Source organism: Brassica napus, chromosome C4, assembly GCF_020379485.1.
Source record: "Brassica napus cultivar Da-Ae chromosome C4, Da-Ae, whole genome shotgun sequence".
Classification (NCBI taxonomy): Eukaryota; Viridiplantae; Streptophyta; class Magnoliopsida; order Brassicales; family Brassicaceae; genus Brassica; species Brassica napus.
The window spans coordinates 17,885,901-17,957,617 of record NC_063447.1 but is presented as its reverse complement, the minus strand read 5'-3'; the positions used below and the strand labels follow the sequence as shown (position 1 = coordinate 17,957,617).

At 37.6% G+C, this 71,717-nt stretch overlaps 8 protein-coding genes across 8 annotated transcripts; 4 read left to right on the top strand and 4 right to left on the bottom strand.

The window, feature by feature from the left end:
* Positions 1–22,024: 22,024 nt before the first annotated feature.
* On the bottom strand, positions 22,025–23,564 carry LOC125585851 (disease resistance protein RML1A-like). The gene is made up of 2 exons (XM_048755553.1): positions 23,319–23,564; positions 22,025–23,236 (listed from the first exon to the last, which is right to left on the bottom strand). Exons 1-2 carry the CDS (start codon positions 23,562–23,564, stop codon positions 22,025–22,027), a joined length of 1,458 nt encoding a protein of 485 aa, XP_048611510.1.
* An 11,123-nt stretch (positions 23,565–34,687) lies between these two features.
* LOC106356623 lies at positions 34,688–35,372 on the top strand. The gene has a single exon (XM_013796353.3). It carries the CDS (start codon positions 34,863–34,865, stop codon positions 35,208–35,210), a length of 348 nt encoding a protein of 115 aa, XP_013651807.2. The 5' UTR covers positions 34,688–34,862; the 3' UTR covers positions 35,211–35,372.
* Positions 35,373–42,033: 6,661 nt separating this feature from the next.
* On the top strand, positions 42,034–42,782 carry LOC125585448 (glyoxylase I 4-like). Its single transcript, XM_048754518.1, has one exon. The coding sequence runs from the start codon at positions 42,067–42,069 to the stop codon at positions 42,577–42,579; it is 513 nt and encodes a 170-aa protein (XP_048610475.1). The 5' UTR covers positions 42,034–42,066; the 3' UTR covers positions 42,580–42,782.
* Positions 42,783–43,237: 455 nt separating this feature from the next.
* LOC125585449 lies at positions 43,238–44,343 on the bottom strand. Its single transcript, XM_048754519.1, has 3 exons — positions 44,090–44,343; positions 43,856–43,975; positions 43,238–43,602 (listed from the first exon to the last, which is right to left on the bottom strand). The coding sequence occupies exons 1-3, from the start codon at positions 44,108–44,110 to the stop codon at positions 43,486–43,488; spliced, it is 258 nt and encodes an 85-aa protein (XP_048610476.1). The 5' UTR covers positions 44,111–44,343; the 3' UTR covers positions 43,238–43,485.
* Positions 44,344–46,359: 2,016 nt separating this feature from the next.
* On the top strand, positions 46,360–47,401 carry LOC111213410 (alpha carbonic anhydrase 8-like). The gene has a single exon (XM_022715162.2). The coding sequence runs from the start codon at positions 46,733–46,735 to the stop codon at positions 47,384–47,386; it is 654 nt and encodes a 217-aa protein (XP_022570883.1). The 5' UTR covers positions 46,360–46,732; the 3' UTR covers positions 47,387–47,401.
* On the bottom strand, positions 47,378–51,212 carry LOC125585447 (zinc finger CCCH domain-containing protein 24-like). The gene is made up of 12 exons (XM_048754517.1): positions 50,604–51,212; positions 50,174–50,266; positions 49,889–50,089; positions 49,723–49,795; positions 49,518–49,650; positions 49,289–49,442; positions 48,998–49,204; positions 48,704–48,880; positions 48,475–48,609; positions 48,284–48,379; positions 47,884–48,191; positions 47,378–47,786 (listed from the first exon to the last, which is right to left on the bottom strand). Exons 1-12 carry the CDS (start codon positions 51,123–51,125, stop codon positions 47,540–47,542), a joined length of 2,346 nt encoding a protein of 781 aa, XP_048610474.1. The 5' UTR covers positions 51,126–51,212; the 3' UTR covers positions 47,378–47,539.
* Positions 51,213–51,626: 414 nt separating this feature from the next.
* LOC125585850 lies at positions 51,627–52,136 on the top strand. Its single transcript, XM_048755552.1, has one exon. The coding sequence runs from the start codon at positions 51,627–51,629 to the stop codon at positions 52,134–52,136; it is 510 nt and encodes a 169-aa protein (XP_048611509.1).
* Positions 52,137–56,243: 4,107 nt separating this feature from the next.
* LOC111213409 (beta-galactosidase 8) lies at positions 56,244–61,178 on the bottom strand. Its single transcript, XM_022715161.2, has 20 exons — positions 60,959–61,178; positions 60,507–60,868; positions 60,282–60,377; positions 60,083–60,195; positions 59,895–59,961; positions 59,714–59,806; positions 59,470–59,613; positions 59,299–59,387; positions 59,121–59,226; positions 58,933–59,020; positions 58,710–58,828; positions 58,454–58,618; positions 58,180–58,382; positions 57,981–58,090; positions 57,801–57,901; positions 57,599–57,712; positions 57,415–57,516; positions 57,120–57,331; positions 56,693–57,032; positions 56,244–56,605 (listed from the first exon to the last, which is right to left on the bottom strand). The coding sequence occupies exons 2-20, from the start codon at positions 60,669–60,671 to the stop codon at positions 56,498–56,500; spliced, it is 2,535 nt and encodes an 844-aa protein (XP_022570882.1). The 5' UTR covers positions 60,672–60,868; positions 60,959–61,178; the 3' UTR covers positions 56,244–56,497.
* Between the last annotated feature and the right edge of the window lie 10,539 nt (positions 61,179–71,717).

Genomic DNA, 71,717 nt, shown 5'->3' with positions numbered 1-71,717 from the left:
TTTGTTCCTTGTTTCTTTTAAATCAACGTTCGTTTGGTATTTTTGAGATTACTAAGCTCCAGTGTCCAAGAAATGTCGAATGTATGTTATGATCACGTTAATTTCTGTCTTTGAATAAGTAAAATAATATAACAGATAATTAAAGTTGAGGTCGTATAGATAAATCCTATTTGCAACCAAACAAAAGATAAGTTGTTGAATCTGAAATCGGTGTACTGGATAAAAGCTTGATTTTGATTTGAGGTTTAGGAGAAGTCTCTATATTGAGTTCGGAACTCAACTTATAAAAATAAACGAGGATTTATTATGTTATAGTTGAACCCGATTACAGGCTGCCTGCGTATCATTTGGATAGGGATTAAACCAATCATAGTTCATGACAAAAAGGTGTTTAAGTCGTCAAAAGATGTTTAGACAAGTTTTCTAGCTTTCTATAGAAAAGTGCCGAGATGCTTATTCATGTTTTCTGGTTGATTTGAGATGTCAAATTAAACTTGAGAAACCTCTTTTTCTTATACAAGATTAAAGGCTTCATATTTTCTTTTTCCTTCTAAGCTTTTTTTCTGTCTTTAAGGTATTTTGATTTTTATAGCCGCCTTACTTTTCTGCGACGGTTTCCTTTTCCTTGTTGACTTCTTATTTTTTTTGCTGCCTTCCATTTATTAAATGAGCCGATTTAAATTTAGGAAAGGATTTGAGAAGAGTGCTAAACATGTCTCTAACATAAGTTATGGGTCGTGTGTTTATGCTTGGAGTCCAATCTCAACCATGTATTTTCTCATTGCTGTGGTGTACTTGTTTGCTCTCCTTCTCTTATTCCTTTTTCATTTTTTTATCTACTTCATCTTATATCCTTATCTTGTAACCTTTACAAAAATTATTTATGTAAATAGATCGCACTGAAGCTAAATGGAAGTTTCGAGTGGTGGTAATGCCGAAGAAGAACACCAGAGGGTCTCATAAATGTCGAACATCAGCTCAGGTCATTACCTCGCTCTGAAACAGAGGACGTTGTTCTCTGGAAGGGGAAACAAGAAATCTACAAAGCTCTGTTTATTCCCGATATACTTGGAATTACATCAGGTCTGCAGGAGAAAAGGTGGTTTGGCATAGGGGTGTTCAATCCGGATATCGGTTCGGTTTCGGTTCGGTTTTTTCGGTTTTTCGGTATTTCGGTTAGTAAAATATAACTACCATTCTAAATCCATATTTACTTCGGTTCGGTTCGGTTTATATACCGTCGGTTTTCGGTTTATTCGGTTTTATACCAAAAAACATAATTCTTTATTTTGGGATCATATTATATGAATTTTAGAGTCTTGTTGTCAACACATTCATTTATTAAAAAAATATTATAAGTTTAAATAAAAGAACAAAAATAAAAAATGTTTCTATCATCTAATAAAATAATCAAATTTATAATTAAAATCAAATCTCAAAATTTTGATAATAAAAATAAAAAACAAAAAATAAAACAGAAACACGAAGCACAAAAAATAAGTTATTATATTCTTACATATTTAGCGTTCATCAAAGTCATGTTTCTTCTATTAAACACGAAACTCTATTCGTCTATAGATAATAAAAAAATTGTGAAGAATTTCCACTAATTGTTATCATCAAATTTATAATCTCTATTTCAATTTAGTCAATGCTAAATTAAAGCAAAAAGATCAAAAGAAGACTAAGAAAATAAAAAGCATTTTTGCGATGAATTGTTATTTAATTATTGTTCAAGTGTTTTACAAATCAGGACTATTTTATTACTGTAAAAAATATGGTAATAGTTATTAGCAAAAAAATTAACTTATGATTTTCATATGTTGTTATAAAATATATACATCTTTACATGTTTCTATTTTTTGATCGGTTTTATTCGGTTTATTCGGTTTTATCGGTTATATACCGAACCATATCCAAATCCTACGGTTTTTTAAAAATCATATTCATTCGGTTTGTATGGTATATACCAAATCCAAACCATATTATCTATTTCGGTTCGGTTCGACCTCCATAACTCAAGACCAATTCTTTCTTTTGACCCACTTTAATATCTTTTTAACAATTTTACATAGTTAATTTAGTAAATGATCCTTCTAAAATGTGATGCTGGCTCCGCCACTGATGGGAACTGTGTGATATGTAGGCAGCAACTGGTGACGCGAGATCACCTTTTTTGCATGTTCTTACTCTTCGTAGCTGTAGAACAAAATGATGAGTACTTTCATGGGGAATTGTTATTCTAAAGAGTGGAACAACATTGTGCTCTTCATCTCGCAATGATATGGCGAGAAAGAAACTCAAGGAAGCATGGAGAGAGCTGGCGCACGCAGGAGGCACACTTTAGGTCAATTGATATATAGGCTGGTAAAAACGTATATCTTTTTTGCATCAAATTTAACATTTCATTAATAAAAAAGGTAATGCGCTTGAGCATGTGATTAATTTTCTTCCGTCATCTCTGTACAAGCAGCATTATTGATAATCTCCTTAGTACGTGCAACCCTATTTGTAATGTGTGCTTACGTCTGAATGGGTGTTTTCGAGCTAAGCCAGAACTTTATGATTTATTCCAATGCATCTAACCATTGTTTGAGATCAACAAGAACTTTGTTTATGACGTTTGGGATGAACCACTGATGTGATTAAGATGGAAAAGTCAAACTTTTTTTTTGTGAACAAAAGTCAATTTTATTGCTTATCACACTGACGTAACCAGTGTTCTAAAAGGCTTTAAATGTTTGTTATGTGGTAGATGCACTTCTAGTGGGTAAGACGTTTTCACTATCAGCTGTATAATTACCATACATATATTACAAAGTGAACGTTTATAAACGGGACGGTTAAACATGGCTAGACCGGTATATAATTTATCTACACTAATAAAGTTGAGTTGAATCTCTTCACAACCATCCACCTAGGCATATTGCATGAGACAGTTAGTGACACCTAGCAGTTGTCCTTTAATTCAGGATGGGTCAGATCATATCCTCTGCTTGAACTTCCAAGTTGTTCTTTAATTCAGGATGGGCCCATCAGCAAAAAAAAGACAAAAAGACAAAATTTGGAAGGTCAAACTTTTTGTACATCTCCTTTGTTACCTCCGTCAGTTCAACTTTTCCTCCACCTTTACTCAATGGAGTTACTCATAGGAGTTACGTTGGGCAATCAATGTTTCCCACGTCTCATCAGTTCCGGATTTTTCAGCTTCTCTCCCAAGCGGAATCTGCATCTATTAATAGGACCTTTAGAGGAGCTGAAGAGAAAGTGATTAGTCTCTGGAAATCGTTATACCAGAAGAGATATAACTCCAACGTTCAAAGACATGGTGATGTTTAACATATAGATGTCTGTTTTCAAAGATGGCCGTCATAAAAAGACTATTGCTACACGGCGCCTACGATTTTGGGAAGCAAGAAATGTGAAGAAAGGTGTGGAGCTTATGGGTGTGGACATGGTGTCCGTCGAACAGAAGGTAGTCGTTATGAATCGTCAAATTTTCAATTCTATTTATTTTCCAGTCTCCTTCCTCACTCGAGCTATTACACGTTTTCTAAATCAACTTGCAGACACTAATATCGTCACATTACTTAAAACTGACAATTAACTAAGTTAGAAGATTAGAATATGCTCGCTTGCCAACAAAAAAAAGATAGCTTAGTGGTCACACTAACATTAAACATAAATACAACTAGAACTTGATCCCTGCACACACGCACGGGTGTTTATTTTAATATAATAAATATATAGAATTTTCCATAACACAAAAAAAATGTAATGGTTGCATAGACATGCATTTGCATGGTTGTTTGTTTTCGATTTGTAGTATATAACATTTATCATAGATAAGACTTTTTAAATTTTTATAATTTGTTGGTTGCTCATATTATGTTTGGATACTAAACCAACCAAAATGATATCTTATATAACATATTCGTCAATTAGTATTTTTAATTACATTAACCAATTTGACATATTTATTTATAAATTAAAGTACAAATTATTATGTTTATGTCGTATATTAATAAATCTATCTTTCCAAAATAAAATAAAATATGTCAAATAAAATTCACTTATGTTTTAATAAAACAGATATATGTTTCTCTAAATTTTTGGTTAGAGAATAATCTAACAAAATAAATGATTTATAGTTAATTAACTAATAATTATTAAATTGGTGTCATAAATTGTACTTATTATGATAAATGAATTATAATTTTTAAAAATACTTGATTTGAATTGGAAATAAATGAGAATACTAAATAAATGGTAGATTTAAGTGATTTCCTTAAATTTATAGGCTGGTGCACAAATATAGGAAGTAGTTTATACACTAATTCAAAAGATTATTCCGTAATTTTACCCTTTTTGTTAATGTGTTTATGGGTGTGGATATGGTGCCCGACGAACAGAAGGTAGTCCACTACAAGAAAACATATTTTTTACTAGGGCAGTATTCGTTGTAAATTCGTCGTAAACGGGGTGTTACGACGAATTAACGTCGAAAGACGTTTCGTTGTTAAACGTCCGTCGTAACGGAGGTTTCGTTTTAAACGACTCGTTACGTTTACGACGAAATATATTCCTCGTAAAGCGCAGGGAAAAGATTCGTCGTAAACGCCACGTAAGACTTCGTCGTAAATCCCACGTAATTATTTCGATGTAAAGCACACGTAAATACTTTCGTTGTAAATCACTCGTAAACATTTCGATGTAAAATCCTCGTAAATATTTCGATGTTAATCACTCGTAAATATTCGTTGTAAACTCCATGTAATGTTTACGAGGAGTTTACATCGTTTCTTATTATATTATTATTAATTAGTATATAATAGATTTTAATTTATATTTAATATTTAATATTCAGAATTTAAAATAATTTAAATTTTAAAACAAAATATGAAATTGGAAAACATATTTTTAAAAAGTCATACAATAATATTTAAATTCATAATACAAACAGAAAAAAAAAAACTACATATTGTCGAAGTAGTTGGTGGGGTTGCTCGGCTGTTGACGGGTTGGATCGGACTCTTGGGGATCTCGTGGTGGCATTCCAAGAGCGGCTCGTCTCTCACTCAACATTCTCTGCATAACCGGGTTTCCCACGGCCATCACGTCTAGCAAATCCTCAAGAGAGTCTAAACGAACCTGCTGGCTATCCATTTGAGCCTTCTGGCTATCCATTTGAGCCTTCATCTGAGCAGTCTCTTCATCCCGTCTCGAAGTGTATGACGAAGTTGCCCTTGCAACTTCGTTAACAGAGCCTATACCGACTATCCGTCCCTTCTTTTTAGGAGCCACCTATAAAATCAAAACATATATTAATATAGTTAATTATGTTAAAATATTTAAAATAATGTAAACTAAAATTTTAAGTTACCTCTTCGAAGATTCTGTCGACCTCTTGGGTGGACAATGTGACTGGTAATCCATCGGGAGACTCCTGGGTTAGTTGCGTCTCCCGTTCTTCAATCCGACCAGCCACTGTTCGGAAGAGTTTCTCAGATGCAGGATCCACAAAAACTCCGTCGGATGTGGCGTGAGTCATCTTGAATAGGTCAGACAGAGAAGGTAAGACTCCCGTCTTCTCGAACTACAAAAAAAAATTAAATTAAATATTATAAATTATATTAATTGAATATTTTAAAATATATATTTAAAACAAAACTTACAGCTTCTAGACGGACTCCTGCATGAGGTTTTTGTCCGGTTCTGTGAAGCATGGGCAAATGACCATCTTTATCCTTCGTCCTTCGAGAAGCCGAGCACGAATTGGCCTTTCTGATCGAAGAGGGATGCTCCCAATAGGCGATGAGACCATCCCACACATCCGTCGTGAGCTCAGTGGGCTTTCCCTCATACCCGTAGATCTCCCACTTGTCCTTCCAATCAGAGACTGTGTTGCAGAGGCGTATCTTTGCCTTTGCAACGAATTCCGCCTTCACCCTCTCGGTGATTCCCAAAGACCAATGCCACTTTTGCTGAAACATAAAAATTTTGAAAAAATTACAATTAATAATAAATATTAAAAAAAAATATATATATATATAAAAGTGAAAATTTAATTAAATTTAAAAATCTTACCGCAAAACATTTAAACCACGTGATCTTAACGTGATTTGATGTCTTGCTCCAGTTCGGGTATGCCCCGTCGTAGTAACCCTTAATCGTCGCCGAAACGCTCCGGCTAACACGGTTGTTAGCCCCAAACCTGAAAAAAAACAATTTAACCGTTACAAAATAAAAATTAATTAAATTTTAAAGTAATAAAAATTAATAACTTACCAATAAGTTCCTCGGGGTCTATCGGGGTCTAGAACATCCAAACCCTCCCGTCCAGGCTGGGCAAGCAAATCCTCCACCGTATATCTCGCGAAGGGAGCATATGAAGGCACACGCAAATCCGGATGAACTGCACCTTCTGGGACAGGCTCAGGTGCAGCCGCTGGAGGAGGAGGTGGAGGCATCTGCGGTGGAAGAGGAGGACTCGAAAAAACTCTCTGAGAAGTCTGAGAGTCTGGAACTGCATCGGAAGACGATGGACCGGAAGAAGATGTACCGGAACCATCGCCAAACAACTGGGCATAAGTAGGTGCTGCTGGTTTCCTTCTAGGAGCCATCTAAAAAAAATTTAAATAAATTTAATCAATTATGACGACATAATTAAAAAATTATTCCGTTACCTAACTAATCACCTAAACTATAGGATTCCGTCATCTAACTAATCACCTAAACTAATTATCTAAATAATCACCTAAACTAATTACCTAACTAATTAATAACCTAAACTAACTTTAAAAAAAAAAAAAAAAGGAGGGAAGAGAATGTACCTTAGGGAGAAGAGAGGAGTTTAGGAGGAATGGACGAGGCAGCCTCGTCTCGGCGTCCCAATATATAAAAAATGTTTCGTCGTAAACGCGACGTAACGTTACGACGAAGTTACCAGGCCCGCGTTTTTTCATTTACGACGAAGTTACCAGCCCGCTTTTTCGATTTACGACGAAATTACGTCGAAACGTCGGTTTACGACGAATTTACAAGGCCCACGTTTACGACGAAGTTACCAGGCCCGCGTTTTTCCATTTACGACGAAATTACGTGGAAACATCGGTTTACGACGAATTTACAAGGCCCACGTTTACGACGAAGTTACCAGGCCCGCGTTTTTCCATTTACGACGAAATTACGTGGAAACATCGGTTTACGATGATTTTACAACGCTTAACCCTAAACACCAAGAATGAAATCCCTAAACCCCAAAGTCACATATCATCTAACATCATATCTTTCTTCTCTACTACTTTGTGCTCTTTCTCCAACTTAAACTCTAAAACCCTAAAACTCCAAATAATTTTTTTAAAATTAACACAAATACATATTATATAAAACAACATTTGTTACACATACATTAGGATGGTAAAAAAACAATATTTCTTTAAACATACGTTACAATAGAGAAATACAACATCAGAGACATATATTACATCACTCTAAATCGTTTTCGTTCTCATCAATATTACATCACTCTAAATCGTTTTCGTTCTCATCACTATCATTACAATCATCATCGTCGCTTCTCTCGAACTCGTCTTCACGTGCTTCATCTGTCGCATCTTCGGGAATATCTTCATATTGAAAGTTTTGCGGGTCGATCAAAAGGATTTCATCAGTTGGTTGTTCTGGTACCTCAACTTCATTGATAGCGTCTTCTTCTTGCAAGGGCGGTTCTTCTCCAGCGACAATGCGTCCACGAGGTGTAATTTTGATAGCAGCTAACCAGTTTATCCCGGAAGTTCGAAGCCGAGGATAAGGAAGGAAGCTTACTTGCTCGGCTTGTGAAGCTAAAATGAAAGGCTCAAATTTGTTGTATCTTCTCCCAAAATTGACATCCACAACACCAAATTTGTTATACCGAATCCCTCGGTTCACAACAGGATCGAACCATTCACATTTGAAGAGGACGCATTTTAGCTTCAATAACCCCGGAAATTCCACTTCAATAATCTCCTGCAAGATCCCGTAAAAGTCTGTTTCACCTTTCACACATATTCCGTAGTTACTCGTTGCCCGATGTCTCCCATACTCGTATGTGTGAAAGGTAAATCCTCGTGTGAAATACATAGGTGATGTGGTGACCTTTGCAACTGGACCTTGAACCAATTCGTGAAACCATACGGGATAATAAGGATCGTCATAATCAACCTGCCAAAAGCAGTTATTCTTAATTAATATTGAAGTATCAAAACACTTACTTAATTAATCAATGTATGAGATATATTACGTACCTGTGATTTTAACCACTTGACAAAGTGCTTATCTTTACGTGTGTCCACATCAGTTGCAGATATTCCTGGTATTGCTTCTTCAACTTGAGATACAAACATGCTGCAAATTAAACAAATAATCAAGTCATACATAATTAACTGCAATTCATATAATTAACATTCACAAAAATATTTACCTTTCAAAGTAACGGGTCACTGCATCCTCGCAGTTGAGCAGAATATAAGTGTGGGCACTATGTTTATCCTCTTCACATGACCACCATACTTCTTTCGTTTTACCACCAAACCGTGCAATTTCGCAGAAAATGTCAGGAACACCATCAATTGGATATGATGTCGGTACTCCACCATCATCATATCTTCTAGGAACTCTTTTCCTCGTACGAACAGTTGGAGCAAAGTAGTATGATGTGAAGTTAGATGTTTCGGCTGTCAAACTTCCCGCAACTATTGAACCTTCCACCTTTGCAAGATTTCTTGCTTTCCCCTTCAAATGTTTCATCTGTCGCTCATACGGATACATCCATCCGTTGTGAACAGGTCCACGAAGCAATGCTTCATACGGTAGGTGGACAACTAGATGCTCCATGACGTCAAAAAATGAAGGAGGAAATATCTTCTCCAGGTTGCACAATATGATCGGAATGTTATGATGAAGTTGTTCGATGACTTCTTCCTTGAACGTACGTGTGCTGAGATCTCTGAAAAAAGCGCCGATGGCTGTATATTGCAAAAGTAATCAAATTAATAACATTTCATAACATATGTATATATATTAACGTTTTATAATTACCTGCAAGTGCTTCATGGACATTTGCTGGAAGGAGCTCGGCAAAAGCAAATGGAAGTAGTCGTTGCATAAACACATGACAATCATGACTCTTCATTCCGGAGAACTTTTGACCTCGTTCAACACATCTTGACAGATTTGAAACATAACCATCAGGAAACTTAACTTCTGATGCAACCCAGTCAAACAAGGTTGTTTTGGCTTCTGATGACAACCGGAAGATGGGAACAGGAACGTTTCCATTGCTCTTGATATGTAACTCACTTCTTGAGCAAATATCAGGTAAGTCCATCCTTGACTTTTTGTTATCTTTTGTCTTCCCAGGGACGTTAAGTAATGTATTCATGATGTTCTCAAAAAAGTTCTTCTCAATATGCATGACATCCAGATTGTGGCGTAAGAGAAGATCCTTCCAATAGGGTAGCTCCCAAAATATACTCTTCTTATGCCAATTGTGAGACACACCATATCCATCAGGCATATTTCCAGGAACATGCCAATTTCCTCCAACTTTAACTGTTTCCTGAGCTCCGTAATAATCAATGTCTGCTTCGATCTGCTGGCCGGTGAGATATGGAGGAGGACCATCTCTGACAATTTTTTTGTGCCGAAACAATGTCTTATTTCTTCTGTACGGATGGGCAAGTGGAAGAAAGCGACGATGAAACCAACAACTCTTCCTACCATTCTTCAGTTGAAAAGCATCCGTCGATCCAAGACAATATGGACAAGATAATCTTCCATGTGTTGTCCAGCCAGACAACATCCCATAAGCAGGGAAATCACTTATCGTCCACAGCAGAACTGCCCGCATCGTAAAATTGTTTTTCAAGGAACAATCATACGTCCTCACCCCTTCTGACCACAATTGCTTTAGCTCTTCTATCAACGGTTGAAGAAAAACATCAAGAGACCGTTTTGGATGCTTTGGCCCAGGGATTAATATGGTCAAAAATAGAAATTCTTGTTCCATGCACATATCCGGCGGTAAATTGTACGGCGTAAGAATGACTGGCCACAAAGAATATTGTCTACCAGACATTCCAAATGGACTAAATCCATCGGTGCATAACCCAAGATAGACATTCCGAATATTTGTAGCAAAATCTGCGTGTACCTTGTTGAAATGTTTCCACGCTCTTGCGTCTGATGGATGTGCAACCTCACCATCTCTCTGGACATGTTCCGCATGCCACCTCATCGACGCAGCAGTCCTCTCAGATTGATATAATCTTTTCAATCTGTCTGTAATTGGTAGGTACCACATCCTTTGGTACGGTACCCTATTCCTCCCACGGCCTTGCGGTTTGAATCGTGGTTTTTTGCAGAATCGACACTCTTCTAACTTGTCATCTTCTTTCCAGTAGATCATGCAGTTGTCGATGCAAACATCAATCATCTCCGAAGGCAACCCAAGACTATAAACCAATTTCTGAATCTCATAATAAGATTCAGCAGACACGTTGTCTTCTGGCAAATACTCTTTAAACAACTCCGCCCATGCATCCATGCAATTCTCAGGTAAATTATGATCCGTTTTAATATTCATCATCCTAGCTGCTAGAGACAATTTAGAGAGACCTTCTCTACAACCAGTGTAGATTGGTTGATTTGCAGCATCTAGCATTTCATAAAACCTTTTTGCATCCAAATTAGGTTCTTCTACATTTCCAGTTCCATCAGCTATTGTTGTAGTTGTTTCTAAAAATGCATCACTAATCATATCTTGAACCCTATCATGATCTACCATCTGCTCATGATCTTGATGATAATTATATTCATTATGCAAATGATTCGGTTCTTCACTATGATGACCATCCTCAAAATTATTATTACTACTACTAGCTTCATTTCCCCCATAACCCTCTCCATGTTGATACCAAATGTAGTACTGTGGTGTAAATCCTCTGTTTACTAAATGCTTCCATACAGTTTCACTACGTGCAAATTTTGAATTCTTGCATTTCCGACAGGGGCAGAACATCTTACCGCTTTCCTGTGTGATCGGTGTACAGCCCGCCTGGTGCATGAATGTCTCTAGCCCGCTCAGAAATGCGTTCGTCACCCTCCCGTCGGAATCTTTGTGCAAATACATCCAACTCCGTAACTCGTAAATACTACCGCCACCGGCCATTTTTTTCTTAGATTTTTTTTTAAATCTTTTTTTTTCTGATTTTTTTTTGGATTTTTTTTCTCCCGTTTGTGTGTTGTGAGGAAGAGAGTTGTGGGAAATGACATATATATAGAGAAATTTTCAAGTTGGGTAGTTGAAATATAACAACGATTTTACAAGGAATATTTTACATGGATTTTACATGGTTTTAACATATTATTTACAACGACTTTACAACGAATTAGGTAAGTTAAAGCACATTTAATACACGTTTTCACCTAAATATAACGGTAACATGCTTCGTTGTAATGTCGATGTAATGATTACGACGTATTTCTCATTCCACGTACATTCGTCGTAAAATTACAAGGAGTTTACGACGAAATCAGTTCGTAGTAAATTTACATGGCGTTTACGACGAAAGTTAGATTCCTTGTAATTTCGTTGTAAAGCCCATGTAAATTTACGACGAAATATTTTCGTCGTAAATGTTCGTTGTTATGGGCACGTTTTCTTGTAGTGATCGTCATGAGTCGTCAAATTTTCAACTCTATTTATTTTCCAGTCTCCTTCTTCACTCGAGCTTTTACACGTTTGCTAAATCAACTTGCAGACACTGATATCGTCACATTACTTAAAACTGACAATTAACTAAGTCAGAAGATTAGAATATGTTAGCTTGCCAACAAAAAAAAAAGATAGCTTAGTAGTCACACTAACATCAAACATAAATACAACTACTACAACATTTACACCGTTATTTAGAGTTCAAACACAACTTAATGGGCTACACGTACCCTTCAATCAAAACCAATTACAGAAGCCCAAAAAAATTAAGCCCATTAACAACATCATGTAAATTAAACCACTTAAACAAACCCACTATAATGGCCCTAAAACAATTAGATACGCCCACCAGCTTATGTAAACCAACTCATACTACATCTACATCTACATCTACATCATTGCAATACATGACATTAACAAATTTAAGCTTACGACCTACAAATTTTAAACAATGAACACCAGGACCGTTAACACCCAAAATAGAACAATTATTAACGATAATAAAGCACCGCGAATTTACAACAGATTTACAAACCCTGAAAAAAAACACTATGATATTGTGATATTATTTTCATTTTTTTTAAAAAAACTAGCATAGTCTAATTGTAACAATGAGAGTTTGGGTAAAAAGTTATAAATTTCAGATGATCGATGAATACACAACAAATGGCCAAAAAAAGAGATCCCGTTATAATTACTCACACGAGTTACAAATTTAGATTTCCTCCAAAAAAATTCCACATATCATCATGGGTTTCACACGTACACACACCAAAACATATTGATCCTAACAATGGATGAGCCATTGTTTTCTGAGTTTGATTTTTCAATCATCACAAAGCATTTGGCTTCTCTTGAGTTCCATGCCACAAAGCATCTCTCGGTGTCATTCTAAAATTGTTTGGCTTCGCATGTATGGCTATGTTTTTGTATGTATGATTTTCATCTTGCTCTGGTACTGTTTTACAAATTTCCTTCTCTTTTTTAAAGTGGAAGAAAAAATGAATAAAATGAATGTTAAAAAAACAGGGAAAAGCAAAGTACTCCAAGCATTGCGACATATACTCATATATATATAGGGGACGATCACTCATGGCTGCAGCTTAGAAAGGGTGCAATCAACAATTTGACAGCATATTCAGATGCAGATTGGGGAGGCTGTACAGACACTCGTCGATCAACTTCAGGATACTGCATTTATCTTGGTCCCAATATTGTGTCTTGGTCAGCTAAAAGACAACCAACTGTCTCAAGATCAAGCTCGGAGGCTGAGTACAAAGGAGTGGCAAACACGGTTGCAGAGCTGTCTTGGATATGCAATCTACTAGTTGAGGTCCATTGGAAGGTCAACAAAGCTTCGGTGGTCTACTGTGATAACATTTCATCGGTCTACATGGCCACTAATCCAGTCAAGCACCAACGAACCAAACACATTCAGCTCGACCTGCATTTTGTAGAAGAGAAAAGTAGCCATTGGTGAGGTGAAATTCATACATGTTCCCTCTTCTCTATAATATGCCGACATATTTACGAAAGGTCTTCCTACATCACTCTTTAATGAATTTCGAACTAGCTTAACCGTCGACAAACCGACAATTTCAACTGAGGGAGGGTGATAGAATATAAGAATATTCTTGTTACTATTCCATTTCTATTGTACGTAGATATAGCTATGTTTGTTATGATTCCATGATTCTCTTTAACTACTCAGGCTATATAATGCCTTGTACATTCATGAATATGATCAAGGGAAACTCAGCTTATAACAGTAACAACATTTAAAATTATATCATTCTGCCACCTCCCCTATTAATATACATCCACTATATCAAACAAACAAGCATTTTGTGTTATGCGCATTACTACCCGAGGTTATCGAAATAAGCTCATCATCTAACTTCTCTAAAACTAGTGATTCCATCAGTTATTCACATTTAACAAAGAAAACAAAATTCGGCACAGAAAGCAAGTATAGCTTCAAGTTATGACGATCTTACCTCATGAGAAATTTTCTTTATTTAACAACACAAATGACAAACGTTCCACATATAGCGCATGCAAACCACTAATTTAACATATTTCATCATTAGAAGATTTTGATATGCTGACATATTAAGTACATTTATTAAAAAAATCACCAAGTATTAATAAGTCGAGAATTTTTAATTTTGTTCTTTTTAACAAAAAAAATAGTTATTTTTAAGAAAAAAATAATTATTCTTTTGATTAATTTGGAGATATCACGAATCCACGATTGGATTCAGACAATGTGTAATCCACCTTATCTTCAGTTATTTAAATGGGTCGAAGATAATTTTCCATATATATGTGAAACGTCCAGATAAAATGCAATATAATAAATATAAATTAGTAATATATAATAAATTAATCGAATCTGAAACGTGCTGGTATCTTATTTTACCATTGACAGTCAATAAGGCCCCGAACATAATAACTGAATTTTCTGTCGGCATTAAACTGATGTAAAGTGTTTTAGAGAAACGAGTAACAAATTTGCTTGGAAATGATTTTCAAACCTCAATGTTTACACATGTTTACTAATCGTGATTCAGGAACACATGTCAATTTCAATAAGGTAAGGTAAGGTAAGAGGGTAAAACTGTAAATGTAGATAAAAGAGATACGATAAAAGTCTTTTACGATGAGATGGGAGGTGAGTTCACGTTCATTTATCTGAACCGGAAATTTTTATAACGTCCCGACCGCCCACGGCTAATGGGCCATCCACGCCCGTTCACTCGGTCTGTGGGTTCCATCCCGTCCGACGCCGGGGGGGGGGGGGGGGGGGGGGGGGTGCGTCAAGGCCCAAAAGTCTTGTTTACTGACCATGCAATTACCATTCGGCCTTTCTCCGTGCTTTGGCCTCACTCACACGGTATCGCGAGTTACTTCCCAATAGGTCACCCATCCTTCCACTACTCCAGCTCAAGCCCCCTTAACTCTAGAGTTCTAAACATGTGTGACGTATAAGGTAAGTCAACTTTGGTGACATAGGTAGTCAAATCAGTTCTCTTAAGCCTTTCCATATATCACAACTCGGAATGTTACAATTTACCCCCTCTCAAAGAACGCAACGTCCTCGTTGCGCCCCACGATAGGTCTCAAGATGCCTCTCGGATAAGAACCGAAATAGCTAACCAGTTCTAATACCACTTATAACGCTCTGGCCGTCCACGGCTAATGGGCACCCACACCCTTTCATTCGGCCCATGGGCTCCATCCCGTCCGACGGGCGATGCTTTAATTTTTCCAAAGCCCGAAAGTCTTGTTTACTAATCATACAATCACCATCTGATCTTTCCCCATGCTTTAGCCTCATTCATACGGAATCACGAATTATTTTCTGATAGGTCATCTATCCTTCTATTACTCCAGTTCAAACACACTTAACTTTAGAATTTTAAACGGATGTATGATGAATAAAGTAAGTCAACTTTAGTGATATAAATAGTTAAATCAATTCTGTTAAACCTCTCCATATATTACAATTCGGGATGTTACAATTTCATGCGATTTTTAGGAAAATGAAAAGTTAAGATAAAATTATAAAAAGTGATCTCAAGAGTTAAAACATGTTAGTTTTATGGGAGTTTCACTGTCGTTATCCACGTGGAGAGATGAGCTTTCGTGTACGACTCGTGGCGTGAAGGCACATGATTGCTTCCAGTTCATTGGTCGAAAGCGACGTCGTTTCAGGTTCTGCGAATCAACAAAAACTTTTCTCCATCCTTTGATAACTCCGTAGACGACAAAATTAGTTCATTGGGGAACACAACACTAATATCTGATTCATAGGGATGTTAACTACAGGGTTAGGGCCCAGCCCTCTTTTGTTTATTATAAGTCCAGTCCTATTTTAACTCAACCCTATTTTAATCATATTATAATCAAGGGTTAGGGCTGGTACCAGGATTAGCTCATTTAATTAAAAAAAATATTTCATTTATTTTTGTTCTTAAATTTTAAAGATAAAACTAGAAAAATTAAGATATGATATGATTCTTTCCTCCAATTTGTTGAGCATCAAAATCAAAAGTTTTCCTCCCAAAATCGCAAAATCGAGTTTTTGGTCCACAACTAAGAATAAAGTTTTTCCGTCAAAAAAAAAATTATGTTTTTTTCCGCCAAATCCTAATTTGAGTTTTTCCACCAAAACCACAAAATCAAGTTTTCCCGCCAAAACCGCAAAATCGAGTTTTCCCGCAAAAACCGCAAAAACCGCAAAATCGAGTTTTCCTGTCAAAACCGGCAAATCGAGTTTTCCCGCCAAAACTGTAAAATCGCGTTTTTCCGCCGAAACAGCAAAATCAAGTTTTCTGCCGAAACCGTAAAATCGGGTTTTCCCGCCGAAACCGTAAAATCTAGTTTTTCCGCCAAAACCGCAAAATTGAGTTTTCCCGCCAAAACCGCAAAATTGAGATAATCTGAAAGGCAGGGTCTTCGCAACTGCACGAAAGAAACGACAATGCATATTTTTAAGCAAGCATGTTTGCCATATATTTTCCCAATGGCTTTTAGGCCTGCTAAATGTTAATTCAATAATCTTACAATACTAAAAGTTCTTCAACTAGAGTTCTCAGCATATCCACCTAAGTAAAAAATTCACAACCTATCAAATTGTCATGTCATCACGAATAACAAAAAAAAAATGTTTATGTCAATTTATTATTTTGCAACCTCTCTTTTCGTTTTCTTCCTAAAATCAATTTTTCCTTTAATATTCATCTTCTCAACTTTTTCCTGTAAATCGGTAGCTATTTCTCCCACATTTACTTCCATTAGTTAATTTACCAAGTGTTATGACACTTTCAGCTTTTCCAATTTATTAACGATTGATTTATATATTAGATTGAACGATGGCCAAATTAGATTCTCACTTTCTATCGCTATTAGATTTCTGGATTATGAACTTATTGGTTTCAACCCCCAAAATCAATGCGTGGGAGGATTCAGATTTGTTATCCTCACGTAATTTTAAGTTAGTTCTCTCATTATTGTATCTCTTCGCATGAACATTGTAATTGAGTTGTTTGTGTGCACGTCTTTTGTAGATTGTGGATCACTGGATCAACATGGGTTTGCAATGACAATCTACCTCCACGAGTTCTTAAAATCATCATTAGTTGATCTTCATCTCAAACCATCAGAAGAGGACTTAAAGCAATGGCCTGACACGTAAAAGTAAAACCATCATCATCCTTTTATGTTATTTATCTTTATAGATTCTGAATTTTATGTGTGTGTTTCCTTTTTGAGTTCTGGGTTTCACTTGCTATAGATGGCCACTCAACATTGATTTCTTTAGAAAAATCAATAGCAAGCCCTTCAGATTCTTATTTGCATATCATACTTACCTCGCTGCCTCAGATATAAGGTAATTGTACTCTTTATAAAATATATTTCATCGGCAAAATATTCTGTGTTTGATGAATCATTCAACGATTGAAGGGTTTGAAACATTTGAGCACTTGGAGAACCTCAGCAAAAAGGAGCTTTTAACATAACAAGGCGATAGCAATAACCTTTAAATCTGAGGTAGGATGTAATCATTGATAGTGAAGAACAAGTATAGTTGGTTAACGCATATCAGAATGTTATTTTTATTTCAGATAGACCGGACTTACCTTGGATAGCCGAAAATGGTAGCAGTTCTTGATCATGAACGGAAAAGAACACATGTTATTGGAAAAGAATGACAATTCTAAACACGGTAAAGAATCATATAACGTTTTTTTTTTCATTACTAGCTCTTCACACGATATGGTTTTCATTAATTATGATAGTGATGATGCAGTTGTATGTAAACCATGGGAAAATTCGAAAACCATGGTGACTTTAGGGGACGATGAGTACAAAAGCATACTTTGTGTGGATTGTTATTACTTTGAAGCCATGAGAAGAATGGACCAGCCGGCTTATATTAATCGCTGTTAAGATCAGTCTCTGCTTTGATCAACTTGAACTACAGAGCAAAGGATTCTGATTCTGTCTGTTTTGGAATCCCTTCCAAAAAAAAATCATCCACTACAGAGATCATGCAGAGGAATAAGCTTGATTATGTATTTTACTAAAATATTATTGCAGGTGCTGGCTTTTCTTACCAGTCTTGCAAGAAAGGCCCAGTTCCAAGAAGTTGAGCTGGAAAAACAGCCAAGCAGCTCAAAGAGGCGTTTACAATCTCTAGCGAACAAACGACAAGATGTGCGGCAACAAAAAAAAAGGGTTATCATATCTCTTACCGCATAAGTAATTTCAAAGCTCAAAAATAGTAATATGCTTTATGCGAGTATGAGTGATTTCTTATGACTCCGTTAACAGCATCTCTGAAATTATGCAGGTGAAAGACATGGCTGAAATATTACCCGTTCGATCAGCTCGAACTGTGAAGTCTCCTCGGTCCCTTGATTCATTTGGTTCCAGTCCAGGCCGCGTTGACCCTTATAATATCTTAAACCAACCAAATGGGAACGCGAGCAAAATGGTGTAAATACCACAATGTTTTCTAATTGGAACGTTACACCTGTATTTGGAAATGGAGAAGCATCGACTGAAGCACATAACGAGAATGAATGGGTTGAGAAAGATGCGCCTGGCGTCTACATCATTCTTACAGCCTTAGCCAGTGGTGTTAGGGACCTCAAACGTGTCTGTTTCAGGTACAATCATATTATATTTCCCCTAGAAAAACATCAGTTGCAGTTTTGCTGACTGTTCTATTTTATGACAGCCGAAAAGTGAGAATCAAACGTAATAGTGGTCGCCAGATAACAGAGGAAGAGTATACAAACAATACAATATACGAATGGTCGATAAAACCAGTACGGAAATGCCTCACTGAGACTCTTTTACCCCAACCACTTCTCTTATTTTCCCAAGCCTGAGGCATCTGAGTACAAATATTGGGATATAACATATCTTCTATATAAAGATAGAAAATTTAAAGTTTTGAAAGTGTTTTACATCTTCTTTCATTGTAGTTTGGGGGCTGTGTGGTGTTTATTGTGAGAAGGCAGTAAATTCTACATGTAAAAAATCTGTCCTCACGTCCTCACAGTGGGTTTCAATCAGATTTGTAGATTCATTGCAACATTTAGGAAGTAAAGAACTACTACAGATTATTACAACCATTTCTTTCACGGTACTCATGATGACTAGAGGAAAAATGTTTCAGAAGGTTAGTTTTGATGAGCTGAGTTTTTTATGTTAGTTTAGAGGATATAATAGATTTTCGGTGAGGGTTTATGAGTTTTTCTTTTTGAATGTGATCCGTATTGTACATCTTCCAGGAGACTAGCGCTCTGCTTTTAAATGGTCTAAGGAGTAGTGTGCAGCTTGATCAGCCTTCTGATTTATAACGTGAGACCGCCAAAGATTATAAAAGAAAACTGTTAACTTTGATCGATGCGGAGAAAAGACATTACAGTGGTAGATCTCCGGGATAATTTCCCTGAGACACTCGCAAAAGCGAGAGTTTTGAGATTAAATTATACGACCAGTATGATCTTCAGAACATGATAAAGTATGGCAACCAGAAGTTGAATGCTGCATACTATGAAGACCAAGAAAATTCCCAAGAATATCATGTGTATCTACTGTGTTCTCGGTCAGTATGAAGAGACTTCATGCAATGTTCTTATATATTTGCATCAGGTAATTTTCTGTTGATTAATTTATCTGCAGGTGAATGCAAGTGGGCAGTTTGTTGGTCTTGCAAAGGTGATATATATGTTCGTTTGATTTCAACATGAGTATTGGCAATAAGATAAATAGATTGGTTGTTACCGTGTTAAGTGGCATATCATCAAAGATGTACATATCAGTATTCTTGGGCACATACACTTGCCAATCTTATAACGAGAACAAACCCATCACTAAAGCAGAGGTTCCTTAAACTTTATGTGATCCCAGCTTGGATATGGTTGAACTGAATGCTTAAAATATTTTCGATCTTTTCAAACATTACGGACTTACGGCTTGGAGTCATGTTTTTCTACTGTAACGGCCATGCTTTTATTGTAGGTCAATCTGGAACATGGAACCAAGGTAATTTAGATATTTCAAGGAGTTTATGAGAAAGAATACATGTACACTTGATGGTCTCGCGTTATATGAGCCTACACAAATGATGATAAGTGATAATAATATCAAGCAAAAGAAACAAGTTTTAGGTTGGATACGAGGATGTTGGAGACGCAGTCGCAGTGGCTTGTGATGTGTCATAAGAAAAAATATATATGTAAATTAATAAATTAATAACTCTATAAATTAATAAAATACGAAAATACCAGTATTATTAATTTATAGAAATTTTTATATATACTGTAAAAGTAGGTTTTAGGTTAGATACGAGGATGTATAAAAAATATATCTTAAAATAGAAAAATCTAAAAAGAAAACTTTATGTAAATTAATAACTCTATAAATTAATAAAATACCAAAATACCAGTATTATTAATTTATAAAATTTTTACACTATATATATATATATATATATTTAAAGTAGGTTTTTATCCTTTTTATTAGATCAAATAAGCAAGCAATGTACCAAAAATTGAATCATAAGCACATTTCTTAAAAACAACCAAGATCTTAGTTAATTATCTATACAAAATTAAAAGTCAGCTGGGCATATGAATTCATTAATCGTCAAGTGCATATTAGTTTTAAACGTTGAGTTGGTGATAGTGAAAGATACTACTACATATATATTTTTAAGTGAGGAAAGTACTTAGAACTAGCCCTGGGAACGGATCCGGATATCCGGGAAATTTAGGGTATCCGGATCCGTCGGATCCGTGGATTTAATATCCGGAACTGGATTCGTGGTTTCCGGATATCCGGGTTTCGGATATCCGTCTCGATATTCTATTATCCGCGGATATCCGGATCCGGATCCGTCAAAATAATTAAAAATAATTTTTTTAACAAAACATATTAATTTTTTTTAATATAATACATAAATTAAATATTTATAAATATATTTATATATGTTTATAATATTGTAAAAACTAAAATATAATATTATAAGATTAATTCATGTATAAATATTAATATATCAAATATAAATATTAATAAAATTAAAAAATTTAATGTATTTTAAAAATACGGATCCGGATCCAGATATCCGGACCTAAAAATTAAGATATCCGGATCCGGATTCGGTTTGCACGGATCCAAGATTTTACTATCCGGATTCGGATCCGGGCACCCCGGATATCCTATTTTTGGAGCGGATCCGGAGCGGATCTCGGATCGAATCCGGATCTCGGATAATAAGTCTCAGGCCTACTTAGAACATAGATTTTAGTCTAAGAGACTGTCATAAAATTTCAGAAATCAGGTACAACAACGTTAATAAACATATTTTAATATTCGAATAATCTGTATGCGATAGTTAGGCACCTTTTAAGAAACTATATTTCTGAATGCCTAAATAGATCTTTTGAAAGTTATTTTAGAAAATTCATTTTGTTTAGATCCGATTTTTAGAATACTATTTTTAAAAATTTAAAGTTGCTTGAAAAACGCAATGCATATTATAATATTTCAACTCTTTTTAGTCGCACATACTTAAGAAAAATAAATTTATAAGTTTACAAAAACCAACATTCTAAAATGTATAAAATTTACTTAAAACATAAATTTAAAAGACATAATTCGCGCATAGCGCGGAAAAAATATCTAGTTCTTATAAGGGCCGCCGGCTCATTAACCGTATGGCCCGTGTATATTATAAAATAGTTAACATGTAAACAAATGTCGAATGGTAAGTTTATTGAAATTGTGACAAAAAAGAAGAAGAAAAGTTTAATGAAATTAAAGCATTTTGTTTGTGTAAAAGCAACTCAACGGATAAAAATCCAACCACAGATTCTTATCTTTTTTTTATATTATTCTTTTTAGTTTAATTATTTTTTGTAATTAATTTTTTGCTCTTTCTAAAAAGTCATAGCTATTAAAAACATGACATCTGGAATGCTAGTATTAGGACGGATTGTAAAAAAACATCAAATAAAGACCCAATTATCTTTTTCTCCAACTTTTTCTTATTTTTTAATTTTTTTATTGCAAGATACTCCCTTTTTTTCTACGGTTGGAGGTACTCTAAATCCATAACAAAATCTCAATATCTCTACTACTCTTTATATCTCTTTCAACGGTCACGCTCACGATATTTCGTGGTCTTCTTTTTCCTCACACAAAGTTTCTTAGGCCAACTCCACTAACCTTTATGCTTACTACCTTTTACCACACTTTCATCTTTAGAGATCTTAATGGCTTCATCCTTGTGCTCTTTAAATCTGCTGCTCTACTCTCCCCTTCCTCTGCCAAGATCTGTACTCCACACCCAATAATTATATAATCAGTATTCTTGTCATAGTTTCCCCTGCAGCAAGTGTCTCTCCTGCCGCTGAATTCAAACATAATGTCGCTGCTAGTCGTATCAGCTTCAAGGGATATGTGTTCTTCAAATAGGTCCCCAGAAAATACTACGAAGTGTTCAGTTAAGAGTTGAAGATTCCACAAAGAGAATTTAAGTTCGTCGATGATAACCCCTTTGCTACTTAGACGACAAACAAAATTGTGGGAGAAGAACGGTTGGGTTGGAGAAAGCAGGAGGCAAGCCTTAAATCTTGATGATGCAGAGAAAGTCATTGAAGAGATGGTTATGGAGTTTTTATTGCCTTTGAGAGTAAACTCTGCAGGGACTTTTTTACTTGGTAACAATAAAGACTTGTAATCCCATCGTTGTATGATTGCCCTTCTTGCTTCTTCATCTAATGACAAACAGTTGACAAACCTGACTTCTCTGGTTGGATCGTAGAAAGAAGATATATTCTTCGTTTCATAGAACGAGAAACATACGCTTTTGAGGGATTCACAAAAACTTGCATAGAGTTTCCGAAGCGAAGGCGGGAGACTCTGCAGTGACACTAGCTTTCTGCAGTTGCTGATGTTAAGAGACTTAAGACAAGGGATACCAGTGACACAATCTGGAACCCACTTTATATCACTGTTGCTTAGTTCTAGATTTGTCACACCTAGCGGGATATATGTTAATATCTTGAGCCTTCTGCTGCCCATATTAAGCCATTCAAGACGAGACCAGCGTCCAACAACGGATGGAGGAATATCTTTTATCTTTGTGTTTGTCACATAAAGATATTTTATGTTGCTAGAAATGTCTGGAAACGTTCTCAACTGGGAGCAATCACTCATGTTGACGATCTCAAGAGATACTAAGTTGATGTTGGTGGGAATAACTCGTAGCTTTTTGCAGTAGCTCATGTCCAACTCTTTCGGTTTGTGTAGATTCCTAACAGAAGACGGAAGCTCCACCAAACTTGAGCAGGACGAAAGTGATAGTGTCTCAAGATTAGTAGCCTCGGAAAGATTTGGAATTTCTTTCAACCTCGAGCAATGGCTCAGAGTTATATTCTTGAGATTTGGAAGGGGCTTCATGTTAAACACAAAAAATGAGACATACCGTACTTAGGTCAAAGCATTAGAAAAATATTTAAAAGTTAAAAATAGCCACCTGGATTCCACCCCATATCTTTTCAAGAATGTGGCTATTTTGCATCGAAATCTCGATGAGATTTTTAGGCTGAAACTTTGGAGGAAGATGTTTTCTTGGGTAATCAGACCAATAGAGTAACTTTAGATGAGATTTCATGTCCTTTGCTATTCTCAGTGTATTGCCATTTCCTGAATTCCATATCTTTAAGAATTGATGATTAGGCATTCGTTCAAAGGCTCGCCCACTTATAGAGACTTTGCCCATCGTAGACATATCAAATGATATACCTATGACCGATCCAATGCCCTAACAAACATTCCAAAAGAGAGCTGATGCAACTGTTATCACGAAATTAAAAAAAATCTCAAGAGAGATATGTAAGAACTTGCTGTTTCCTTTGTTAGAACATCACGAATCTCTTCGGGCTCAACTAAAAATTGACGTTTTCCAGGTTCATCTGACTGTTCATGAACTACTTATCTACCCAGCTGTTGGAGCAATGAGTGCATCACTACTGTATGAAAATGGGTCTCGATTTGCACAAGAGATTTGACGGCTGGTGTCTTCAGCCCATTTTCGACATCCAAATTACTGTCAGTGAGCATGCTTGTCACATAATCAACGTTATCATGGTGGAAATTATTGTTGAAGAAGCATGCGATGTGGAGAAACAGAGATTGATCTTCTCTCGACAATCTATCATATCCCACTCTTAGCACGTCCTCAATCTTTCTGTCAAGATTATTTTCGATCCTAGATAGATGAAGTTCCCACTCTTCCTTGCTCTCCCCACGTAAAGATGAACCCACAACACAAAGGCCTAGCGGAAGATTGCCGCAAATATTTGTTACTTTATTTGCAACCACTTCAAAATCATCTCGTACATAACTTTGTTTGAACGCTGATAAACATAAGATCTCCAAAGCTTCTTTTGGCAGATGGAAATTCCACATGGTATGTATCATCAAAATCCCATGCGCCTTCAAAATATTTTTATCTTCTGTGGTAATGATGATCCGACTTCTGGAACCAAACCAACAAGGCTAGTTTGCCAAAACCTCTAGTTTCTCTAGATCGTCTAGGTCATCAAGAATGATGTTGAACCACAACGGCGAAACTATTTCACTCAATAACTAGAATCAAACACACAAACTCGCTGATACACTCTCTGACGAACTCGACGACGTAAGTAAGAAAGTTGAGTTTGTAGAATAATAGAGATAGGAAGAAGAATGCGAAAAAGATAGAAAATGGACACAAGAAATTGTTTACCCAGTGGTTCACCTAGAATGGTTTACGTCCACTGGGGCCTGGCAAGAGGCAATGCACTATAATCTCAAGTACAAAGAATATAGAACCTCTCTTTCTCTCACAACCAAAGCTCACAAACCAAGCTAGGTCTTTTCTTGGACAAAGGAGAAAGAGTACACACGAGCTTCTCTTATATAGTAGGAGTCTATTAGGTTAACGTAGTCGGATTAGGGCATTCGCCCCTTTCCATAAACCTATTAGGAAATATTCCAAAATACTTGCAACTTCCATAACTCCATGAAAGTAATATTTCCATGATCCTGCCGGCTTCCATATCTCCATAAAAGTGACATTTCATTTTCCTAACATGACATCCTTGTCTTGGTTTAAGTTACTCAATCTTGTTTGATTTCCATCACCAAATCCTGATGCAGTCCCTGACGGATTCTCTGACGTAGCCACTGATGAATCCCAACAAACTCCACCTTGATGACATCAAACATGATCCACTACTTAGGTTAATCAAACTCGTGCTTTGCCAGGCGATGCTGAATGCTCCTCAGTGTTCGGACATCCCAAGGAAGTCCACCGCTTCCTCAAACTTCTTAACCGGAACAACCTTGGTTAATATATCAGCAGGATTCTTAGAAGTACAGATCTTCTTCACACTTACATCACCTTGAGCGATAATATCCCTGATGAAGTGCATCTTTCTGCTGATGTGCTTAGTCCTCTCATGATACACATTGTTGTTGGCTAGACACAATGCACTTTGAGAGTCACACGATATCTCCACCGTGTCTTTCTTGAATCCAAGCTCCTCCGCTAAGCCCCTTAACCACATTCCTTCTTTGACCGCTTCAACCAGCGCCATATACTCTGCTTCAGTCATTGACAGAGCCACTACACTTTGTAGACTTGATCTCCAGCTGATTGTATTACCACCAGCCATGAAAACATAACCTGAAATCGACCTTCTCTTGTCCAGATCTGAAGCAAAATCAGAATCACAGAAACCTTCAACCTTAAATACATCATTCTTCCTGAAGCACAATTTCAGATCTTGTGTTCCCTTCAGGTACCTTAATACCCACTTAACCGCAGTCCAATGAACCATCCCAGGCTTACTCATAAACATGCTAACCAACCCCAATGCATATCCCAGATCACACCTTGTGCCTATCATAGCATACATTATGCTTCCGATAGCATTAGCATATGAAATATCCTCCATACTTGTCTTTGCTTCAGCATCGTCTAAGGCAGACAATTTGAAATGTGCACCAACAGGCGTTGACACACTCTTTGACTCATCCATGTCGAATACCTTGAGAACCTTCCTGATATAACCAGATTGAGATAGTGTCAGAATCCCCTTCACACGATCTCTCTCAATATCCATTCCCAAAATTCGTCTTGCTAGACCCAAGTCCTTCTTCTCAAATCTACTGCTGAGTAGCTGCTTCACCTTCATGATCTCTGATGCATCCTTTGACGCAACCAATATATCATCCACATATAATAGTAGATAGATGTACGTACCATTGGTTAACTTCTTGATGTAGACACAGTGATCATATTCACTCTTCATAAATCCATGACTAACCACAAACTGATCAAAACACTTGTTCCATTGTCTTTGTGGCTGCTTTAGTCCATAAAGAACCTTCTGAAGTAGACAAACGTGATCCTTTTTCCCTTTAACCTAAAATCCCTCTGGTTGCTCCATGTAAATCTCTTCTTCAAGTGTACCATGAAGAAACGCAGTCTTTACATCAAGTTGCTCAAGCTCCAAATCATGATTCACTGTAATTGACAACAAGAACCTTATGGACACATGTTTCACGACGGGTGAAAACACATCTTAATAGTCAATACCCTCCCTCTGAGAGTATCCCTTAGCAACTAACCGAGCCTTGAATCTAGGCTTCTCAACACCAGGTATACAAGACTTCATCTTAAAGACCCACTTGCAGCCTATCACTTTGCGCTTACTAGGCCTTCTCACAAGCTTCCAGGTTTGGTTCTTATCCAGTGAAGTCATCTCTTCACTACATGCTTCATCCCACTGCTTTCTCTCTTTGCTGTTCATCGTTCCATGATAGTCTTGAGGTTCCTCGGCACATACGTCATCAGCTACATATAACGCAAACGCTGCTATATCCTCCGAGTCAGAGTACCGTGCAGGTGGCACTATTCTTCTCCGAACTCTATCCCTTGCTAGCTGATATCCTTCAAGACTTTCACCTTGTTCATCATATGCGTCAACAGCTACTTCAGGTGTTTCGTCAACAGCTCCACCTGAAGGTTCAACTTCTGGTCCTAACGTAGATCTTGCTATTTCTCCCAGCACAGTCTGATTTCTTAGCTTCTCTGTGACATCTGCTTTAACCTCACAGACACTCAAATCCTTGTAGACTTTATCTTCTGCAAATAACACATTCCTGCTTATAACACACTTCTTCTCTTCAAGAAGCCAAACTTTGTATCCTTTCACACCTGATGGATAGCTGACGAAGATTCCCTTTTTAGCTCTAGCCTTGAGCTTTCCTTGATCTGCATGGATGTAAACCACAGATCCAAATCTTTTTAGGTGCAGATAACCGGACTTCTTGCCCAACCAAAGTTCCTCCGGAATGTTCCCATCTATTGCAGAAAATGGACTCATGTTTATCACATATGCTGACGTAGACACCGCTTCAGCCCATAATTGTTCCTCTAGACCCGACTCAGCCAGAAGGCACCTCACCTTCTTCTTGACTTGATTCTCCACCAACTTCTTCCATTCACTGAATTTACTAAAGGCTTCTCTTTTAGGAGCTAGGAAGTATACCCAGACCTTCCTTGTGTAATCATCGATAATAGATAGGAAATATTGCTTTCCTGACAGACTTGGCGTCATATTTGAAGATCCCCATAAATCAGCATGTACATACCTGAGAGCTTCACCTTTATCATGTCTTTCGATGTTGAAGCTCAACCTCTTCTGCTTCCCCATCACATAGCTCTCACGGAACTCCAAAACTCCAATCTTCCTCTTATAGATCACCCCTCTCCGGGAAAGAATCTGTAGATTCTTCATACTCATTTGCGCAAGACGTCTATGGCACAAGACTGTCTCATCCATAGAAGTAAACAGCAGTGTCAGGAAGAAACCATCTATGGATGAGACAGGTACAATGACCTAGACAAGGTTACCATGCTTGTAAAACCTAGTCTTCCCATGTCCACCACTATGCCCAAAGCGTAACACATCCAAGGTTCCAGTAGATATCAAGTTCCTTCTTAATTTTGGAATATACCTGACATTCGTGAGCATCTTGACAGAACCACCATAAGCTTTTATGTTGATTGTACCAATCCCTTGCACTCCAATCGCGCAATCATTACCAAAAAGAACCTGTCCTGAAGCCAACTCTTCAAACGTGTGAAACCAATCTCTCCTACATGTCATGTGGTAGGAGCATCCAGAATCAATCACCCACTTATCATGATGCCACATATCTGCTACCGACAGTGCATCATCCGCTGATTCACGATCTATCACAACGGCTGCTTCAGCTTCGTCTTCTCCTCCGCCATACTTCTTCTTGTAGGCGTAGCACTCCCTCTTGGTGTGCCCCTGCTTCTTGCAGTTCCTAGACCCTGAGATCGATCTAGACTTTTCCTTTTCTTTCAGATCCTGATCTTTAGACCTTGCTGCACTTGTCACCTCTTCCAACGACAATGTATCCTTGCCGTACTTAAGCGTTTCCTTGAGAGAGTTTAACCGTGAAGGAAGCGAATTCAGGAGTAGAATCGCTTGTACCTCCTCTGACACAGTTACATTCACGCTCGACAGGTGAGAGACAATCTTCAAGAAGTCATCGATATTCTCATCCATAATCCGAGTATCGACCATCTTGAAGGTATAGAATTTGTGCTGCAAGTGAATTTTATTCGGTAGAGTCTTCGAAAGATATAACCTCTACAGTGTAGACCATGTAGAAGCAGCTGACGTACACAACTCGATCTTCCTTAGCACATGATCTCCAACATTGAGAATGATCAGATTCATCGCCTTCTCTGATCTTTCAAGCCTTTTGGCTTCCTCTTTCACCAACCTCTCCCTGAATACATCTTCGTCTTCATCCTTCCTCATCACTGACGCAGAAGGTGACATAGACTCTTCTAACACATCCTTTAAACCAAGGACAGACATATGCACAAGCATCCTCTTCTTCCACAATGAGAAGTCACCCTTCCCATCAAAACGCTCCACCTCAATTCTTGACTTCGCCATTGACAACGATACCAACCAAGGCTATGATACCACTTTGTTGAACCACAACGGCAAAACTGTTTGACTCAAGAACTAGAATCAAACACACAAGCTCGCTGATACACTCTCTGACAAACTCGACGACGTAAGTAAGAAAGTTGAGTTTGTAGAATAATAGAGATAGGAAGAAGAATGCGGAAAAGATAGAAGATGGACACAAGAAATTGTTTACCCAGTGGTTCATCTAGAATGGTTTACGTCCACTGGGGCCTGGCAAGAGGCAATCCACTATAATCTCAAGTACAAAGAATATAGAACATCTCTTTCTCTCACAACCAAAGCTCACAAACCAAGCTAGGTCTTTTCTTGGACAAAGGAGAAATAGTACACACTAGCTCCTCTTATACAGTAGGAGTCTATTAGGTTAACCTAGTCGGATTAGGGCATTCGCCCCTTCCATAAACCTATTAGGAAATATTCCAAAATACTTGCAACTTCCATAACTCCATGAAAGTAATATTTCTAGAATCCTGCCGACTTCCATATCTCCATAAAAGTGACATTTCCTTTTCCTAACATGACATCCTTGTCTTGGTTTAAGTTACTCAATTTTGTTTGATTTCCATCACCAAATCCTGACGCAGTCCCTGACGGATTCTCTGACGTAGCCACTGATGAATCCCAACAAATGATAACCACTTTTTGATCTTGTAGCCATTCTTTTATGGCACATAAATGATATGCCCTGACATCCCTTTGGTTGAAAAGCTTAGACAGAAGTTGGTTTTGCAAGCCCAGCTTGGAATCATATTCATCAACACCAATTATGCTCTTATAACTTCCCTTGAGGTTCCCCATAAAGCATTTAAGTCGGAAATCACCAGAAAGATGATTGAATAAAGCTCTAGCAATAGTGGACTTACCAATTCCAGCAGGACCCCAAATCCCAATCATCTTCACATCATCACACTCAAAGCATAACAAACTGATCAGTTTGCTCAAATGAGCTTGCAGTCCCACTATCTTGTCGAAATCCCTTGACAGTGTAACATTCAGTTTGTTCCAAACATCTGTGGTACACTTTTCGACTATGTCTGCTTCATCAGTCCTAACTGTAATCATTGTGGGATGGTTATGGTTATTAGGTTATTAGTCCAAACGTCTTTGTCATAGCTTCTCTGAATTCTCTCTAATTTGTATCTAATGAGATATTTGAATACTATACTTTTATAATCATTGTGGGGTGGTTAGGGTTTATTTGGTTAAATCAGATGGAGGAAAACTGTAAGTAACCCAAAAATCACTGATATGGAAAGGTATGTGTAATAATTATTTGGCAAAAAAACGGCCAAGAATTATCTTTGATATGCTGTACGATCTAACGAACCTAACATACACTTAGGAGAAGCTTCCACCACTGTCCAATACTCCAGTCTGTCCTCAAGTAGTTTCAGCTCCAAAGAGCCGAGTTACCCAAGATTCCACATCTGTAACACTAACTAACCGCCTCTCCGATTGACCTAAGCAATCGCTTCTCGAGCCTTCCAATCAACCATGCTTCTCAAACCCATGCATAAAGACTGATATCCATTACGACAACATAAACGAAAAAGAAAAGCCTTTTCACACCACCGGCAATAAGCTTTAAGATCTTAAAATTTTGTGGCTGAGAGAAAAACAAGATTTGGAGAGAGACGTGAGAGATTACATACTAAAAGTAATTTTATTGTTATAATTGATGATAGTTTGTGGCTTATTGAAAAAAGGAACAAATCAACTGCAGTTAAATGTGCAGACGCATGCTTTGTCTTTTATACTGTCTTTTGTCTTGTCTCTTACATTTGCACACTCGCCTGTTTCATGTAACCATTTCCACTTCAAAGCGCACTGAAATAAACACACCATAGGTTGGCAGCTTTCTTCTCCTACTATATAATCAAGACATGGTTGTTCTCCTTGCCTTTCCTTTGTTACCATTCCTATAATAAATATTCAAAACATAGCTTCAGTTTTAATAAAACAAAACGTGGGGATAAAAGTGCTATAAAAACATGGAAAATATTATATGTCTTGATGTGTAAAATAAACCTAACACAAGGATGACCATAAACATAGCAAGAATAATGGCTTTCGTCATTTTATGATACAACATAAATAAAAGTTTGAAAGAAATTCAAAGTGAGTGTAATAGTAGTGATGTATATCTGAATATCATATATGCATATGTAAATATCACAAAAATCAAAATAGCTAAAAATCAAGAGTATACGTTGTAAATGGAAAAAATCTTATAAAACAGAAATAAAATATATGTGAAATAATCAAATAGAAAAAAATAAGAACCTAATAAACCACAACTGATAAGATTATATGATTATGAATAAATAAGTCAACAAATAATAAAATAGATGCTGAAAATAAAAACTACTTATAAACAATATTGGCAAGAAGTATTAGAGGCTTACTGGATTAAGAATTTAACAGAATTGAAACTATACCTGATCCAAAGAAATTTAATATATGAGTATTTTTTTCCAAAATTATTGTTACGAATATCAAAATTATTTGGAAACTTTCAGGGAGTTTGAATTGTTTTTAATATTTAAAATATTTAAAGTGATAATTTCAATTTTAATAAATCTATTTTAGTTATTTACATTTTTAACATATAAAAAATATATATAAACTTCAAAATTTATTTTGGGATAATGTTTAATTATCATTTCAAAAGTTTTAACTTTTTTAAAAGTGAAGTAAAAGAAAAGTTTAACTTTTTATGAAGTTTCAAATAGAATCATAGGATATGGTATATTGATTTTTAAAAAATATAAATTATCTTTTCAATCTCCCCAAATTCTATTTGATGGCTTTTGTTGAAAGAATCCATATTTTACAATAAACCAGAATTTTGAAAAATTTATACAAATGATTTATCCAATAACTTTGTATTCAGATATTATGTAAATCATACATATGATAAGGGAGGAAATCTCAGTTGTATATGTGGGATATGGAAAATGCAAAAATTATTGGTGATTTAGTTAGATTTCTTCTCAAATTTCGGATACTTTGAATGATTAATTTGTGTTTTACAAAAATTGCATTCAATACCTATAAAAACCTAAATTTGTTAAGTAACCAAAAACACATTCTTTCTTCTCCTTTCTTTTCTAATCTCTCTCTACTTTCTCTCAACAAAATTAATTGTTCTTTTTTTATTATCACACAGATAAGCCCTTATTATTAATACTTTTATTTCATGGACTTCTAAAAAGTGATATTTGTTGTAGAGATGAGAAAATACTTATGTATGTATATGTGTTTATATTTATTATAAATATTAAAATAAATACTTGAGGAAGAGTGAATGTGGGAAGAGATTTAAAGTGGAAGCTTTCATATTCATGTCTCACTTGTCTCATGGCATGAGGATCAAAAGGATTCTGATCTGGCTGATATTTTGTGGGAAGCTTAGCAACTCAGTGGGTAAGAACTTATCGAAAGGATTTAGAATTCAACAATTGAATCTTTTGTTATCTAGATTTTAGTGAAGTTGGTGGTTGTCACAATTTTTTAGTAGTGCTATCTTGAGTGTTTGGTAAATCCAACGGTGAGATCTTTTCTGATTGATCTGAGATATAGCAGAGGTGTTGTTGATTTGTTCATCTTGGATTCGTACGAGATTAGTCTTTGGTTGTCGGAATCCTTGTAATCTGAGGTCGTTTTGTGGCTGCTTGTTTTGAAGCTCTTGTGTTGCTCTCTTGTTGTTTGTATCTTGGGCTGGAGACAACTCTTTTTAGCTAGAGATGCTGCATCTACTCAGGGTGTTGAATAGAGAGGACGTGGTTTTACTCATATCCATTTTTGAGTTGACTACGGTTTCCTAGTTTTTCCTTCTCACATCGAGAAGTTTTTCAAGTAAAAATTTTTTATCGGCTTATAGCTTACTTGTGCAATAACATTTTAGCTCATGAGATATTTCATTTGCTAAATATCAAATTAAGCTATCTAGTGAAAATACTGGAAAAAAAACTAATTCTATATCGTGCTTCATAATTCGATGAGCGACAAAAAAAATTGGAAATCCATAATTCGATGAGCGACAAAAAAATTGGGAAAAAAATGACTCTAATGAGGAGGAGGGAAAATCCTGTGAACAATTCAAGCTGAAGAGTCACGTGACAATACATGTGAAGCAATTAAAACGCAACTACACCCAGTTTAATCTTCCCCTCCGGTCACATGAAACTGTAGAAAACTATTCATCCTTACTTTCATCTCCAGGACCAGTTATGAGAAAATATCAAGTAGTGACAAGTCAATAATAAAATGTATATAAAGTGATCAAGGGAAAAATACAAATCTGATCGCATAAACAAAAATGATAGAAATAGAAAACTATAACATGAAAATATCATGACGATCAAGAATTTTGCTGAATATTTTCTGAAACAATAGTTTTACTTAAAATGCATATATTAAAAAATGAATAAAATGTTTATTTTTTAACTCATGTGCCAAGTTTTATATCTCAATTTCTTAAAGTCAATTAGAGAAAGAAAATACTATTTCTACATTCAAAATATATAAGATCAATTTACATTTTAAATAATACGGTGGAACAGTGTTTTAACGCATTAGACGTTTAAATAAATTTCTAGTACCTAACCGTATATGCGGACGCCTAAACAAAGAATATATATATTTAAAAAGTATAAGTATAAAATTAATATATACACACTAGTTCTATAACAATAAACATAATATATTTCAAATATAATTTATATGTATAAAAATATAGTTTAATATATATAAATAGTTTCAAAGTATAAAACTTAAAACATGTCTAAATATATTAAAATGATAAATTTATAAATTTAAAATTGTTTTGCAAATAATTATATAATTAATATAGTCATATAAATACATAAGATAAGTAACAATTAATATAAATAATAGCATTAATAAAATATAATATTAATACATTAATTTTTAACATTAATGTTTAAAATATACCTAGAGTCTAGCAAAAAACCGTCTAAACGTTATTATACGTCTGAACTATATAAATCCGCATGAAACACTTTATAACATGAAAACGATATGTTCGATTATTGTGTAACGCCTATACACCACCTAGGCGGATGCCTAAACCGTGTAATCAATGCAAATATTTAACAATGAATAATGAACAAGCTCACCATTCAGGAAGCACATGAGAACATATTCTATTTCATGAAAAGATGTAATTTTCATAAGAACCCCAATCAAATTAAATAAATAAACGTAAGATAGAAGAATCCATCTCGTGCACAAAACTCGCAACATAAATTGAAGGCGTGAAGCTAAGAGATGCATGCTTGACCCCTCTTGTGCCACTACTATATAAAGAAGAGATGGATGTTGTGTTCTAAGGCAGGTGTGTTATTATTACACTCATTCACTCATATAACACTGCTTATAAAATTTAGAATTAATTAAACAAAAACGTTGTTGCTGATCCTTGAAGGGAAGAAGAAATTTAATTATAGGATGCCAAAGGTTAATGATGGCTCCTACTTACTAATTATGCCTTAATTAAAAAAGAAGATGATGCTACCAACCAATGGTAATAATTAATTATATTATGCATGGCACCAAATTATCTCATAATTTCTAGTTAGTAATTTATGTAAAGCATAAAGTCAGCCTGTTTTCACAACACACAACCTTGTGGTTCTTGGGATCAAAACAAGATTGGTTTTGACAAAAATCTTGAGACCTTTTTGGGTACAGAAAAAGAAAACCAAAAGATTGTAGGACCATAGAAAGGTAGGAAAAGGTAAGGTATATCATGAGAAATCATATCGTTCCCTACTGTAAATGTCTTCTTATCTTTTTCACCACCCAAAACTAATCCCAAGCAACAACCACTTCATTTCACAATCACCTTATAAATACCAAACCTTATATCAAAGTCTCAACAAACACACCAAACTATCCCCCACCTGCTCAACGACTTATAAGCCTTTTCTCATTCTTATCAAACAAATTGAAGCTGAGTGAGAAAAATGAATACAAAGACTTGCCTCGTTTTCTTCCTCTCTTCTCTAATCATCACAAACAGAGCCTTAGCGCAAGACCGAGCTCCTCACGGGTTGGCTTATGAGACCCCAGTGGCGTTTTCACCTTCTGCATTTGACTTCTTTCACGCGAAACCACAAAACCAGGATGCAACTTTAGAGCCTTGCGCTGAATCCGGCTGCTCACCTCTCCCAGTGTCTGCAAAGGTTCAAGGAGCTTCTGAAAAAGCACAGCAAAGCGAGATAGCAACAATGTCAATTGGTTTCAGAAGCGGAATTGGAGCTGGTGGTGTGGTCGGGATCATCTTTGGAATTGTGTTTGCCGTGGTGATGTGAACCATTCTAGTTCCATCCAACCTAGTGTTTTAACCTGAGATTATGATAGATTATATAGCTAGATTTTGAGTTGATATGTGTGTTTGTTCTTTACCTGTTCTTGAAGCTTGTATTTAGATTTCCATATGCAGTGGTTAATAGCAGAACACGTATTCGACTGTTTGGCTACGGATCTAAGTTATATTTGATTAAAAATTTAGGGGTGTTATAAATCAATTGGTCGATGTACAAAATCGGCCCGGTCCATAACCGGCCCATACACTTAGAAAGAGAGACGGTCCAATCCTAGAGAGAGAGAGGCGGCTGCGAGACTTGGAGAGGAGAGAGAGCCAGCTACAACTTGCCAATTTTCTAATTCGTTTATGTTTATGATTTGTAATTTTTCCTATTATTGTATTTCCATTTATCTCTCTTATAACCCTTATATAAAGGGAACACTTATTCATTAATAATATACAGATACTTACAATTCTAAATCTTTAAGTTTACAACACGTTATCAGCACGATAGCCTCTAACACCCTGAGCCTAAAACCAAATCGCTAAAACCCTAAAACCCTAAATGAAAAGGAATCTGCCTCGAAACTTCGAAGAGGTCGTTCTTCCAAACCGTGAAGACCCAGAAAACGATCAAGATATCAAATCGAAGCCCTGACCGAGACGAATCAGTCAGTGCAAACCTCTTGTCGATCTGACCACTGACGCGCCCTCACGCACAGATACAGTACGTGCCGATTTGCTTTGGAACCCTAATCCGAACCCGACGATACCGACGAACCCTAATCCGTTCGCGACTTCGTTACAGCTCGTGTCCACCTGATCAGATCCAGCCCCAAGGTGTTCCTGATCCTAGACGAACACAGCTCCATCCTACATCAAGGACAGCTCGCGATCCGATAGAAGCAGCTCGCGTCTCCAACCTCAATCCATTCGTGTTCCAGGCCAGCTCGCGTCCCAGCCAGCTCGCGTCCCAGCCAGCTCGCGTCCCGATCGTGTCTAAGCTCGAGGTTCATTCTTGGTGGTCCGGTTTCTACAAACAACTAAACTAAAGGTATTTCAAATTCTAAGAACATAATGAATCGAATTTGGTTGATTGTAAAGAATGAACTAAAATATAATCTCTAAGATGAAAGTCATATGATAATAGATCAATCCCTAAGCGAGTAAATCGAAGCTCTATAAGTTCGATCCCCAAACTCTAAAAATCGAGATTGATCCATTGATCAATTATAATCAAAACCTTAGAGGTTTTGAATCTCAAATCAAATCCCTTTGATCTAAGATCAAATTTTTGAAATCCCTAAACCCTAATTCAAAAACTATTGATTAATTAAAACTGATTGAATGATTGATTGAGATTGAATTTGATCATCCTGAAATTGAAATTGCTTGTTAATAAAATCGAAACCCTAAAACCCTAATTCTGAAAATCGATTTTGATTGTTTGAAATTGAACATTGATTGGTTGATTTGATCACCTAGAACTATTGTTAGGATTGTTCAAACTCGAATCTGATTGTTTGACTTGTTTAAACTAAAACCCTAATGACCTAGTTTAGATTATTTTAAAATCAAAATCTGAAACTACATATTAGGTTAAACTGTTCTAGACTTGATCATACTCGTGGTCGTATGGCCTTGTTGCATTCATACCCTAACTTAATCACATTGATTGATTGCAATTACACTTAGAACTTATTCTAGGAATGGTGTTGAATTGAATCAAATAGTCGTGTGGCTTGATCTTTGCTTGGCCGATAGGTTTTCTTGTTTTGATTGCATCATGAACTGATAGAAACAAACCATGTTAGGATTGCAATTACATGACAAACTAAATGCATAAAAACGAACTAGTTTGCATCCATGGCCGTGCGGCTTGCTCATTGGCCGTGAGGCATAGATCTTGGCTGTGGAGGCTTGTTTGATTGTTTGAACATAAAACCCTAATCGTTTAAACATTAAAAACTATTCCTAAAAGATCTAAAAATATAAATCTATAACTTCAGATGTCGAAAATCAACAACCTTGATTTCGCTGCCTAAATCTATCTGTAGACAATTACCTTCAGTGGGTGCTCGATGCTAAGATCATCCTGAAATCCAAGGGACTCGGTGAGTGTATCACCGAGAACAATAATGCCAATGAAAAGGATCGTTACAGAGCCATCTTGATCATTCATCATCATCTAGCTGAGAGTCTCAAGGATCAATACCTAACCATTGAGAATCTACTAGATCTTTGGAATGAATTGAAATCGAGATATGATCACCAGAGAACGGTGATCTTACCAAAAGCTCGGTTTGATTGGACGAATCTGAGGATCCAAGACTATAAGTCTTTGGACGAATATAACTCTGCACTATTTAAGATTGTTTCTAAAATGAAACTGTGTGGTGAAAGAATTACGGAACAGGATATGCTTGAGAAAACTTTTTCCACTTTCCATGCAAGCAAAGTGCTGTTACAACAACAGTACCGAGAGAAAGGTTTCAAAACCTATGCTAATCTTATTTCTTGTCTCTTGCTCGCTGAGCAGAACAATAAATTACTAATGAGAAACAGTCAGATGAGACCACTTGGATCAGCTCCATTACCTGATGCACACGCTACAGAGGACAATAAAGAGTCCAACCACGTCCAAGGAAACGACCAGCATGGCCGTGGACGAGACAAATCGAACGGACGTGGCCGCGGTCGAAGATCCTTTGGTCGTGGGCGAGGAAATGGTCGAGACCATGGACGGGACCGTGGCTCATTTGGACGAGGCCATGGTCGTGGCCGTGGATCTTCATTCCAACCCCAACACTCGACTAAATCAGAGAAATATGTGTGCTATAGATGTGGAATGAGCAATCATTGGGCTAAGACTTGTAGGACTCCCAAGCATCTAGTTGACCTCTATCAAGAGAGCTTGAAAGGGAAGAATCCTGAAGCCCATATGACTTACCAAGATGATGAAAATGACTTCAATCATGAGAAGGACAATCTTATGGATTATGAAACTTCAGATTGTCTTAAAAAAAAAACTGAAGATTGATTTCAAAATTTGTAATCTAAATTTCTATGTTCTTTGTTTTGATGTTTTTCATTTCTATGTTTTTCATTTCTATGAACTTGTTTTATTAAAACTTAATAAAAGGAATGGATGATTTTTTTGAAAACGCCAATATGATTTGCGGGTATGGTACACATTAAGGGCTATGACCAGATATGTATAAGGGCAAGCATTTAGATGCTTTATATTCACCCAGAAAAAACCATTGAGATTATATAGAGATATAAGAATGAATGTTTTCCATATTGAAACAATGAGCGAAGAAAACAAAGAGTTCCTTCAGGTGTATGTATAAAATCGCCCAATGCCATAATGAATCCTAAAAACCATACATGCATTCTCTATTGATCTAGACTATGCCAAGATCAGTATGATAGAGGCAATAGTCATGGTAACCAGAATGGTTTATCCACGAAATTATACACTTTATGGTATTACCGGATTGGCCATCCTGGTCCAAAACATGATGCGAAATTGATATTGGAAAGGGCACAAAGAGTTATCCCATAGAATCTCACGTGTGTAGCATGAACACAAGAGAAACTCATTAGGCCATGATGTCCCAAAGCACTTAAAGATTATAGTATGTCCATGAGGGGGCAGTGAGGACAAATCCGCACATGTCCATACTATATATAGCTTGGCTGAATCCTTTTATAAATCTGTATTAGCCATCACCCATAGGTCCAAACTCTCAGTCCAAGGCTTGGGGACACACGAATTTACATGCATCTTAACTAATAAGCATCAGACTATTAAGTGAGCATAGATATTCCCATCTCAAATTTATTACGGGTCATGAGCCAGACATATAACATCTTGAGATATTTGGATAAGCCACCACAAATATATGTGCCGTCTAAGATGGATCCTTAGAAGAGGATGAGGATGGGGATATATGTTGGATATGAATCTCCCACAAATAATGAAGTACCTTGAGCCAAATATGGGTGATCTATTTAGTGGCCAAGAACACGGATTGCAAAGTTTAATGGATCCGACTATCCAACATTAGGGGGAGAAAATAATAAGCTGGTAAGAGAAACGGAATGGCATCTACCATCATTGTCTTGGCAAGATCCTCTGACTAAATAATGTGAAATAGACGTCCAAAGATTATACATTTACAAAGCTATCTAATCAAATGCCAGACACATTTGCTGACCCGAAAAAGAATGACTAAGTCATATATAAACCATCTTATAAAGCACCAACTAAATTGATGTCCAATAGAGACACAGTCAAATTGCTACAGAGTCTATACAAGATAGACCAATAAGTTCAAAAAGATAAGAATCCTCGAAAACAAAAGAGAAAGGTGCATAGAATGATAAAACAAATCTGAAGTCAAGGAAACCATCCCACACATAGAGATAAGGCCGGCCGGCTCTAAGGTATAGGTACCAAACAATGTAGCTTGGGACGCCAAGCTGCAAAGTATTAAAGGTTCTGATAATAATGAATCTCAATCGATTATATCATGTCTGGAACATAATGGAACACAATAAGGAATGTCGACATAAGATGATACAAGGTAGCACTTGAATTTATGAATATAAGTGAAGATCATGAACCTACGTCAATATAAGAGTGCGCACTCGTAGAACAGATTGAATGGAAACGTGGAGTTAAATAGTTTAAAGAAGAAAGACGTATTTGGCCATATGATTAAGACGCCATATGATGTTAAAACCAGTGGATATAAATGGGTCTTGTGAGGAATAGAAATCGTGAGATATAAAGCTAATGTTGCACAAGGATTCTCACAAAGACCAGTAATAGATTATGAGGAGATATACTCTCATGTGGTGGATGCAACTACTTTTAAGATTTCTCATAAGTCTGGTTATATAAGAGAGAAAATTAGACTTGCAGCAAACTGATGTAGTGACTGCATATTTATATGGTCCACTGGATAATGAAAGTACTAGAGGGTATTGAGCTGAATGTACAACAAGTTCTCGAGAACAATATTGATAATCATCGAAATATATGATCTGAATATCCTAGGAACCTCTGGATACAATTTCCCAAACGGTTGAATACCTTAAGAAAAAATTCGAGATGAAAGATCTCGGGAAAACAAAATTATGTTGGGATTACAACTTGAGTACATAAATGATGGGATCCTTGTGCATCAGATGGCATACACTGAAAAGGTACTCAAGGGATTCAATATGGCCGATTGCCATTCTCTGACCAGTCCCATGGTCGTGAGGCCTCTCGGTCTGGACACTGACCCATTCCGTCCCAAGATGGACGATGAAGATGACCTAGGTCCCGAAATGCAATATCTCAGTGCCATAGGAGCTTTAATGTACTTGGCAACTCACACACGGTCTGATATAAGCTTTGTCGTGAACCTACTATCTAGGTTTAGCTCCTGTCCGACCCAGAGGCATTGGAATGGGATCAAACATGTTCTTCGTTACCTGCAAAGAACGAAAGACTTGGGTCTATATTATACTAACCATAACAAAGATGGTTTAGTTAGCTTTGCTGATGCTGGTTATTTATCAGATCCACATCAAGCTCGATCACAGACAGGATATGTCTTTACACATGGAGGTACAGCCATATCATGGCATTCCATGAAACAAACCATCGCGGCCACTTCATCTAATCACTCGGAAATCTTGGCCATACATGAGGCCAGCCGCGAGTGTGTTTGTTTGAGGTCGATGACCCAACACGTCCGAGCTGATTGCGGGATGGCCGAGTGCAAAAAGCCAACCGTGATGTATGAGGACAATGCTGCGTGCATTGCTCAGCTCAAGGACGGTTACATAAAAGGTGATAGGACGAAGCACATATTGCCTAAGTTCTTCTTTACTCACGAGCTTCAGAAAGCCGATGAGGTTCAGGTCGTCCAAGTACGATCCAGTGACAATTCAGCTGACCTATTCACCAAGGCACTTCCTACCTGCACGTTCAGAAAGCTCACGCATCAGATTGGGATGCGTAGGCTGAAGGACCTCCACTGAGGTTCATATCAGGGGGAGTAGTACGTGTTGTACTCTTTTTCTTTCATCATGGTTTTGTCTCACTGGGTTTTCCTGATAAGGTTTTAATGAGACAACATTAAGCGTATTACAATCCATGTATGGTTATGGCATCCAAGAGAGAGTGTTATAAATCAATTAGTGGATGTCCATAACCGGTCCGGTCCATAACCGGCACATACATTTAGAGAGAGAGATGGTCCAACCCTAGAGAGAGAGGCGACCGCAAGACTTGGAGAGGAGAAAGAGGCGGCTACAACTTGTCAATTTCCTAATTCATTTATGATTTGTAATCTTTCTTATTATTGTATTTTCATTTATCTCTATTGTAACCCCTATATAAAAGGAACACTTATTCATTAATAATATACATAAACTTACAGTTCTAAATCCTTAAGTTTACAACAAGGGAAACATTTTTTAAAAATTGTTTTATATTAACAAAAAAGTACTTGACTAATAATATATAACATGATATAATGGATGGTGAGAGAGCATCTCGATCATAAAGCCAAACAACAACAAGCTTTGCTAAAACTTCTACTAAAACATAACAATCTGTCAGTTAAAGAAAGTAGAAACACAGAGAGAATAGGTTCAAGCAATCTTCAATTTGGGCCCAACACAGACACAATACAGATGATAATGTGAAGTTGAAGAGTGTGACACGTGAGCAAATGTGTTCTCACACGCGTAAGCTCGCTAGTCAGCCGCCTATCACGTGTCCATCTTTCAACCCTCGACCACTCCCGCTTTTAAGGTAGTTCTTTCTTCTAGACAAAGCAATTTCTCAAAACCTAATGGAGAAGAAGAAGAATAAAAGCGATGAATCAAAGCCGCCATTGATGGCGTTAAACCATGTATCAAGACTTTGCAGAGACGTCAAAAAGTCTCTCGAGTTCTACACGAAAGTGTTGGGGTTCGTGGAGACAGAGCGTCCCGCGTCCCTAGACTTCGACGGTGCGTGGCTATTCAACTACGGTGTTGGGATCCATTTGGTGCAGGCTAAAGACGAAGAAAAGCTACCTTCAAACACGGAGCATTTAGACCCAATGGATAACCACATCTCGTTCCAGTGCGAAGACATGGAAGCTTTGGAGAAGAGGCTCAAGGAAGTGGATGTGAAGTACATCAAGAGGACGGTAGGTGAGCAGGAAGACGCGGCTATCGACCAGCTCTTCTTTAATGATCCCGATGGTTTCATGGTCGAGATTTGTAACTGCGAGAATCTTGAGCTTAAACCGCGTGATTCAGCTGATGCTATACGTCTCCCGGGAGATCGGCACGCGCCTCCTGTTTCTCTCCCTGGCTAGTCGGACCATGCAGATGATACTAGGCTCCCTCAGACCAATTCTTAATACTACTTGGACTCCTTTTGTTTTGTACTTGTTCCTGTTTTTGTCCCAAGTTACTGCTTTCTTAGTTAATGTCGTGACCGTTAGAAACCGTGTTTGAGTTTTTGCTATTTCTTCAAACCCTGAACTGGCAGGAATGAGAATCAAAACAAGAAATTATCACAGGCTAGCAAATATCAACTACCATTTCTTAGTTAATGTCGTGACCGTTAGTATCAATGAACCAAGACACAAACATAAACAATAAGCATAACCTCAAGTGTAAGCCAGAACCCAGAGCTTTTAACCCTATTCCTAACAGTGAGCGTTTGAAAGATTAAAAGTAATTTCAGAGATACTGGGGAATTCCACAGGCTCATCGACTGTTGTCACACCTTTCCTTGAAAGATGTTGGACTAGTACGCAAGCACGGTAAAGATCATACCCTTCCAATTATTTTCAGCCTGGCTTTTGTGCTGATATCATGATGGAGCCACCATATAGCTTAGATTCAAGATTGTTATTTGCTTCACTTTTCTTGAAGCTTGTTTCTAATTTTATTTGACTGTTTACGGCATGCTCGAATATTGATCCTCATTAACCTGCCAATTATAAATCAAATCTAACACAAAACAAATGGGAGGAACTGTCACAGCAATCATTAAGCCAAACAACCAATAACAAACCAAAAGATATTCTTCAGTAAGCACAACAACACTCTGCTCAAGAAAAGTAGAGCAAAACAGGAATACTAGTGTATTCAAGACAACATCACACAACTGAAAAGAATAACACCAACAATACGTAGAGAAACAGGGGGAACAATAGTCTTGTGGAAAGTTTTCAACATTTTGAGCAAACGTATGTTGGTATCCATGTCTCTCTCTACCATTTACGAGAGCTAAGATATTGAATGGCAGGTTCAAAGGTCTGGTCCACAGCTTTGTTCCACACAGATGCAAACTCCATCCGATATTTCTTCCCGAATATGCCTTCTCTCACCTGCAAAAACATCCCACGTTTTTTAACTTACAATTGCAACCTAATGTATGATCTCTAAACTATAACCAGAAACCTACAAATCCAGCTAGACTCTAATATCAGATGCCTTAAAACAACATTTAGCCTTCTCCAGTTCCAAAATTGGTTAGCTAAACCGGAACCGAGAATCTCATCAATCGTGAAATTGAATAAAATCTAGGGATTTGTGACAGAATAGATTCTCGACTCAAAAAAAAAAAAAGAGGATAACAACCTGAGATTGATCGACGGATTGAGATTTACGATCGGCGACGGATTCATGGATGAGTTTTCGCTGCTCGAGAACGATGAATCCGGTCAAGGCGCTACCCAGCGTGAAGCCGAGAAGACGCTCCTTATACACGAAGAGATACGAATGTCAACAACACATTTACAATAGAGCGAATAGATTCGAAGCAATGAAAATCGATTCATTAAAACCAGGAGTTTAGAGATGAAAGAGGATAACCTGAGCGAGAATGCTGATCATGGTTAAACTCAACCTAGGTTTGATTTGCTCGGAAAGGAAAAGGGATTTTTTCTTTTTGTTAGTTTCTCTCCTGAAGAAAAGAATCTGAGGATGACGAACACGGGTAGGCAGATTGAGTGAGCCAGGTATGGGTTAAGCCGATTTGATTTAAAGCAACTAAAGCTTCTCCAAAGTCCATACATATCAAAAAATAAGTTTTTTTTTTTTTGTTTACCACATATCAACAATAAGTTATACGGAGGAGTCAAAATAGTTTAGATACATTTTAAGAGAAAAATAAATTTAAAGTCAAACCGTTAAACAAAAAAAAAGTTATTTCAGATATTTTACAAATATGCTTTACTGTGTTAACAGAATTAATGTTAAAACTTTATATAATATTTTCTGTTTAAATTTTTAAATTTATTTTATTATTTTATATTTTTTCTAATATTAATTAAATTGTTTTTGTTATTATTTTGGTAAACCGATTTAAATCTAATAGATCCAGATTTAGACTTTAATCGATTACCATTTGATGGATACAAAAATAAATAATGAACAAAGTTTTATTTTTGAAGAATTAGATAAATAAATAAAAATTGGTGAATTTGTTTCTCATAAAAATTGGAGAGACAACTTTTTCTTGACAAATTTCTCTATACATAAAAAGAAAGAATGAAGTGGAACTCATACTCATACATCAATAATTTTCCAAATACTTCAATTTAGTTGATATAAAATTTGAGATATGTTGAAATTTGTGAGTATTCAATCTATTTTCACCTCGACAAGTGGCCAAACTTCTCATTTATTTGGAGGGCCTATCCTAACACGTCACACTGGTCCAAGACTTCCACAGTCATGTTACAAATTACAGTCCATGGTTTAGGAGTTACACACATTCACGATTCATTTTTTAATCAACGAATTAAAGATGTATTAAAAACGAATGAGCGTATTAAGTTGCATAAATACATGCACCAGTGATTTCTTTATAAAGAAACAAGACATGCAGCCAATCCTTTATATATTAATTAAAAAATATTACAACATTTTTTTTAGTAACGTGTCATCATTAAAATGACTTTTAGAATTCTTAGAGAAATATGTTGGCCATCTAAATACTCCCTCCGTTCCTAAAAGATGTATGTCCTGGAAAAAAAAATTGTTTTAAAAAGATACATTTTTTACTTTTTCAATGTATGATTTTATGAAAAATTGTAAGTTTCAAAAAAATTAATGGTGTTTATTGAATTTCTATTGGGTAAAAATTATGAAAAATTGTTATTCACAAAAAACAATGCATATTTAAGAGTTTTCTTAATATATGTGAAAAATCTAGAATGTGCATCTTTAAAAAACAGAGGGAGTATATAATAAGTTTTTTATTAAACTAACCATAAATTCATTATTAATATTTTTTATTATTTCTTTAAATAAAAGTTACATAATTTTCTAATGAGGTTAAAGTATATATGATAATTAATGATTTTGAATAATAAAGATTTGTTAAAAATTAGTCTATCTTCTATCATATTTGTTTAATTTTAAACTATTAAAATAAATTAAACAACATTAACCATATAATAAAAATTTAGATTTTTCTGTATATATTATATTTTGAACTTTAAAAACGACTATAGATTATTATAACTGTTAAAAATCTCAAATTCAAATTTTGTGATCTATGTTTAAAATTTTTGTTATGACAAGATACAAATGATTACAAAATCGAATAAATAGAAAGTCTCATTTAATAGTTATTAAGATTAAAAGCTATATATATATATATATATATACCGTTTCAAATTAAACTATCTATTATATAAAATACATATATATTTTAATTTCAAAATTTTCTTTGAAATATATTTTTTTTTTTGATAAAAGCTTTGAACTTGACAACTTGATTTTTTTAAAAAAATATAATTAATAAAACTATTAATCCCACAATAAAAATTTTGTTATCAATAATTTAAAGTTTTTGCTATAAAAATAAAATTGATCAAAAAACATATAAATAGAAAGCATCATTTAATAGATATTAATATTAAAAATTATATATGTTAATATCATTTAAATTTAATTATATATCTTATTAAATAAAAAAATTTGTTTGGATTAATAAAATTTATTTATATGTTCGCACCAATTTAATGTATATGTAATGCTAGTGGTTTTTTAATTATTCAATATATATTTATTATTTCGTAATATGTAAAAACATATAATACATATAAGAATTTATATATATAATATTCAAGGGTAATGGCAAAGAACGAGTTTTAACCTAGTTTTGAATATTATTGAAGGAGCTTAATTCATTCGACATGGTATGGTAGCAACATCATTAATTAAACAAAATCTAAAAATGACATATCATTAAAATACATACATCTATTTGAGTAATTTGTTAGCTGTATAATATGACAGAAACATTAGAAACATGTATTGATGCATCTTCTCCCCCATTCATTCTCTCCCTCTCCTGGTTCTCCGTAGCTCTCTCCCTCTCTCAAAGAGGCATACAAAGCCAGAAAACATATTCTCCCAACGGCATTTTACAAGAGACGTCTTGATACGACCAAAATTGACTCAGAAGTTTATATAAAAAACGATTAAAGATCGAATCAAAACGCCATGGCCATGGCTAAAATGCTATGTTTCATTGTCATTCCATCATTGTGTCTCCTAAATGTCGAATTCTCGCGTGCACAGGAGGACTCTCCATCACATGCTGCTACCTCACCGGAACGTGAGGCACCAGCGCATTCTCCTCTTCCACCACCGTCTTCTTCTTCACCAGAATCACATTCCTCTCCCTCACCATCTCCATCACGGTCACCGTCACCATCACCATCACCATCACCATCACCAGAAGCGGTTCCCCTTCCGCCACCAGCTTCATCACCAGATTCTCCACCACCATCTCCTCAGCAGGAACCTCCTTCCCCATCTCCATCATCTCCTGAACCAGCACCTGCTCCTGCTCCATCAGACGATGATGCCGATGATGATTCAGAGGAGGAGACAGAGAATTTCCCTTCTCCGACCCCATCTCCTGCGCCCGCGGAAGAGGGTGAACCAGAAGACATCAAAGCAAGCGAGGATGGTGAATTCGAGCAAGAGGAAGGCGAAGATAGAGGGATGAGTGGATGGAAGAAAGCAGGGATCGTCATTGGAGCGTTACTTGGAGTTGGAGCCATTGCAATCGGAGCTCTTATTTACAAGAAACGACAAGATAACTTAGCCAGGGCTCGTTACACTTACTTTAACCAATCAGAGTTTCTTTAAAAAGCCTCCTCTCTTGTCTTTTTGAAAAAAGAACATATACTAAAAAATCCTTACATTGTGTTTTGTTTTAATGTAAAAAAACCACAATAGATGTTTGCATTTGGTGATACATGATGAATCTTTGTCATCTCTTATACAAAAAAAATAGTTTTATTACCTATTGAGTAGCATTACCATCTCGCAGTGGTCGGTGTGAGGGAAAAGGTCAACGGCCATGGCTTTGACAGGCTTAAAAGGCTCAGAAGCAGGCATTTTCTTGGCTCTGTGTCGAGCCAAAGCGGCGGTTCCCATCTTGCTCTGTCTTCGGTAGCCTTTGTTCTCCTGACCCGTTTTCTCGAAAGACGGCGTGCAAAGCTCTATTGCGTTTGCCACTAGCGTTTCAGGGTTGCACGATATGTACCTGTTAGTACCAATGCCATTGAAAAATAATCTGGTGTTAGGATACATAAACAAAGTAACTTGAGTTGTGTTAAGTGTTTTGGGAGAAGGAAACTAACACAAGCGTCTTCAGCCGTGGATGGGTTCTCAGGGCTTTGATTACATCTGGATGAAGTCCAGGACGAGGTGGATCCACTATAGCAACTACGTTTTTGAACTGTCGTTTTGTAGATCGTTCCGTCTCAGAGGAGTCCTTCTGCTCAGTCTTTTGAACTTCTTGAATGTTTGCAGGAGGTGCATCTTCTGAGTTTGAGATTTCTTCTGCTGAGGAAATTTGTTTCTCAAGATCACCACTTAGAGGTTTGGCTTCTTCAGTTTCAGACACATCTAGGTATTCTGTAAGTAGAGAGCTCATCACATCCTCTGCCTGTAAAAATTAAAGCCAACGAATCACCACCATGAAGAAGAACCATTGATTAAGATAAACGAAACCAACATATGTTATCGTCAAACACATGCCTTTGAACATATGAACTTGCAGTTGCTTATGCCATTGATCTTTGCATTCCGCTCCGCATCTGATACAGCCGAAGCGTTCATTTCTATGCCAATCACCTGTAAGAAGAGCCAAAGATGTTTAGTAACCGAACCTACCCACTTTCATAGTTTTGTTCAACCATATCAGCAATAACGAAAGGATTGAGTATTACCATGCCAACACGATGTGCCAGCGTAAGACCAATTGTTCCGGTTCCACAACATACATCAAAGAGCAAAGTGTCAGGACCAAGATCAGCCCAATCTCCGGCAAGTGAATATAACTTCTCCGCGGCGCATGTATTAACCTGGATCAATCATTTCGAAATCTATTACAACAACCAACACCACTTTCACCAAATCATCCTAAAGATCCATCGACCCTGAAGATTCAATTATCACCTGAAAGAACGCTGTTGGGGATATGCTGAACCGAAGGTTGTTGATGTGATCGTGAATCCGAGCTTCAGTCAAGACATTGGTGGATTGGTCCTGATGTGTTCCATTATCTGACACTGGAATAGGCAGCAACCGTAGTGGACAATCTGGTGGTGCAACGTTTGATATCCCTACGTGATCCTGAGCAAAGAAACCACAGATATAGTGAAAATGATAAAATTGGACTATAGAGAGATACTAAAAGTGTATTCTACAATTTTTGTTTTGGATTTAATAAAGAAAGGATAAGTAATTTACTTGAACAACTAATACAGTGAGAGGAAGAGGTGGAGAGCTTGCTCTAGCTCCTTCAGCAAATGCTTTTGCCATTTGTTCAAACTCAGTCGCCACTTCTGCCTCGTCAGTATCCGTAGAACAAACCTGAACCATAAGCATAACCTCTGCAATTCTTGAATCGGCATCTTCATCACTTGAAACCACACCAGGTTTGCTCCCTTCTCGAACCTAATACGTTTGAGCCAGGTGAAAACAAATACCGAATTAGGTAAGTCATGCTAGAGCTATATAACACAACAGCAATACACATACCGTCAACTGTCGCCAGAACCCACAGCTTTTAAACCTATTCCAAACAGGGAGCCTTGATTTTTCTAAGAAACTCTGAAAGATCGAAGCGTAACGGCAAGCAAGTTTCGAGATATTGGGACAGTTCACAGCTTCCTCCACTGCTGTTACACCCGCACTGGTGAAAGATGTTGCATTAGTTCTTCCCATGACTATGAAAACAAAGTCTCAGAGAAGAAAGTACTGTATATACCTAAAATTTCCGAGCATGAATCCGACAGTTAACTTCCCCTCAACGGAATATCCAGTTGAGAACTCACACTTGTTCCTGTAACCATTCACAAGCGGTGATTCTATAATGCCCTCGAGCTTACATGAAAGACCACCTAAAATGATTTAACGTATGAATCAAAAGTCTAATCCAATCAAAATGGAGATCAAAAGTATAGTGTTATTACCTATTTCTCTAGACTGAAGGACCCATTCTGGAAGTGATTTTCCATTAGGACAAGCTTTACGCGCATTCCTCGTCTGCCAATAAAATACATTTCCAACAAAAAAAATCATGAGGCTACTAAAAGCAATCGCAGAAGATATGAAAGAGAGTATGAGAAAGTTCCTGACAAGTTTTTTCAGCATTTGCGAGATAGAAGCCTTCTTCTGTTCAAGCTGGTCCGCGTAAGACAGGTCTGCCAAGGGAGTCACGGCTTCGCGGGCGCTTTTGAGTTTAGCAGCCGGATTCTTCGCTCCGTTCTTGTCGAATGTACGGGGAAGGACATTAGCAATCTTCAAACTCTTGTTATTCACATTTTTGCCTTCCAAAACCTGCATATATTCAACAGACTTTCAAACAGCAAAAAGAGAGAAAACTCATATCTCGATAAAACTCGACAAAGGAAAGAAAAGCACCTCGACGCCGTTTTTCAATTGTTCTGCATTCTCAAAGGTCAGGAAACCAACCATCATTCCTCGTCTTTTCTTCGCAAACTTGTATTCAACTCCCTAAGAAATGAATGAATCAGTCACTCAATCTATACAAAGATCTATTCAACTACACTAACATTAACCTAGAAACTAAATAAAAGGGCTAAAATATCATTCTTTACTATAAAAAAAAAAACACTAATTCAAGGGCTATGTATCAGATCTTAAAGGCTAAAAATTTACTCTAAGACAACTAATCAATGATTATGTTTGCGATCCTAAAAACTAAAAAAAATGACTCAAGAGAACTAATCAATGGGTATGTTTGAGAACCTAAGAACTTAAAGACTAAAACTTTACTTAAGAGAACTAATCTCAAAGGTTATGTTTGAGATCTTAAAGACTGAGACTTTACCTGCTCTCGGAGAAAGGTCTTGATATCATCTGATTGCCATTTGGTAGGTAAATGCACCAAACATTTACTCAGCGACAGATCATGAACACCTCCCTCTTCACCATCGTTATCATCCATCATCTCCTCCGTGAACATAACGTCGCCCACTTCTTCTTCCTCCTCCGCGGATTTCTCCGACATCATCTTCACCTTCTTACCGCGCTCGGAGGTCGGATCCCACGTGTTATCCGGTTTCTGACGAAGCTCTTTCTCGCCGTGGGCGTACTTGCACGCGTCCCCGTGGCTGCACGAGCCCTGGCGTCTGAAGTAGGAGCAGAGGCTCGTCTTGAACCACGGCGAAGGAGTGGAGGATTCGAGATTGGTGGTCTTCTCGTCGTCGTCGTCGTCGCGCTTACGTTTCTCCCCTACGGCTTCGACGTCATTGGAAGATGGGATTGGGTCGATGGGAGTGGTGTCGGATGGAATCTGGTATGTTAGGGTTTCGGCGGCGGAAGGGAGCTCGTCGACTGAAGATGACGTCATTTGAAGTGGGCTTGTAGAGACGATGGAGAAACGGTTAGGGTTTTTAGTTGGAAGTGTGAGGAGTTACCAAATGTTATTAGATTCAGACCACAAACCCTTTTTAAAAACTCGAATTGAACCGACCGGTCCAACCGTGACTCTTTTAATTACCCTAGTTCAGTTAAGGCGACTTTAACCAACAACAACACTCGGCAGGGCCAATAAGGTAATTGCTGAGCATTTGTTCCTGAGAGTTAAAGAGGATTTGTAACTAAGAGCAGTGCTGGATTACTGTTGTAACATAGTAACATATGTCTCGTCCTATTTGCTCTTACTGTGTGAAGCGTTGTCCCCACAGGATAGTTGTCCACGAAAGAATATCTATTTGAATTAGTCCATTACATATATTTCAGTTCCATGATTCTCTCCCATATGTTAGGGATTTTCTCAAACTGTAAATGTCTTATATACGCCATCCATTGTACATTGTTAATCAAGTGAATATTCAGAGACTTTTATGGTATGAGAGCCATCTCTCTGATCCGATTCTTTTTCTTTATCGTAATCTACCTTTGCTTTTCTACGCCATCGACGGCTGCCCCACACACCACGACCGAGAGAGCCTACGGAGTTACGAACATTAAGACACACATACCGCTTGTCCTTGATCTAGACGAGTGCAACTACGATGCGTGGAGGGAGTTGTTCCTGATGCACTGCCTCACCTTCGATGCTCTCGGCCATCTTGATGGAAGCTCTACCCCGACTGATGACAACGACGCCGCCTGGCACAAGCGAGATGTGATTGTTAAGCTTTGGCTGTATGGAACGATTGCTAAGCCGCTGTTCAAATCCACTTTCAAGAAAGGTGGAACCGCTCACGACGTTTGGGCTCGGATTGAGAATCAATTCCGAAACAATAAAGAAGCTAGAGTCATGCAACTGGACAACGACCTTCGCAACAAGGAGATCGGAGAACTATCCATTAACGAGTACTGTCAACAACAAGTCCACTGCCGACCTGCTCTCTAACCTAAACGCCCCAGTAGCGGACAAGACGCTTGTCATGTACATGTTGAATGGTCTCAACGACAAATTTGACTACATTCTGAATGTGGTCAAACACCAGAAGCCATTTCCCTCATTTGATGGCGCGAAGAACATGCTAGAGATGGAGGAGTCTCACCTCAAAAAGATCCACAAAGTCACCGCAACTCACAAAGATCATTCTTCTTCTTCAACGGTGCTTGTAGCTACAGATCAGCCCAACCTTGCGCCTCAACAATACAACAATCGGAGGAATAACTCAGGTCGTGGTAACAGACGAGGCAATCGCAACAAGGGACGCTACAACAACAACAACTACCATCAGCGTCCCAACTACAACAACTGGGGTTCTCCACCACCATGGTACGGCTTCAACAACTGGTCGCAGCAGCCACAACAATCACCAGCTCCATGGAAAATGCCTCCTCACATTCAGTATGCTCCGCGGCCCTATACATTACCAGCTCAGTGTCCTGCTCCGGCTCAAGCCCACTTGACTGACGCCAATCTCGTGCCAACTACGGACTTTGCGGAGGCGTTCAATACAATGACGCTAGCGGACCCTTCACAACATGGATGGTTCATGGACAGTGGTGCAACCGCACACTTAGCTTCATCGTCAAGTATACTTCACTTTTTTTTTAATACGAACACCGGAAGGTCTGTCATGGTCGGTAATGGTTCGTCTATACCTATATCTTCTTCTGGCAATTCCATTATTCCATCTCAGACTCGTCCTTTACATTTAAAAGACGTCATGATTGCTCCTAACATTATTAGAAACCTTGTCTCTGTTTGTCGTTTCACCACCGACAATCGGTGTTCTGTTGAATTTGACCCATTTGGCTTTTCCGTGAAGGATCTGGAAACTCGGAAACTCTTACTCCGCAGTGACAGTACAGGTGATCTCTACCCAGTGCCCTCTCATCTTAATAAATCAATGGCACTTGCGGCTATCACCAAAGAATCTCCTTCAACGTGGCATAAGCGTCTTGTTCATACGAACAACAATGCTCTTAATCTTCTTATTTCTTCTGGTTTCATTTCATGTAATAAAGACAAAATGTCATTTTGTTGCAATGCTTGTCAAATTGGGAAACACATAAAACTTCCTTTTCAGAAATCTATCACTCAAAGCAATAAACCTTTTGATCTCATTCATTCTGATGTATGGACCTCACCGGTTCCCAACATTAGTGGTTGTCGCTATTATGTGCTCTTTCTTAATGATTTATCACATTAATTATGGGTTTATCCAATTCGCAAGAAGAGCGATGTTTTCTCAAAATTCTTACATTTCTCGGCTTATGTCAACAACCAATTCAAATCTCCAATCAAATCATTCCAGTGTGAAAACGGTGGTGAATACGACAACTCCCTCTTTCATGATCATTTTGCTCGTAATGGCATAACTTTCAGATTCTCATGTCCCCATACCTCTCAAGAAAATGGAAAGTCTGAAATAATGATATGTACTCTCAATAATGCGATCAGGACACTCCTATTCCAATCTCATCTTACTCCTTTCTATTGGACGAAGGCACTTCATGTCGCTGCTCATGTCCTCAATATCTTGCCTTCTGCTTCTGTGGGTAACAAAATTCCACACTCGGTTATATATAATCAATCTCTTTCTTACTCTCATCTTAAAATATTCGGTTGCCTTTGTTTCCCGAATATACACTTCTACCACAAACAAGCTATCACCAAGATCCACTCCTTTCTTGTTCCTTGGATACCCTCTTCATCACAGGGATTATAGGTGTCTGGACTTGAAAACAAATAGGATAATCATTTCCAGACATGTGGTATTTGATGAAAATTCTTTTCCTAAAGCAGAAAAAGTTTCTCTTAATCCTCGTGTGTTTGATTTCTTAGAAACAGATAATCCTTCTAAAGTGTTCCAGGATATTCTCCTAGCACCTCAGCCAACCGAGTCAGTCTCTGTTCCTCCCAAACCAACACCTGCGACGACAAATAACGCTCCCTCTCAACCTCCAATACCGGTCCAGAGGATGACTATGGGGAGTCAGGTTGGGGTTCATAAGCCCAAGAAATTTTTTTCCTTATATACTTCTTCTTTGTCTAGAATTCCCACGAGCCACCAAAAAGCTTTACTTGATCCGAACTGGAACCCATCTATGACAGACGAGTACGATGCTCAGATTAAAAATAAGACTTGGAGTTTAGTACCTAGACCTTATGGAGCTAACATCATTAACTCTTTGTGGTTGTACAAGCATAAATATGATGCAGATGGAATCCACAGGAGACACAAAGCTCGCTTGGTCGCCAATGGCAAAACTCAACAGGCTGGAGTAGACTAGGATGAGACTTTTGCGCCAGTAGTAAAGCTGGCCTCCATAAGGACGGTTCTTAACATTGCAGTTTCGAGAGATTGGGACATGAGGAAACTCGACGTAAAAAATGCTTTCCTCCACGGCACAATCTCTGAGACGATATATATGCATCAGCCCCCTGGTTTCGTCGACAAAGCAAATCCACACCATGTCTGCAAGCTCAACAAAGCTCTTTATTGGTTAAAACAAGCACCCTGTGCTTGGAATGCATGGTTTGCTTCTTATCTGACCAGTCTGGGGTTTGTGTCAAGCAAATGCGATCCATCTCTCTTTGTGTATCGCAGCGACCGTGGACTTGTGTACTTACTACTTTATGTAGACGATATCGTTCTCACAAGGTCTTTTATCATAACACAACTCAAACGTGAATTCCCTATTACAGACATGGGACGTCTCAGCTACTTCCTCGGCATTAAAGTGGAGTACAACAAGTCAGGCGTCTTAGTCTCACAAAAGCAATATGCAACTGAGATACTAGCTAGAGCGGGTATGTCTGACTGCAAACCGGTATCAACGCCTGTGGATGTCAATTCCAAAATGTCTGCTGAGTCAGGTGATCGAATCAAGAACCCAACAGAGTACATAAGTCTCGCAGGTGCCCTTCAATACCTCACCTTCACACGCCCTGACATAGCCTACGCCATTCATGCATGACCCGTCGCCATTCATAGCACATGAGTGCCTTACGTCGCATCCTACGATACATCAAAGGCACCAGCCCTCTTGGCTTCAAATATTCAAGTCCTCACTCAACACTCTAACTGCATACTCAGATGCGGATTGGGCTGGATGCCCCGATACTCGCCGATCAACCTGCGGTTATGCCGTGTATCTCGGCGACAATGTCATTTCCTGGTCCTCGAAACGTCAACAAACTGTTTCTAGATCAAGTGCGGAAGCAGAGTACAAAGGGATTGCCAACGCTGTTGCAGAAACTTGCTTCCTACGGAACCTCCTGCTCGAACATCACTGTCCCCTTTGCACAGCTACACTTGTGTTTTGCGATAACATTAGCTTGGTCTACATGTCTTTGAACCCAGTCAAACACGTACTAAACACATCGAAATTGATCTTCATTTTGTCAGAGAAAAGGTTGCATTGGGTCAGGTGAAGGTCATTAACGTTCCATATGCGCTCCAATACGCAGACATATTCACTAAGGGCCTTCCGACATCTCCCTTCACCGACTTTCGATCCAGTTTGACCGTCCGCTGCGCCAACGATCATACCGCGGGAAGGTGAAAGAATATGCCGATATTCTTGCTATTTGAATTAGTCCATTACGCATATTTCAGTTCCATGATTCTCTCCCACATTATAGGGATCTTCTCAAACTGTAAATGGCTTATATACGCCCTCCATTGTACATTGTTAATCAAGTGAATATTCAGAGACTTTCAGTCCAATGCTCTAGACAAGGCTGATCCTGCGCCAAATCGGATAAAACATTCGCCTCAAGCCTGCAAATTTTTTTATATAAATAGGCCTCTAAATTTGTAAAAAAAGAAAATTTGGTTTCACCTTAGTCATAGACATTGCTGGTTTCTTCTCTTGTGACCGGGTTATGCTCGTGTCAGTGTCTATTTTTTTCACATTTGATCGGAACACATGATTTTTTTTTTCAGTTTTTCGTGCTTGTCATTTAGATTTGCGAGTGTTACGCCGTCTATATTTGAGCTAAATTGGTCTTTGGTTTTCTTAGTGTTGTTTGCTTAACTCCAGGAGCAAAGGATTCATAGAAGTTCACTGATCTTGAGAAAGTTTCAAGTAGTAATCAGTTATGGCTAATAAGTATCTTGATACAACATTTTTTGTGTAAACTGTAACGTGTCTACACTCTAGAGTAACAATAGCAACCAGCAGAGAACTTTAATTCCTGCCAAATTTATTTGAATTGACGACTTCATATTATCATCCATTTCATTTGCTTTATTTTAAACAATTACATTTCATATCAAATCTGCGGAGGTAAAAGGAACATGTAACTCATGCACAAGCAGCTTCCACAGCTAAGCTCTTGACGACGCCACGACAAGGCTCTCCAAAGACTCTCGTCGATACTTCAACTTTGCAACTCCTTGATCCAACACATGCCTGCCACACATGAAAAAAAACTCCAACTATAAATAGGAAGTAGTCAAAGTCATAGACAGAGAAGAAACAAATTAAATGTAAACAAACCTTTTGAACGACGGAGAGAGATCGGGCGCTACTGCACCGGCCGTGGCTAAAACTACCGCAAGTACCTGTGGGTGTACCGAAGCTTGCAAAGTTTATAGAAGATATCATCTGAGTGGAGACGGGACATTTTAACGAAAGAACCGGACTGGTTCTGTTTGAGAATTTGAAGTCCGAAGTCCATGTGTCCACAGGAGCTGGATGAGACTGTGACACCTTCAAACACAAGTTGCTTCCTGTGTGTTTAGTTGCAAACGATATCTTCGTCGGGTCTCCACCCATTTCTTCCAACAGAACAAGAGTGTTCCCGCTTGGTTTTATCCACGAGCGAGGCACGTGATACCTGTACAAACCAACAATGGATATCGTTATTATATAACTCAGGTTTAACGAATCAGCTGAGATAGATGTAAGATGGTTTTGTACTTACAATGTCTGCGAAGGTTTTCCACAGTTCTTGAGACATTTGTTATTGCGGTAGGTTCCTCTATAGTTGCATGACCCTACGCAACCATCGGCTCGTGCAATACTGGTCGGCCAGTACCGACCTATGCTCTGTCCGTTCACCCACGCAATGCCTTTTCCTGTGCCTGTGAAGTCTATCGCTACTGGATCACTCCCAGAAGGAGCGTCAAATGTTGTCTGAGAAACATAACAAGATATTGTTAGAAGGGCGACAAGAAAATACAATAGTTCTTTAAAGCATAACAAGATATTATCTTCACCTTGTACCAAATTAGTGGCTGGCTAGTGGGCAAAGGAGACTTTGAAATCCATTCAGAAGAATCTCCACTTCCTAATCCTGTGTCTTCCCCTTTGAGTCCTACCTATAAATCAACCGCCGTTACAACTTGAAAAAAGTAAGAGGTATGACAATAGATTCTTGTCGTTGATCAAAATGCAACATACCTGATAAGTCCACTGCTGTGATGACAAATCCATTGAGCTACCAGTTTTGGCGCTTTTAAGTGACACAGGACCGGTGATTCCTGCTCCAATTATGTCAAAGAAAGCTCCATAGTTCTGAGGAATAAGTTTAGCTAAATAGGTTGAGTCATTCATGCCCTGTATAAACATTTTGTGTAGTAATGTTTTGGTGATTAGAACCTACCGCAAGCCCTACGGTCACACTAAGAAGATCAATTGTGTTCTTCCCAGTTACAAGATTAATTGGGATGTCCAAAGAAATCTTCGTCCTGCCATTTCCACTTCCTACAAACCAAGAATCAATGCTACTCAGTTGCAATATTCACTTCATCTCCTTGTGAAAACTTAAAAGAGTAATATTCACCTGCAAGTTTTCCATTTATAAAAGCATACACCACTTGGCCTATGGATTGGATGTGAAGGACGGCTTTAGATCCTTCATCAAGGAAAGTCTCATCGCCCTTAATATCCATCCTGTTTTACATAATACATGCTAAAACCTCTGCTTTTTGTAAGAAGAGAAGGTCTTTAAAAAGAAAACGGCTCAGGCCTACTATATATACCTCAGTGAGTACCACAAGTAGTCGCTTTTATCAGCTGTAGTGTTAATCTGCTCCAACAATCCAGGTTTCACGAATGCATCATCCTTGGATATTCCAATAGTTTCTTTAATGTAACTCCATTGTGATCCTAGTTCCGCAGATGAACCACCATCAGGCTTTAATGATTGACGAGCAAATGTGGTAGACTCGGTGGCAGAGTTTATCTACATATTCAATATTGGTATCAGAAGTTGCCATGTGGAATAATGTTTAAAGACATTCTAATGAAACAGACCTTTGCTGTGTTGAAAGCTACATTCTTGCAATCCGGCAAGATGCTAACGGACCATGCAGGCAAGCGATATGATTTGCCATTGAAAGTCACAGTTGCATCAGATTGTGTGCCGATATTTGCAAGAAAAGCAGCGCATGATCCAGTTGAAGTTTTGTATACAGCTGCCTGTGAAGTCAAATCATATAATGTGAAATGATTCAATCAAAGAATGTTGCAAGAAGTGGAGTGACATTGAAGTTTTATTGTTGTTTGTTACCTCCAAATTTGAACCTAACGAAGTAATTTTTGGATCAGTAGCAATCAAGGCGTCTTCACAAAGCTTGATAGCCTTGTGTAGATCTCGCAAATGTCCCCATTTTGGCTGTCTAAGAAGTCCTGCAACAACAACAAAAAAAAAATCAACATCAAGAGATAAATTCACAGACAACTACAGATCCAAGAAGAAAAGAAAGACATGTCCAGTGGTGGAGAGTCCTCACCATACTCATCAATGGGAGCATCATAGTCATAACTAGTAGAGATTAAGGGTCCTCCACTTGTTCTTTCAAAGTTTGTTCCACCGTGATACTGAACATGACAAAACCAAAGTAAATAAGTAAACATTGTAACAAGAAAGTAAAACATAATAGAGAAAACAATTGGCTTCTTATGTTTCAAATTCAGTTACCATGTAATAGTTCTGGAAAGTTCCACCTCGTTGAAAAAACCGTGCGACCGCAAATGCAAGATCTTCAACTGGCCTGTAAGGGGTAGGTTCTCCAAAACCAAGGAACCTAGTCGTCCCAGATATACAAGAAAGTGAGTTAAATGCAAACTCAGGTACAGTAAAGAACCAAGAGACTCACCATCCACTCCAATTCTCGGTCCACATCTTAGGTTTGTTGTTTGAGTTGGGAGTAAACTGGTCGCAGTAGAAACCGTTGCATGTGTTGATCTACCAAGAAAAAAAAATTAAGAATGTTTCAATCAAACACTTACATATTTAAGGAAATTAGTGGAATGTTCAGGAAACTGACAATGGGATCAGGAGCATCTCCTTGTTGGCACATGTTCCAGGGTACACCAGTGTCTAGTGAAAGAGCCATAGAAGCAGACCACTTCATATAACTTTTACCAGCAGCACCATACTCTGAATCAATATTCCCGTATTCATTCTCAATCTGACATCCAAAATCATGAAAACAAAAAAAAAAACAATTGAGAAAATCATGAGAAATGTTACAAGTAGTAATGTGATCAAAAATTCTTCACAGAATAAACCTGGGATAGAATGATTGGGCCTCCTTGCGATGCAAATAGCTTTTCTTGCTTCATCAGATCAACAATCTTGGCAGTGAACCGCTGCATTTCCGCCTGCAAACACATACAAACCATCATACATTTGTTCACATAATAAACAAGAAGAAATAAATAAAGACAATCACAAATAAGCTAACTATACCTTAAATGGTTCATTGTCAGTTCGAAACTTAATTCCAGGAACAAAATGCAACCACACTGGAAAACCTCTGTTCCACAAAATCCCCCATTTAAAAAAGAAGAAAAGTGACTCAGTCAACTATTTTTAATAGAACCCCTAAAATTAATCAAAAACAGAGTGGTATCCAGAAGAAAACCACATTTTATTACCCGTAATTCCATTCTGCGCAAGCGTAAGGACCAATTCGTAGATGAACATAAAGACCAGCTTTAGCAGCAAGCTTCACAAATTTTACTAAATCATATCTTCCTTCAAAATTATACTGCAAAAATAATTTCACCCCAAAAATATTAAAAAATAGAGTTCGGACAAAAGAATCAAAAAGCACAAACCCAAAACAGAACCGACCTTGTTCTTCTCAGGCTCGTGACCATTCCAGAACACGTATGTCTCTATAACGTCCAAGCCACCGTCCTTTGATTTCTGTATAAGGTCTGGCCACATCTACACCAAATATCCAAAAATAAAAGTTCAGAAAAAAAAAATACAAATTTCTAAAAATATATTATTATAAGTAAGATTTATGTATATACGTAGCCGTATGTATGTATAGATGTGTAACAGTGTAGTTACCTCAGGAGTGCTACGAGGATAGTGAATTGAGCCAGAGATCAGAATCTTCCTTTTCCCGTCGATTACAAGAGCACGGTGGTCATACGTCACAGTTGCCGCCGTTGCGGCCATCACTATCACAAGAACAAGTAGAGAAACAATCTCCACCTTCTTTCCTCTTACCATTTTCGCTGCAATTATTCAAGATCGATACGATTTCTTGATTTACTCCTTTTGGAATCTATATATAAGCTAGAAAATGGCTTGAAGAAACAGATAAGGATCCTCTTTTGCTTTTTTTCTTCTTTTTTTTTTCGCTTCAGCTGTTGCTTTGCCGCTTTGTGTTACTGCATTTTCTACTTCTTGCTTCCGATGACAATCAACTACACAGATTTATAAAAAAAATATTCGATTAGAAGATAGACATTGGATTGCTTTCTTGATGATTTATATGGATAAGCTCTGATTATTACCGCATTGTTTGCGTATTCTAGGGAAGAAAAAATGGCGTTACGCAGGTGACTGATAAGCTATGCGTATACGTTTTGCATCGTCGTCGTCGTTTGGATTTTCTTTGAGAATAATGGCGGGGGAGGGGGAGGTTTAATAAAAAAAGGGATTAGTATGTAGTTATTAAAGTTTAATTAAGGTTTTGTAGAGTGACGAAGACGCGCTTATAGTAGCCTAGGCACGAAGCAAGTTATATAAAGGCGTTGTTGGGAGAGAAAGAGAGCGAGGGTGGGCAACGATCCAGTGCTTCTCAGAGTTGTCTGTTACAGTGGACCCGTGATTTATTAGTTTGAAAGAAGGGAGACACGTGGTGGTTACTGGTCGAGAAAGTCACCGGAAAATGATGGGACGAAGAAAGATGTTAACTATAACTTACGAGGCCTTCCTTGCCCGTTTTGAGTTCGAATAAAGCGACTATTTTTTTTTTTTTTTTTTTTTTGACGTCAAAAAGGCTATTCTATTACTTAAACTTGAGGTGGTCTGGATAACCAGACCGGAATAGAACAACCAACAAAGTGTAACTCTCTACGGAAAGATCTAGCAGTCTTAGTTCGAATAAAGCGACTATTCAAAGTATTCGAGTTTAAAGGTTTTTATTTTATTATCAACAAATTTGCACGTTGTTATTGTATATTTAGATAATTTAGGGTGTAACTGAATTATAATATTTTGGAATGAAATGACGTGGAATGGTTGATTCCATTAATTCTACAATTTTTTTTATCATTTGCCATGAATGGAATGAAATGGTCATTCCACCAATTCCAAAAATAATTATATAAAAATACAAAGAAAATTATTTCATAACAAATTTGTTCATGAATGAATGGAATGAAATCTATTCTATTTTTTGCAGTATTTCATTCCTATAATTCCATTCTTTTTTGTTCCATTAATTCTATTTTTTGCAGTATTGCATATGATTTAGGGTGTAACTGGTAACAACTAAAAAGAATATATGGAATGATCGGAATTATTATTCCTGGAATTTAATGGAATTGAATCTGCATTCCACTTATTCCAAAACGTTTTTGATTTGGAATGATTTTTTAAATGGTAGTTAATTTTCTTTTGGAATGGTATAGAATGAAATGGAATACGCATTCCATTTTTTAATTGTAACTGGTGAAATATTTTTGAAATGCACATGAATTAAACATTCAAAAAGTTTTAATTAAAAAAAAATGCATTCTAGTTGCAGCTTTACAAAACTCTAATGATAAGAACATAAGAGTCTCTTATCCAATTTAAACTAGAAGTTTTGTTGAAAATATAAATGTAAAAGTTGCTACCAAAGTTTTTTTTCCAACAACATGCAGTATGTTGATTTAAATTTGGCCATTGTTGTATGCACTAACAGTCATACTGCATTTTATCTAGTGCATTTATTTTGTTTTATCTAGTGCATACACTTATATTTTCAGTTTAGTTTTCGTTGCACTATATTTTGTATGCACTGTATTTTTATGAATACTTACAAAATCTACCATCATTTATTTCTAATAAAACAAAATATTATAGATAGACCATATACAAAGAGTTCTAATTTTACACAAATGGAAGATAAGTAACACCGTGACTATGATACCATGTCACAGTCCATGCGTTTACACCTCGAATCATTTAGGTGTACGAGTTGATCAACTCATGTTCATATGTAGTTTTAGTTCTTTTTATTTAAATTTTAATACGTGTCAAACAAAAACAAATTAAGACAAAATCAATACCACCACAAGATTTTGATAAGGAAGCCAATCCCAGTAATGATTAAATGTTGGTTATTATCAGGTCATAATTCGAATAGAAAGTAACATAAATTATAGGCTTATCGTGTGTGTGAGTAGTGTTACTGGTGTGTGGTGACAATATCACCTCACCACCAGATAATGTTGGGTCCAACGACTTAAATTATCACCTCACCGCTGCAAGAAAACAGCGACATAAAAATCGTCGGTACGTCGTCGGAATAACGTTATTCCGACGACATACCGACGAAACAAGTCCTCGGAAATTCATTTTTCCTCGGAAATTCATTTTTCCTCGGAAATCCCTCGGAAATTTCCGACGGAATTCCGAGGAAACAAATTTCCGAGGAAACTCTGAGGACCACCAGTTCGTCGGAAAGCTCCTCGGAATATACCGAGGGAGAACTTCCTCGGGATATTTCGATGGACTTTCCGATGGTCCAATCCTCGGAAGTTCTGACGAAATGTTCCTCGGAATTTTCATCGGGAATTTCCGAGGAACAGAGCCCTCGGAAAATTCCGAGGAACGAGTCCCTCGATATATTTCGAGGAATTAGTCCGTCGGTATATTCCGAGGAACATGTCCATCGGTATATTCTGAGGAACATGTCCATCGGTATATTCCGAGGGTTCATTTCCTCGGAATTTAAAAAAAAAAATATTTTTTTTTTTAAAAATAAAATTTTGAAATTTAAATTCGAAAATATAAAACTAAAATTAAAATTGAAAACATATTATATAATATTCAAAGTTGTACAAATAAAAATAAAACATTCCGAGTTTTTGAAAAAAAAAAAAACTACGGGTCTGGCACGTTCGGGAACACCTCGTTCGGGTACATCCTTTGCATCATCTCCATCATTTGCTGGTTCAGCCTCCTATGTGCCTCATAGTCCGCCTGTTGAGCCGCCATCTGGGTCTCCAACAAAGATATGCGATCATCCTTGTCTTTCAACTGAGCCGTAAGTACTTCTGGATCAACAAAGGGCAGTGGTGCAGAAGAAGGAGGAACCGACCGGGTGCGACGACCCAAACCGACCAAACGTCCCTTCTTCTTTGTAACCGACTGAAATGGAAAATAGCCAAATTTAAATCAAGAAATAAATGAATTGAACTTTAATAAAAAGAACTTACGGATTCAACGATTTCGTTGATTCGAAACCGGGACAAGTTGGTCAAAGCCGTCGAATCGTCATCCTCGGTTTGAAGCTGAGACACTTCGTCTTGCACCTGAGTTTGGACCAGGGTGACCACTTCCCTCACAAGACCGTCATCAATCTGGTCGGTCTTCTTGTTGGTATACGTCTTCATTAGGGCGAGATCATCAACCGGCTCGCCATCATTTTCTTCCGCCTTGAAAAAAACATAAATTAAAGAAACATTAGAAACTAGAAGAAATGCACAAAAATTAAAATTTCAAAACTTAAATAATTGAAGAAAAAGCGACTGAACTTACCATGCGATCTCCCAGAGAGGCAATAAATTGAGCACCCAAGTTATGCTTGAAGACGCCATTCCCTTTACGGTCGCTCATGCGGTTGTTGGAGTTGGTGAAAGAATTTTCTTTCGTCTCTTCATTATCCCAATGCGCACACAACTCCGTCCAGACCGTGTTGTTTATCGACTTTGGGACCTTTTAGTAAAAAAAAAAATAGTTTAATAAATAAAAAAATAGTTTAATAAATTAAAAAAATTGTTTAATAAATTAAAAACAACCTTGTTGATTTCCCACTTCTTCTTCCACTCGTGGATCTGCTTCCCATAGTTGTCCATAACTTTATGGACGAAGTGGTGATAGATAAAGAGCGTCTCATCGGAATTCCAGTTGAATTCTTGCTGAAAAAAAAACACAATTAGTAGAAAATTTATATTAAAGATTAAAAATATGAGTAAAAGTAACCCATGGATCATCTCTGTTCCTTACCCGGGGGTACTTGATATAACAAACCTGTAACATTTATAAAATTATTAGTAAAATTATAAATTAATACACATGATGATGAATCATTCTAAATAATTAACATTTAATTACCTGATCGGCCTGAGAAGCAAGAATGAAAGGATCATAATATTACAGCTTTCGCCTCGAATTTACTGATGTAACACCAAATGCATCTGTTCTCACACCTCGATCTAGAGTGTTGTCGTACCAATCACAATAGAAAACAGTACAGCGCAATCCAACCATGCCCAAATACTTGATTTCCAAAATCTCTTGTATGTGTCCGTAGTATACATCATCTCCTGATGCAGAACAAACGCCAGCATCATAAGTCGTACTCGAACGTCTCCACTTATGAGTTGTGAATGCATATCCTCGAGTACAAAATCTCGGATATGACTTCACAACAAATTTTGGTCCAACGACCATCTCGCGTATCCAATCGTCAAATGTTTCACCTCTGACCAAACCAGCAGACACCTATATTAATAGCACATATATATGTTATATCAATAAATGTGAATTAGTATAAATATGTGATAAATGATATTTTAATTTGTTTAAAGCACTCACATAAGTAAACATCCATCCAGAAAATTTTCTCCGCTTCATTTCTTCTAGTTCGTCCTCTATGGCGTATCTATATTCGAACCGTTTTTCTGCCATGAAAATCCTGTACATATGATGACAATAATGTAATTAATTAAGATTTAAATTTCAACTTGTTAAAATAAAAATTTGTAAGCTAATTTATTTACCTCTCATATTGAAGAACATCTTCGCAGTTGGTGAGCAAATATGTTTGCAAATTATTGCGCTCCTGCTCAGTAAGTCGACGGTCCTTTGGTTTTCCGTTAAGTCGTCCAACGTCTGTGAAAATGTCTGGAACCGTAACATGATATGTTGCCCGTTCGCCTCTATCATCATGCCGAGCAGGTCTTCTGTTTTTGGTCTGAACTTCTGCTGGAAAGTAGTACTCGACAAAGTTTGAATTTTCTTCATTGATCATCTGTGCGACTATAGAACCTTCCACCCTACTTAAATTTTTCACCATCTTCTTCAAATGGAACATATACCGCTCATACAGATACATCCATCTATACTGCACATGACCACCAAGTTCCAATTCTCTTGCTAGGTGAATAACAAGATGCTCCATAACACCAAAAAAACGAGGGAGGAAATATCTTCTCAAGGTTGCACTGAATCACGGCTATGTTAGTCTTCAAATTTTCAATACCTTCAAGAGTCACTGATCTTGTGCATAAATCGCGGAAAAAACCACTTATCCCTGCAATTGCTTCATGAACATTTCGTGGTAATAGTTCCTTGAAGGCAAACGGAAGGAGGCGCTGCATCATTAAATGGCAATCGTGGCTTTTCAAGCCAGTAAACTTTCCTTCCTTTCTGTCGATACAGTTACGCAAATTAGATGCGTAACCGTCTGGAAATTTCACATCGTTTGAAATCCAATCAAAGAACGCATCTTTTCCCTCTGCATCAAGTCGGTATATGGGAAAAGGAGCCCTACCATTCTCATCAACATGAAGTTCTGAACGAGCACATATATCCGACTAAATCCAGTCTTGACTTCAAATTATCCTTTGTTTTACCTTGAACATTAAGGATCGTGTTCATGAGATTGTCAAAAAAGTTCTTCTCAATATGCATGACATCTAAATTATGTCTTAGCAGATGATCCTCCCAGTATGGCAGATCCCAGAAAATACTTTTTTTGTGCCAGTTATGTAGGTCTCCAACAGCATCTACCGGAAAACGCTCATGTCCACCGACGTCTGGCGTCCTTTTTGCACCAAAATCTTTTAGTTGTGTCTTCAAATCTTTCCCACAAATTTTCGGAGGTGGACTGTCAAACACCCTCTTGTTCTTCGTAAACAAATTCCTACTTCTACGATATGGATGATCAGGTGGTAGGAATCTCCTGTGACAGTCAAACCAACACGTTTTCCTTCCGTGTTTTAGTTGGAAAGCATCAGTGTTATCTTGACAATATGGACATGATAGCCTTCCATGCGTTGTCCATCCAGATAACATACCATATGCTGGAAAATCACTTATTGTCCACATTAGTACTGCTCGCATTTGAAAGTTTTCTTTACACGAAACATCGTATGTTTCAGCACCTTGAGCCCATAGTTGTTGCAACTCATATATTAGTGGCTGAAGAAACACATCAAGTGATCTCTTAGGATGCTCTGGTCCGAGAACGAGAATCGAGAGAAACAAAAACTCTCGTCGCAAGCACAAGTTTGGGGGGTAGGTTGTATGGTGTAAGAATGACTGACCATAGAGAATACTGTCTTCCACTCTTGCCAAACGGGCTGAAACCATCAGTACATGCAGCAAGGTAGATATTTCTTCTCTCATACGCAAAGTCGGGATACTTTGATTGGAAATGCTTCCACGCTTTTGCATCTGAAGGATGTCTGATCTCACCATCTGTTGAGTGCTCCGCATGCCATCTCATTGGTTGCGCTGTGCGTTCAGACAGATACAACCTCTGCAACCTTTCCGTCAAAGGCAAATACCACATCCTTTTATATGGCACTGGAACTCTTCCACTCGTATCTTTATAACGAAGCTTTCCACAAAATTTGCATGTAACCCGCTGTTCATCCGCCCTCCAATAAATCATGCAGTTATCGCTGCATACATCTATTACCTGATACGATAAACCAAGACCAGCTACAAGTTTCTGAACCTCGTAGTATGAACCAGGAGCTACATTATCCTCGGGTAGAATACCTTTTACAAAATCAGCAATCGCATCCACACAGTCTTTAGCCAAATTATAATCTGTTTTAATGCCCATCAATCTTGTAGCAGATGATAAAGCTGAATGACCATCTCTGCAACCTTCGTACAATGGTTGCTTTCCAGCATCCAACATATCATAAAATCTCCTAGCTTGTGCATTGGGTAAATCTTCCCCTCTAAAATGATCATTTACCATCTGTTCAGTACCTACACCATAATCTACATCCGTTCTAATTGGTTGTTCTAATGTAACCGCTGGCTGAGGTTCGCTAGTACTACCATGTTCATAATCAGTTTCCCCATGATGATACCAAATTTTGTAACTTCGTGTAAACCCACTCAAATATAGATGAGTCCAAACATCCCACTCTTTAACAACCTTTCTATTTTTACAATTAGAGCAAGGACATCTTAACATACCTGTTTTTGCTTCCAGTTGTCGGTGAACTAACCCCATGAATTTGGTTATACCTCGTTGGTATTCTTCCGTAAGCAATCTCGTATTCGGATCCAAATGAGCTCGATCGATCCAAGAACGAAAATAATTTGAAGAAGACATGTTTTTTATGAATCAAATTCGTGTGTAAAGAGAGTAAGAGGGAGGATGAAGATATGGAGTGAATGAAGAGGAAGAGGAGTGCTTGTATTTATAGTTGAAATCCTGCCGACAGACCGAGGAAATTCCGACGGAATTCCGACGGAAACGGCTAGTTCGTCGGAATTTCCTCGGAATTTTGAAAACCCCCCAACGGCTCTCTAACGGCTATAATATATCCTCGGAATTCATCGGTTTTTTCCGAGGAATATATTTTTCCTCGGTATTCCATAAGAATATTCCGACGGATTAATATTTCCTCGGAATTCCAGTCGGTATATTCTGAGGAAATTCCGAGGAAACCAAATTTTGTGTTTCTTCGGAATATCCTCGGAAATTTTTCGGGATATTCCGAGGATTTCATTTTTCGTCGGAATGCCAGTCAGAATACCGATGTTTTTTTGTAGTGCACCACCAGATAATGTTGGTTCCAACGACTTAAAAAGACTTTGATGCACTACTGCGTCATAGCTCGGAGTCAGACCACTATGTTCACCACCCACTGAAATCTGTTTTCTCTTTTTATAAAGAAAAAAAAATTCATTGTAAATCGACTTTCAACACGTCAATAAATGGGTTATCTCATATCTGTCGGTGCGTCTACTAGTATTAATATTTGTCGTCTTTTATTCCTTTTTGTTAATAATTAAATGATGGTGTCTAATTCTTAGGTTTGTTTCGATAGATGTTTATATTTGCCTATTAATATGAGTAATGAAAAACAAAGAATGTAAGGTGCTCTTCCTTTGCTCATCCAGATGATCTATCCGGGTGAAAATATAAATTGATGTTTGTTTTGTGCATTATAATGTTACATCGAGATGGATCATCCAGCTGAATTTTTAAAAACTCATCTCAAATTCTCACCCAAATAAAAGTGAATCTTGATGGTGCATCTTGATGCAGATGCAGATGCATCTAATTCAGTCCAAAATTATAAATGAAAAAAATGAATTTTTAAAATCAAAATATTATTTTGAAACCGTAAATTCTATTTTTTTGCAAATACATTTTTCCGGCAGAACCGTTAAATACATTTTCCTGCAAAAACTGAAAACACACTTTCCCGCCAAAACCGCAAAATGCGTTTTTCCTCAAAAAACGTAAAACGCATATTTCCATAAAAACACACTTTTCGGTCAAACCAGTAAAACCGCACTTTTCGGCCAAAACCGGAAAAACGCATTTTTCCGCCAAAACCGATATAATGCATTTTCCCACCAAAACCCAAAAACGCATATTCCCGCCAAACCCTCCAAAAAGCATTTTCCGGCCAAAACCGCAAAAAATATTTTCTCGTCAAAACTGGAAAACACGCAATTTTCCGCGAAAACAAAAAAAAATGCATTTTCTCGCCAAAACCGGAAAACGCATTTTTCCGCCAGAACCGGAAAAACGCATTTGCCCGCCAAAACCGAAAAAATGCATTTCCCGCCAAAACCGGAAAACACATTTTCCCGCCAAAACCGGAAAAACGTATTTTCCGCCAAAACCGGAAAACACATTTTCCCGCCGAAATCGTAAAAAATATTTTCCGCCAAAAATCGCAAAAAAAAACTTTTCCTGTCAAACCTGCAAAACGCACTTTTTCGTAAAAAACAAATTTTCCGCCAAAACCGCAAAACATACTTTTCCCGCCGAAACCGCAAAAACGTATTTTCCGCCAAACCCATAAAAACGTATTTTCCGCCAAAACCATAAAAATGCTATTTTTCCGCCGAAACATAAAAAAAAATATTTTAGTCATTTTATTAACAAGTCCACCTGGATGCAGATGCAAGTTAAAAAAACGAACATAGCTGCATTTAGATGAGTCATCTGGATGCATGGACGAAATGAAGAAACAAACAACACTCAGATGAAGCATCTGGATAAGACATCTAGATGGACCATCTGGATGCATCTTCTAGATGTATAAACGAACAGGGTGTAACTCAAAAAGAGAATGCATTTAGTAGATAAAAAGGACACCAAACACAAATTTAGTGTGTTTTTAATTCTTATGCAAAATGAACTATTTTTATTAATAACATTCAATAATGCTTATTTGAATTAGTTGATGACAATAATATACTGCCAGTCTACCACAAACTACTAAACTGCAAGTTATAGACAATAATCACGATTTATTATCAATTTATCATAAATATATATATATCATTATGTTATTAGTGCATGCGCCAAACAAAGCGTAGTGGTTAGATAGTCAATAAAATAGGATTGTCACACTTTGTTGGTCATCAGTTAGGATTTTTGGTCATCAACCAAACGAATTGAGATTCATTGATCCAAACAAATAAATAAAATAATTTCTAAGAAAAGAATATACAATAAGATAAAAGAGAGTATTATAGAAGCTTGTTTAAAGCAAGAGGTTTCTCCAAAAATACTTTTCTCCTCTACTCTCTCTCTCCTCGACTCTCTCGTTTCTCAAATCGTCTTTACGTCTGGCCGGCGCGTGCGGCCGCGTTCTGGCACCGGAGGGCTTCTCATCCTCAGCCTCATTTGTTCTTTGCTTCACCGACGTCCACATGCTCTCTCCGTCTTGTTTTGGCTCTGGTCGGCGTCCACTTCTAACCTTTGTCGTCCGCTCGCGAGGATTGGCGGCTCCGGCGATAGTTTGGCTTATCTTGGAGTCAAGGCGTGGTGTGTGGTCTGTGGCCTGTTTGGTGAAGTCGGCTTTTTAGGGTCGGAGAGTAGATTGTGTTTCCTGTTTCAGATCTCTCTCTCTCTCTCGACTCTTTGCTCGTGGTGGGAGTTGGTGGAATGTTCCTCCGATCTGGTGGTGAGGCGTACCTGATTTGTCACTATGGAGGTGATGCTCGACATTTTGCGGTTGGATGTTCGGAACATTGCGGGGTCGTCGTGTTCTGGCTCCTCCTCGTGAGCGTCAAGGGTGCTCTGGTGGTCCTGTTCCGGAGGCGAGCTGTGGGGTGTGGTATGCAGGAGGGTGGTACTCATCTCCTTTCCGGTTCATCAGTTTACATCGGCTTGTTGGACTGTGGTCGTCTATGGCCACTCGAAGACCTTTCGGAGTTACTTCATCCTTCGGATTCTCCAACTATGGCTCTACTTTGGTATCCTCGGACGTGGCGGCGGCGTCCTTTCCGAAGGTTCAGACTCTCGGGTTTCAAAGTGCTTTCCCATAGACACTGGTGAAAGCGGTTACGAGTCCCAGTCATCCTTTCCTCGGTTTTCGAGGACGATAAATGGTGTTACGGTTCTTCTGATCGTGGTGGTGTCTCATTTGTTCCAAGCTCACATCCCAGTGTCGGATGTAGGTCCCTTGATTTACTTTCGGTAGTGTTGCTTGGTTGACTTTGTGCAGATCGTTAGAGTCTTTCCATTCAGGGTGTGGCAATTGAGTTGAGGCCCGACTTTTGCGACTTAGGAGGGTCTTTGAGGCCGGGTGTATACTCCGGTTTGTGTCCTCCTCTCTCTCACCTTTAGTTCTTGTGGCGCTAAATTGACGGTGAAGATTACAAGCTTTGAGGAGTTCATTGGGAGCTAGTCCAGAGACGACATTGGAAACTCTCGGCATCCGAGGCAACAAGGAAAACCTCACTTTTCTGTGGTTTCGTCGATGGTAGAGAGAACGGCAAACGATTCCTTAGAACTCAAAATACTGACTAGCGGATTGTGCATTGACTAGCAGAACAACA

Bases quoted from the DNA above. Each gene is read 5' to 3' on its own strand.
- LOC125585851 (XM_048755553.1), bottom strand. From the start codon at position 23,564: ATGGGCAAAGTCTCTATAAGTGGGCGAGCCTTTGAACGAATGCCTAAT. The intron at 23,237-23,318 runs GTGGCTATTTTT...TTTAACATGAAG, and splicing joins AGATATGGGGTGGAATCCAG to CCCCTTCCAAATCTCAAGAA.
- LOC106356623 (XM_013796353.3), top strand. From the start codon at position 34,863: ATGAATACAAAGACTTGCCTCGTTTTCTTCCTCTCTTCTCTAATCATC.
- LOC125585448 (XM_048754518.1), top strand. From the start codon at position 42,067: ATGGAGAAGAAGAAGAATAAAAGCGATGAATCAAAGCCGCCATTGATG.
- LOC125585449 (XM_048754519.1), bottom strand. From the start codon at position 44,110: ATGATCAGCATTCTCGCTCAG. The intron at 43,976-44,089 runs GTTATCCTCTTT...TTCGTGTATAAG, and splicing joins TGATCAGCATTCTCGCTCAG to GAGCGTCTTCTCGGCTTCAC. The intron at 43,603-43,855 runs GTTGTTATCCTC...ATGTTTTTGCAG, and splicing joins AATCCGTCGATCAATCTCAG to GTGAGAGAAGGCATATTCGG.
- LOC111213410 (XM_022715162.2), top strand. From the start codon at position 46,733: ATGGCCATGGCTAAAATGCTATGTTTCATTGTCATTCCATCATTGTGT.
- LOC125585447 (XM_048754517.1), bottom strand. From the start codon at position 51,125: ATGACGTCATCTTCAGTCGACGAGCTCCCTTCCGCCGCCGAAACCCTA. The intron at 48,881-48,997 runs GTAAATTACTTA...TTCTTTGCTCAG, and splicing joins TCACTGTATTAGTTGTTCAA to GATCACGTAGGGATATCAAA. The intron at 47,787-47,883 runs GTTAGTTTCCTT...TGGTACTAACAG, and splicing joins CCACGGCTGAAGACGCTTGT to GTACATATCGTGCAACCCTG.
- LOC125585850 (XM_048755552.1), top strand. From the start codon at position 51,627: ATGAGAGCCATCTCTCTGATCCGATTCTTTTTCTTTATCGTAATCTAC.
- LOC111213409 (XM_022715161.2), bottom strand. From the start codon at position 60,671: ATGGTAAGAGGAAAGAAGGTGGAGATTGTTTCTCTACTTGTTCTTGTG. The intron at 59,807-59,894 runs GTATAGTTAGCT...ATGTGTTTGCAG, and splicing joins CTGACAATGAACCATTTAAG to GCGGAAATGCAGCGGTTCAC. The intron at 58,383-58,453 runs GTCTGTTTCATT...TTGAATATGTAG, and splicing joins TAGCTTTCAACACAGCAAAG to ATAAACTCTGCCACCGAGTC.